The sequence below is a fragment of the Epinephelus fuscoguttatus genome, linkage group LG10 (genome assembly GCF_011397635.1).
Source record: "Epinephelus fuscoguttatus linkage group LG10, E.fuscoguttatus.final_Chr_v1".
NCBI lineage: Eukaryota > Metazoa > Chordata > Actinopteri > Perciformes > Serranidae > Epinephelus > Epinephelus fuscoguttatus.
The window spans coordinates 9,747,087-9,819,175 of NC_064761.1; the positions used below are offsets into that span (position 1 = coordinate 9,747,087).

The 72,089-nt window shown below is 39.8% G+C and overlaps 2 protein-coding genes across 2 annotated transcripts in view; both read right to left on the minus strand.

Annotated features, from left to right (window-relative positions):
- Positions 1 to 24,391: 24,391 nt before the first annotated feature.
- rgs5a (regulator of G protein signaling 5a) lies at positions 24,392 to 36,455 on the minus strand. The gene is made up of 5 exons (XM_049587452.1): positions 36,305 to 36,455; positions 35,140 to 35,253; positions 33,853 to 33,914; positions 28,867 to 29,033; positions 24,392 to 27,286 (listed from the first exon to the last, which is right to left on the minus strand). The coding sequence occupies exons 1-5, from the start codon at positions 36,346 to 36,348 to the stop codon at positions 27,122 to 27,124; spliced, it is 552 nt and encodes a 183-aa protein (XP_049443409.1). The 5' UTR covers positions 36,349 to 36,455; the 3' UTR covers positions 24,392 to 27,121.
- A 35,382-nt stretch (positions 36,456 to 71,837) lies between these two features.
- LOC125895533 (regulator of G-protein signaling 5-like) overlaps positions 71,838 to 72,089 on the minus strand; it is a 1,819-nt gene continuing 1,567 nt past the window's right edge. The window contains exon 5 of the mRNA XM_049587449.1: positions 71,838 to 72,089. This exon is cut by the window's right edge and continues 516 nt beyond it. The gene's annotated coding sequence lies outside the window, so the exon portion shown is untranslated.

A 72,089-nucleotide genomic window follows, 5' to 3' on the forward strand; every position in this document is an offset into this window, starting at 1 on the left:
ACTCATACTCGTCATCCTCCACTTATCCGGGTCCGGGTCGCGGGGGCAGCAGCCTCAGCAAAGAAGCCCAGACAGTCCTCTCCCAAGCCACTTCTGTCAGCTCTTCCAAGGGAACCCCAAGGCGTTCCCAGGCCAGCCGGGCGATGTAATCCCTCCAGCGTGTGCCGGGGTGGCCCCGAGGTCTCCTCCCGGTTGGACATGCCTGAAACACTTCCCAAGGGAGGCGTCCGGAAGGCATCCTTACTAGATGCCCGAACCACCTCAACTGGCTCCTCTCGATGTGGAAGAGAAGCGGCTCTACTCCGAGTCCCTCCCGGATGTCCAAGCTCCTCACCCTATCTCTAAGGCTGAGCCCCCCCTCCCTCCCTGAGGAGGGTTCCTTCCGCAGTGCACCCTGGGGTTCTTTTGAAAATGTAATTTCTCTTGCTGTTGGCAACAACTATACACACAAATACTTAACTTGGCTTTATAGCTTTTATTCATTTTGGCACCTATTTTATTTTCAATTTTTATTAATGATTTAGGCAATGGAATAAGTCCAGCACATTTTCACTTATATGCAGATGACACAATTATTTACGCAATGGCACCTTCTTTAAACCAAGCCTTAGAGTTCCTGCAGGATGCCTTTCAAACACTACAGCACTCCCTGCTACGTTAAAATTGGTTCTAAATTCAAAGAAGACCAAATTTATGACCTTCACTCGCTCTCATTCCAATGTAGTTGTTCCTACGATCTCGACATTGGACGGTACATGTCTTGAACGAGTTACTTCTTATAAATATATAGATATATGGCTTGATGACAAGATATCTTTTAATGTACATATTGACAAATTGCTGAAGAAGCTTAGGCCGAAACTGGGTTTTTTCTTTCGTTTAAAAAAATGTTTCCCATTTGAAGCCAGAAAGAAACTTGTGCAAAGCTTTTTGTTATCTGCTTTGGATTATGGAGATGTGATATATATGCATGTAGCATCTTCCCTGCTTAAAAAGCTGGACTCTGTTTATCATGCAGCAATCCGTTTTGTAACGAGTGCAGGCTTACGCACACACCACTGCACTTTATATGAATCATTAGGATGGCCCTCCCTAGACCAGAGGAGAAAAGCACGCATGTTGACTTTTACTTTTAAAACATTAGTAGGTAAATTACCATCTTATATCTCCAGACTTCTGTCTTTTTATACGAACACCTACAGCAATAGACGAGCAGCAAATGGGATGCTTTTAAATGTTCCCCGGATGCAGTCGGATCTTGGTAAAACCTCATTTTCTTTCTATGCCCCCTCATTATGGAATGAGTTGCAAGATAAAATTAACCTGCAGTCCCTCCCTACTGTAAATGTGTTTAAAGGTATTTTAAAATCAGCCCTTCAGGAAACATGCAGTTGTTTTAATTAATGTTCACTTAAGATTGCCCTTTACTGTTGATTTTTTTATATTTCATGTTTTCATCGTATATGTATGTTTTATTGTTTTATGTATGAAACTTATGTGTGTTGTTCTATTGTTTTATGTATAGAACTTGTGTGCTGTCTTGGCCAGGACTCCCTGGAAGAAGAGATCTTGTATCTCAGTGGGACATTTCCTGGATAAATAAAGCCTAAATAAAATAAAATGAAATAAAATAAAATAAAGTAATGCTTTACACAAATATCAAGAGTCTAATTCCCATTCCTTCTCAATCAAAACTGTCAGTGAAGATGAAGAATCAAAACAGCCTTAAAAAATCTGCACCACAGTAACAGATGCACACATCCAAAACATATGCCTTCCATTGTATAGGATAGCTGTTTAATAATCCAGTGTTGCATAAAATGGTCCATAAAAACAGGTTTTTAATAGACAAAGGGAGGCCGTGTGTATGTTACAGTTACTATAAAACTACCCAGGCATATTTTTGGGATACTTGTGCTTTACAAGCAAAATGAAATGAACCTTGTTTTAATAAAGTACCTGGTTTGGGTCCCGCTTACCATATAGGAATATAGATACTGCAGTCTTTGAGGTCGATACTTATACAAGTATCAAAGGAATACTTAACATGCAATCACACTGTTTTATCACTTACCCAGTGTTACGTTGAATTTATTAAGGAATCATTTTTCTTGCATGCCTCCACGATGAATGGAGAATCCAAAAAAGTTGAATTTGAAGTAAACAATCTGCATTTAACAACAGTGAAAAACATCTGTTTACAAACTCACAACTGGTGCAGTATAATCCAGGTCTCATTTATCCAGTCATAAACTCAGTACATTTGCTGAAATCTTACAATACTAAAACACTTACACCTATGTTTAGGGCAACCTGAGCATGCTCAGGTGCGTTTGTTTGTGTGAAAGACTGATGCCCTGTCCTGGCAGCTCCAGAAGAGGGAGGTTTCAGCAGAGGGGCCTGCTACCATACTTCCTCCTCCCTGTGTCATTGCCTTCCTGACCTGAGACATAGAGGACAGAGTGAGGGCTGCTACTGAGGGTCAGCCTGGTCCCAGTGCCTGCCCGCCAAATTGCCTACATCCCAGAAGCCCTGAAGTCGGAGGTTCTGCATTGAGCCCATGCCTTCCAACTCACCTGCAATCTGGGTGATGTCCTCTTCCAACACTTCTGGTGGCCGACCCTGAAGGAGGACACCCGTGACTTTGTCAAGGCCTGCTCTGTCTGCAACTAGCACAAGGCTTCCCATCAGGCCCCAGCGGGACTCCTTCAACCTCTTCCAGTCCCACATCGATCCTGGTCCCACATCTCCTTGGACTTAGTCATGGGCCTTTCTCCCTCTGACAGTAACACAGTCAGCCTCACAGTGGTTGACCACTTCAGCAAAATGGCCCACTTTGTGCCACTGTCCAAGCTGCCATTGGCCAAGGAGACTGCTCAGCTCGTCCTGCTTTATGTCTGCGCACAATAAATTTCAAGCCTATTTCATTAACCAGGATGACAGAGATGGGTATCGTTAAGATTTTAACGGTACTACTACTCTTATCAGTACTGCTTATCGATCCGGTATTTTAACGGTACTCTTATTGATACTTTTTGAGGAAGAAAAAAACAAATTATGAACATAAATTGCTTTATTTTCTCAATTCTCTTTATGCAACAAAATAGTTATTTAACAAAGCATTTTACTTTTTACAACTTGAAATATAAAATACATAAAATAATAGTGCTGTCACGGTACCAAAATTGGGACCCACGGTACGATACCAGTGAAAGTATCACGGTTCTGAGTAGTATCACGATACCACAGCAAAAATGAGGCAGATGTGCCTTTTGTCATTTATGAAAAGATATATCACTTTTCTATAATACATCACTGATATTTCAATGGAATAAATTACTTATTGACTTAATCATACTTCAAAAACAGCATCAATAAGTGATTAACATGGGGGGGGGGGTCAAAATAAAATAAATAAATAAAATAAAAATCAACCAGCCACCCTCCTCCCCTGACAAGTAAAGAACAGTCCCTTCATAAGTAAAGAACAGTCCCTAAAGTGCGGTGAGGTTTGTGGACCGTTACCTGCCACAAAAAGTAATGTGTACGGCTCGTTTCTCCTCTGACATGTCACATACCTGTGTGCCGCCACGGCTCGGTTGTTCAGGTACTTTTGGGCAGTCATGACACCAATAAAGAGGAAGTTATTGGACCTGGAGCCAGGCTTCTCCGTTGCCGGTAAGCCGTACTTGCGCCATGGAGCACTATGGCCGCAGTATTTGACAGGAATACGTATTCTTGTATTTCTGTCTGAATATGACGCACTTTCACAAGGTGTTTTGACAGATTACTAGTGTTGCCAGGGTGAGCGAGACAGATCTCTCATCTTCAGGGAGAATAGTGAAAATTATGATACAATGACGGATAATTGACGGTGTTGGTGAGATAAATGGACAAGATAAGGTTTATTTTGTAAAAAAAAAAAAACCCACGACTGCTCCAGTACCGATAGCAGAACCGTTAAGGTCGGAGCTTATCAATACTGCAGTCTTAAAGAATGTAGCCCCGGGGCTCGTTCAACACCGGGGTTCAGTACCCATCCCTAATGACAGATCCCATCTATTATCAGTTGGACCTTTTGATAAACAGAAAAACAGTGTGGGGTGAGGGGCACTAACAATACCAGTCAGTGAAACCTATAGTGAGTGAGTCTATAATGGTGGCTGTGTTGTGAAAGTGTGTTGTGGAAGTGTCTGTCTGTCTGTCTGTCTGTCTGTCTGTGAAGCCTAGTAGTAGCATATTAGTCAGTCCTTATTTATTTGAGCAGATCAGTTTCTTTGGTATTAGGGTGATGTTAGAATCTTTACTTAGTTTGCAAGCATTATACATAGATTCAGGTTTCAAGCAACCCCCAGGCAAAAATTTGTCACCTATGATGAAAATAAATTCTTTGAGGTTATTCTTTGGTAAAGTTAAATTATTAATATCAATCAGTACATGACAAAAGCTGGCAAAATTAACAACTTAAATAAACTCTTCAATAAAATAAAAGTAATATGATGTTTGACTCTTTAAAAAGAAGCTTTGTAATCTGTAATTTTTGTACAATTAAGGCATCTTTTACGAACGAAACCCTTCTTAACTTTTGGAAGAAAAACAAGTCTGTAAATAGACATTCAGTCTTTGTGATTAGGGATTGTATCTTTCAGGATCTTTTCATGGTAGAAAATAAAAACATGTAAGTGCAGACAAGCAGAGGTGATTTTTATGAGGACTTTATGACCACTATCATGAAAAAATAAAGTTTAACTTTTCATTGCCTGTTGTGACTTACAGCTTTTAAATCTGCCACATTACTTTGGAAATCACATCATCCATCCATGTTGAAATAGTGAGACTCTCTGGGGAACACAAAGTGCAGTCTTGGCGATGCATACTTTGTCTGATTGTTTGTCCTCCCTATTTGAGATTAACTAAGGACTTCCCAGCTTATCTAACCTGCGCTGTTGAGGCAAAACAGAAATATATGCCAAAACACATAAAACATTGTTCCAACTAATAAAAATTTGACCTCTCTTCAATTATGCTGCCATTCCCCATATAACCTAAAGCCTCAGACTCATTTGTCATTTGTCATTTGTTATTTGTTAGGTAATTTCATTGGGCCTCATTCACAAACAGTGTATATGCACAAATCTGTGCTTAAACCGTGCGTATGAACGTGCGTACAACACACAAATCTGGGATTCATTAATATATACCTGAATTTGTTGGTACACTGCGAACAAATTTAGAACTGTCTCAGACCATGTGTATGCACAAAGACTGAAGACCTGGCTGTCTTAAATGCATAGCATATTAAAACCACATTCATTTATAAAGGCTTTAATAGACTCAATATTAAAACTGTTAATTTACATATGCATTGGCCAAATGTATTAAATAACAACAAAAGAGAATGTTAAAATATTTCACCTTACTGGAAGAAATTACAGCATGTGCCTTCCAGAGAGTGCATTCTTAGAGGCTGACACAACATGTATGTATACATGTCACATCTGTTAGTGATGCAAAGGGTGCCTTGTAGTGTATCTTTAGGCCTTTACTATTTCCCAGTTTTGGGCCTCCTTGGTACTTGATCCTTGGCCTTTTGACCCGGAAATCGATCTCAGCTCTCCATTTTGAAGGATGTCAGTGGAGCTGATACGTTTCAATTCTAGTCAATGTGTGTGCTTCCACCGGCTGCGGCTGTGCTGCATTCCGGCTCCGTCACAGCTGCGGCAGTCCGGAGCCCTCCTCAACAGATACGCAGGACTTCTATTTTTGCTGGACGCTGGAGCACAACGCAGCAATTCAGCACAGAGCAGATCATGCGGGGCAGTAAGTTGTGCACAGAAACAAAATAAAACATCTGGTTAATTTTCAAAATAAAATACACAGTGTTCACGGCGGATCATATTTCCCTGCACTACACCTTGAAAACGTCATAATGGGCGGAGGCAGGCCTGAAGTCAACAGGTCAGAGGTTTTCAGACGTCATTTCATCCCGTTGACACCATGGACGAGGAGATGTTAATCATGGAGATGTCTTCCTACCTAGTTCTGTTTATAGAAACTACATCTTGTTATGTCGCGTGATTATGCATGAATTCATGAGATCTCATGGGTCCTCGTGACTCCCGCTGTCTGGCAGAGCTGCACTGCTCCGCGCAGCAAATGCAGCCGGTGGGTATTGACAGACGGCGGAGCACACAGCGGATAACCAGCGCTGACGTTCCGCAACAAACACACATCCAGTGGCAGCAAGGTGCCTCTTGCCTGGGGCCCCCAGAGTATCTTGAAACAACCTTGCGTGACACACAACGGGAATAATTTCAAATAATTCTATGAGCACTCCACAAATGAAAGTGTTGTCATTCCACATTGTATTACTTAATCAAGATGATAAATGTGGTGCCGTAGCATTGTTCCGACCTCTTATTGTTCCGACCTCTCATTAGTCCGACGTCCTGTTGTTCCGATATGTGATTATATTAGGCTATACTGTATTTGTGTACCATAGAGGATCATTCAGCAACGCAACAAAAGTAGGGTACTGGTCGAGATACAAGTGTCATAGAGAGGAGAGAATGAAACACCATAACCTCCTGTTATTAACTCTGGGGTCGCGGTTGTGTGGGGAGCTCTCCGCGACCGGCTCTGGGTCAGCTGGGAAAGGCTTGAGGCGAAGCAGGCTCACGGCTTATGTGTTTGCCACTTTCTTTTTCATTTTAACCCACACCATGATCTTTTCCTGACCCTAACCAAGTGGTTTTTGTGCCTAAACCTAACCAGACCTTAACCACAGGGCATCATGATGATTTTGGAACAACGGGACTTCGGAACAATGGGTTTAATATGGTCGGAACAATGGGATGTCGGACCAATGGGATGTCGGACCAATGGGCAGACCCCGGATAAATGCGTGATCCAACCCTGTGCCCTTTACCTTTTATACTGTGGCATTGTTTTAATTGCATTCCTTAACCCTGATAGGCTATTACTTATTGATACATGCCCTGCTTTTCTTTCTCTCTAACTCCTCTGCCTTCTCTCTAGGTGCTAAGAAACCTGATTAGTTCCCACCTTGTGCAGTTCTGTCAGTCTACCGATTGGTTCCCTCATGCTTCCAGCCTGACATTCATCATTAAGGGTCCTGCATAAAAGGAGCATGCCTAAGGAGCTCTCCCTCTCTGATTCTCTGCACTTAAGCACTATTCGGACGGGATTAGTTTTACATGGGCACATGGGATAATGTCACTTCACTACAGGACATCGGCAATATTAATGGCTGATTCGCACGGGATAAGAAATATCAGTAAAACTACCACAAGTGGGAGGGGTAAATCCATTCACGCACCGCCGTCCCCTCCTGTCATCGTGCATATGACGATGCTACCTGTGCGTACCACACTCGAACACACTTGAATCATGTTCGTCGTAGACAGTGCTTAATTTGAGCCGGAAAGTACTGGAACGCATACCAGGATCTTTTCAGAAAATGCCCTGGTGCGTTCCGGAACTAATTTGCATGGGTCTAGAACTTTTCACATCTAAAAACTACATACAGTATTGGCTGATGTCACTAGTGTTGCAGGGTGGAGTACCGTAGTACTACGGTGCCTCACGTACCACTACTGTGGGATAAGTTCAAAGTCCAATCGCAAGAGGGTGAGTGTCCATGTGCCGTCCAATAATTATTTATTTCTTTTTACTTGTTGGCAGTGATTTGTTTTCCACAGAGCTACATGCGAGCATTTTACTCACATTTGGACTAAAAATAGTTTTGTGCGAGCAAAATAAATCATTCAGCACGCTGTGCGAATCCAGATTTCAACCAGCAGCAGAAACCAAAGGCGAATCCTGCCGGTTGTGGGTTTAACGGGGGTCACAGACAGGAATGCGGCGGTCAAATAGCCTACGGCGGCTCTGCAGCGCAAGATAACAGCTTACCAGCGACACAGAAGTCCGACTCCAGGTCCAGTAGCCTAATTTCCTCTTTCGTTGGCGTCATGACTGTCCAGTAGTACCTGGACAACTGAGCCGTGGCGGCACACAGGTTTGTGGCATGTCAGAGGCAGGTAACAACCCACAAACGTCACCGCACGTTAGGGACTGTTCATTACTTGTGAGGGGACTGTTCTTTACTTGTCAGGGGAGGAGGGTGGCTGGTTGATTTTTATTTTATTTATTTATTTTATTTTGATCCCCCCTATGTTAATCACTTATTCATAGAAAAACAGCATCAATAAGTCAATAAGTAATTTATTCCATTGAAATATCATTGATGTATTATAGAAAAGTGATTTATCTTTTTATAAATGACAAAAGGCACATCTGCCTCACTTTTGCTGTGGTATCATGATACTGCTCAGAACCGTGATACTTTCACTGGTATCGTACCGTGGGTCCCAATTTTGGCACCGTGACAACACTAGATGTCACAACCATTCCATTCCGAGTTGCGCAGTGAGATGGCTCAGATGCCGCTTAAAAAGTGTTTTGGGAGTGGGGGAACACTGCTCTCTCAGAGGCCCAAAGTGTTCACATACTTCTAATTTTACAACTTAAGCACTGCCTGCATTCAGCACTAACTTGCTGTATTTCATATTGTCATATACAACAGTAGTGGTCAGTTGCCCATTATGTAGTCTGCAAGTATCTCTCTAAAATAGTCCCATGACTACTGTTGCAACTGGGGCTGAAAGCTGGGCTATATTTGAGATGAATTTCACTTGGTCATTTTTTATAGGGATCGATGATGAAACCTGAGTGAGTGTGTAAGATACTGTAATCTGTCATTGTTTTTGCTTTCAACACATGCTATGTATGTATCTGCAAACCTGATATATTTATTTCATGTCATAATGTCAGTGACAGACATTTGTTGGGCCTTGTTGTTGTGTTGTTGTGCTGATGTTGACAGTTGGTTTCGTAATGATTTCCCTTGAACTTTTAAATTCAGTAGCCATTGCCATTTAGTATTTAGGTATCTCTGATACCTGTAGCTATCTAACTACTTGCTGAGGCAACTCTTGCATCACTCAGGGTAATTCTTCAAAGATGGATCTTGCAGGGAGTGTCACCCCAACCCAAGTTTCCAAAATGTGGGACAATCTCGGGTGAAAATACAAGGTGTTGTGTATATTTTGTTGATAAATGTTCAGTGATGTCTGACATTTTCCACTGTATTCATGTTTGTTTGTGAAACCCATTTTTATGTCTGCTCAGTGTATTGTTGAATAACTTTAAATCTTTCCTTTGTTTCTGGGGGAGTTGAGATGCCCTGGGACCGAAAGGGGAGAGGCCATAGCAGCAATGTGACTGGAGTTTTTGGCCATGCAAACAGGACACAGTGGTGGATGAGGACACCACTGACTCTGGCTCGGACAGCCATATCCATCACTGCTGGTTCCCATCCTGGTCCCCCTCCCCACAAAAGAAGGCAGTCCCAAGTGCTGCAGTTTTTGCAGGAGGATGCAGCCGAGGAGGAGCACTTTAACAGGCAGCATCAGGCCATGCAGAAATTTTTTTGTTGTTGTTAAAGCAGCTGTGCAGAACTTTACATTTTCGTTGATTATAGTGCCCCCCTTTGGTCGAAGTGGTATGACACCCACAGCCTGGTGTCGTAAAATCTCGACTGCAACCGGCAATTACCGCATGCATTTGTTTTGGAGAGCGAGAGGAAAATCATAAATGTTCTGGTGTAGCTCTGAATTTCTTATAAACTAAGGACAACTGCCTGCTGTATATTTGTGTTCAGGTGATGTGATTGCCTATTTCAACATCCCATACAATTTGTAATAATGACGGGGGCCTTTTGAGTTTTTAAGAGTAAGTAAGGGCTCTTGACTGACTGACTCACTCACTCACTCACTCACTCACTTACTTACTTACGCCTTTCCTTTCAGAACACTGACCAGTGAGGAATAGTTTCCTCCCTTGTGGGGTTTCTTCCTTTTCATTAGTGTTTCTGTAATTGGTTTTATCCACTTCAGGTGATTGGCCTATTAGTTTCACCAGATTCGTGTTGGTCAGCTTTACCTGCTTCCACCTCTCGCAGCAGAGACGTAGGAGTGGGTTTTGAGAAGCTCAAAATAAATCTGAGCTTGGTGAAAGTGGAAATGAGGCTTACATGACATGAGTGAAAGAGAAAATAGTTAAGTTGTTATGAACACTGTTAAGCTCATCTGACAGAGATCATGAATTACAGCAGTATGCTTTAACAAAACAATGCACAGCTGATGCAGCTCTGCCCCACATCATATTTAATTGACGTTGCTTATGAAGGCTTCAAAGCAAGATGTTTAATTTTGTAAAATGCCTGTTGGCTCCACCTCCCTCCTTGCATCCCTTCCTTTACTCCTCCACTCACATCACTTATAAGCAGGACTAAGACACGAGGAAGGGAATCGAGGAGCCACAAATTGAAATGGAAAACCCGATATGTGACACACAGCTGGAACAGACGTAACACGCTGTTATTGTTGTGAAATAGCAACGGTGAGGTTTAGGCAACAAAACTACTTGAATAGGTTTAGAAAAAATATCATATTTCGGGTTAAAACTGTGTATGTGTTTGTTATGTAATATCACGTACGTCATGAGTCATGTCAGTGTGAAACGACTAGAAGTAAATTATATATCACACTGAAACAGCGGGGACTTTTTGTTTTACTTGTCATTTTCTCTCAGCATCAAGTATTGTCGCACATGGGTTTACATTGGAATTAGGTGAAAGCCTGGTGAAGGCGGCATTGAGCATCAATACTGCTAGGGGCATGACAGAGTTTTTATTTCTTCTCAAAGAATAAAACACAAAAACATGTCTGGAGTCAAAAAGCATGTCTTCCCACATACACAAAAATGCAATTCTCACAGCATTTCAAACAACAGCATCATAGCATCTACTTCTTGGCTGAATAGTATCTGACTCCTCAGTATGGAATGAAATACAAAAACATGTTATGTCAGAAGAGCATATGATTTCATGACTCCAGTTTTTTTTGCAAACAATCATGTAACTTCAGTATGACTTGTTTTCATAGTTTCAAAATGAATACCGGGGGGGGGGGGGGGTTGCAGCTAAAGATTCTTCTCTCTTCCTCTCAACAATTGGACCTGGTGATTTAAACCCGTAAAAACACAGAACTGACACAGCCAAACCAAACCAGACTGTATAAAGATATGGAAGTAGTCACTGTGACGTCACCCATTGGTTTCTGAGGAGTGGGTTTGAAGCTCAAAGTAGGCGGCTCTGGCCGTCACCATCTTGGCAGTGCCTGACTCCGCCCAACTTCCGGCCAATCAAAAATGGGCAAAGAGGTGGGACAAATGAAGTGTGGTTGCTTAAACATGCCCACCTCGCTTGAAGCTGTTAAGTTAACTAAGGCTAACAAGCTAGGCTAACAAGCTACACTACTTTGGCAAGCCCTGTGGTGTTGGCTGCTCCCGTTCATGCTCCTGCTTGGTGCCAGCTTCTTTATGAAACAAAATATCCAAAACAGCTGAGAGGTCAGGTTCAATGACTTGTGAATTAGCTGAGATGATGCCTAGCAAACAGCCAGCGGCTAGTTAGCCACCTGTGATGGTGCCACCTGTCACTCAGAGTATGCCCTTAATTTTGCAGAACTTTAAGCCTAAATAAAATTTAAACGGATGAGTTAAAAAAATTCACCCCCCCTTACAGTTGTCATGAAAGGGGAAATTAGCTATAGAGACCAAAACCGTTTTTTGTAGCAGACTGTAAACATGTTTATTTCTACTGTAAAGTTGAGCATTTTAACATGGGGGTCTATGGGGACTGACTCGCTTTTGGAGCCAGCCTCAAGTGGCTATTCAATAAACTGCAGTTTTTGGCACTTCCGCATTGGCTTCACTCATCATCCCTGGAGGTTGCCACTTGGTAAAAATGTGAAAACATGAATGGCCCTATCTAAAGCCAGGTGTTTGTCTGCTCTGGGCTACTGTAGAAACATGGCTGTGAACATGGCAATCTCCATAAATAAGGACCAGCTCCTCCTGTGTAGATATACACGGCTCGTTCTAAGGCAACGAAAACACAAGGATTCTTATTTTCAAGCAATTATACACTTAGGTATAAGTTCAGGAGGGAAGGATGAGAGGATATATTGGCAGAAATTGACTTAACTTTTATAAGTACTTATCATAGCACATTTTGATAAGTTTTCATTAACGTACAGTCAGCTGAAATAAGAGTTGTTGTGTCTTTGTTATCTTAGAATGAGCCTTTTATCTCCATATGGGGCGGGTCCTCGCCTGTGTAGATCCCCATGTTGCACCACCATGTTTCTGCAGAAACACAGAATGGACAAACCAAAAACTGGCTCTAGATAGGGACATTCATGTTCACACATCGGCCGCCGTAGTTAGAACCCCTTCCGTGACAAAAGTGTCAGAAAAACACTTTTTTTTTTTTTTTCCCCCAATGTGAATGTTTTATTTAGTGTTTTTACTGGTTTAAATTACTGGTCTGTTTGTTTCTGGACCTCTACTGATGATTCAGCTCCATGTAAAAACCTCCTGAACAACCAACCAAATTATGATGGCAAGTTAAATTTAGAGAAAGAACACTACAAACATTTCACACACCATTTTCAAAGGAGTGTTTATTGCTAAAAAGATTGCAGGTGAAGTCATTACTTGAAGACAAACAGGCAAGGTAACAAAACCAAAAACGAGTCTGTTGAGTGCATGTTATATACACAGGAAGCTTGATTAGAAGATGAAGTGCAGCTGAACGGGCAGGCAGCAGGTCGATTAGCTGATAAGGAGCAGGTGTGATGGCTAGAAAGGGCAGCTGGAGTTCAGGTGAGAGATGACTGGATGTGAAAAATAAAATACCTTACCTTTTCACGCCAGCGTCAGGATCATTAAGTCATTAAGTCAGGATCATGGCTGTGGGAGTGCACTTCACAGTCAAGGAAAGCGTAGTAATAAACAGGTAAAGCTTTGAGATGCACTCTCCACTGGAAACATCCATCACCATGGATACAGACGGATCCTTTACTCACCTAGACACTGAATTTTAAGAACTCTATCTCCGTAGATGCACAAAACAATGAGCATATGACACGAAATAAAGGATGCATGTGCTGTTATATAAAACCAAAACAATATTTGTGAAGTGGCAGGATGACTAAATTCATATGACCTTTTCCTTCATAGTCCAACATAAGCGTTTTGTGTTACCGAAACCACGTTATCTAGGTCAACACCAGATTGGACTCACTCAGTACGTTTACATGCACAGTTTAATTCCACTTTTAATCAGAATGAAAGGCCATTCCGATTAAAAGTGGTCATGTAAATGGTCATTCCGATTGAAAATTAAATCCGATTAAAGGGGGTGGTTTTTCGTTTGTCATTCTGAATGAAAGAATTTTGTGTGCATGTATACACTCATTCCTCTTTAAGTTCATTCCGGTCTTTCTGCGCATGCTCGTTTCCTTGCCTTCTGGCGCGATGACGTATATAGCGTGCATAGCAACGGGCTGCATAGCAACAGGCTGAGATAGAGCAGTCGGACTTGTTGCACTCACCGGTTTCCATTCGCTACAGCACGGTCTTCTGCCTCCCTTCTCCTCCTCAACAGACGAAGCATTAGCAGAACAAGGTTGTTGTCATACTGCTGCTTCAAGAATATAAGCAAAACACGCCTGAAAAAGTCACTAAGAACAGCATCGTCAAACATCTTGTTATCCGGAGCGAGAACTACAGTGTTGTCTTCCGGTAAACGTAAACATGTAACATCCGCCCCGCCCCCTATCCAATCAGAAACCTTCCCTGACCCAAACCTTGCGCAGACCTGAATAAAGGAGATTGAACTGATCTCCCATGTAAACCCTCATTCGGAATGAACATTTCCCATGTAAACTACCTGGAAAAACTGATTTCATTCAGATTTATTTCATTCCGAATGAGAAGCTATCATGTAACCGTAGCCACTGTCAGAGTGTATCGAGTTCCATTTCCCACCATCTGGCTTGAGTTAATATGGCAAACCTTTTGCACAAGCATGCAGCAACAGAGGCAGATTGAACAGGATGTCAGGTGAATGTCCTCATCCTGCACAGCAGCTAATAAGATCAATTCCATCCATCTTTTTTTTTTTTTGCTATTTCAAGTGAAAATTCTTGGTTAAAGAACATGAAAACTACCACGACTGCACCATTACAATGAGTACATTTACATGTACAATATATTCAATTTTTTGTCCTTATTCTGTCGACAGTATTCCTTCTAAACTATTTACATGGTTAATAAAAATGAATATTTCACTAATGCTCCTGTTTACATGCAGTCATGCATACTCAGATTAACGTACACTAACATGTTTATCACATCAAAATATAGGAGTGGAATGGCTGGAGCTGCTTGTCATTTTGCTTCTTTCCATCAAAAGAGGATTTTTTACTAATTCTGGAGCATACAAACACAGCCTCCCTCTTTCATTCCTCCAATGATCTTCTTGAAAAGGTTGCGATATTTGCGCATATCCAAAAATCTGTTGATATCCAAGTCTTAATAATGTTTAAAAGTAGATTTGTTTCATCTTCTGACCAGAAATGTAGACTTTTTCTTTTGGGCATGCATCTCTACATTAGCCTTGTAAACTGTTGGCAAGTTGGTTTCCTTATAACGTATCTATGACAATGCACAGAGCCGACTGCAAACAGATAAGAGGCCTTGTGCCACAAACTGCAGTAAAACCCCAGCTGGGATGCATATTCCCAGTGGACTGTATACATGCCCAAAGAACACTTTTAAAACCTGAATACTGCTGCATATTCCACATGTCTTACTTGGAAAATACCAAATTAGGAAAAAGGCCTAATTTGGAGTATCTGAACCGAATATGGTGTTTACATGACAAATTCAGACTATTGTCATAATCTGAATAATATTGGAATATTAGTGCATGTAAACGTAGTCGAAGACAGAAACCTCATAGGTCCAGCTGTACACGTTTGAGGAAAACCATGCTTACCTGAAACGATGAACCCTTAAATCATGTTTGTTCTGTCTAAAAATCCAACATGACATGTCATTGCACCAACAAACGCCTACTGAAAAATGTAGCTCAGGCTGTTCTCATAAACAGACTGTTTTCCTACTAAAAGTAATGCACCCAAATTTGTACATATCTCACGTAATCATGAGCCAGTAATTCGTGCATAACCAACATATTTTGGACTTTCCTGAGGGGGTGGGTGTTGGGAACCATGTGAGCTGTTTCTGTTTCCAAAACATAACCACAGTAACTTGCCTAAACCTAAACTCCATAATTTTTTTGTCAGTTAAACGCTAACTCGTAGGATATCATATGAAACTGTCTATGAGGATATGTTGTGCGGTTACAATGCAGGGACTGGTTATATAATATTTACCAAAAAGTGATTAAGAAAGACTTAAGCACTTAGACTTTGTTGGTACTTTCTGACTCTGATCTTGTAGTTTTGCGGCCTCCACAGACACAGCAGCAGGAAATTAGGTAGGACACTGACTTGGTGTTTGTGTAGCCTTTTATTGCAAAACACACATTTACTTGACCACTTATTGCTGATGAGTATACCAACGGTCGGGGTGTGAACTTAATACTACCAGGAGCAACTGAGGACAATGCTCTTCAGGAGCTCTAAAAGCTGACTTCTGGGATTTTTTTCTATTTAAGCTCACTAACATCCTTTCTGATTTCCAAATCTCATTTCTTTCTGCATTTTGTAAATTGCTCATTTAAACACATCCTTTACAGGTCTAGGAAATAAAAGTAGCAAAGATCAATTATACTGCATCATGTCTGACGTAATATAAAAGAGGCACAAAAATTGGGCTTGTACATTTTTTACATATTGAACAGGAAATTACACCATATTAACACATTAATAAAAGCCTATTTTTATTTTATTACATCTTTGCACACAAGGTGCCATATGGTAAATGACGGAAGCACTGGTGGATGCAGTCACATGTTTGGAGAGACCACATTGTTCTCAGACAGGGGATGTGCTGGAGTAGACTGCTGCTCCACTGTATTTAATAGTCTCTCCAATGATCCTTTCCTTAGATGTACAGTCCATGTGCTTGGGCGTCCATTCAGTGGAAGTGGGTGTGCAGAGAGTTAGACATATGACTGTGTACAGCTCTTTCTGCATTGTGGAAAACTCAGATCATGATCTCCATGTTCAGTCTCCTCACCTGTGACCTCTCTTTCCACAGAGATACAACCTGCTGACCCTAGCCTGAGTGTCAGACTGAAGCTCCCAGAGCCTTCAGTCTGACATTGCCTCCATTGAAGGCGATTTACAAGGGGGAGGGAATTTGATTTTTCCCTAACCAATCAGTAGAGATCAACGACTCACCCAGAATCTGACGTCATTAGTATCCATGCCTCGGGGGTTCCGAAAACAAGCGAGCATTGCCCGTTTAAAATATCTCCATCGTCGTGCACGCCCAGTTTAGCAGCTTCCTTGATTTGGTCCTCCATTAACGCGAGTAGTGGCGAAATACCTCGATAGCATTGTTAATGTCGTCTGCAGGATCTGTAGCGGTCGCCATTGTGGCTATCCTCACCAGTTACCCACTGGCGTACAGCTTGACATCAGCGTGGCACTGATTGGCTAATCGCTAGCCCCCCCCCCCCAGGCATTCATTGGTCCGTCCATTGTTTGGATGAGATAAATCGCAAATTCATTGCAGTATGCCAGACCAGAGATGCAGGCCTACTTAGTTGAGTGGGCGGGGTCTATGGTCTGGAACCAGGCTATGCTGACCCCACATTTCATAATACAGCTGTGAAAATTGTTGTCTATTCTCCCGAGATTGAATGTACAGCTGTATTTTGTTTTCATTTCTGTCATAATTATAAATCTTCACTGACTAATATTATCTTAATTAAAAATGCCTCTGTTTATTTGGGATGCAGGGACTTAAAAAACCTGGTCGATAACACTGCTCACTGATATAGATACCACCAAGATTGCTACACATCCAGATGGTGTTGCTGAAGCTGCTAGATCCTCTGATTGGGTCAGAGACTAGCTGCTTACAGGAAGCCACTCCTAGTTGTGCTTTTTTTTTCAAATTTGTATACAATGTGGCTGACTTTCTTACTTGTTTTTTCTGATGCTGCAGGCACGGTTTGCATGTAAATGTGAGATTTTTCCCATCGGAATCTGTAGCTTAATGATTTGTTCATGAAAGTTCTTTAAATATCCACATGGACTGGCTTCAGCAGCTACCTGTAGCTGCGTTGTCTGCTGCTATTGTGTTGGCATGCTGGATGCCGTAAAGCCTTGGGTTCCATAAAACAATGTCATTCACTCTTGTAATAGTGCACAATGCTCAGGTACAAGTTCACTGTTTATCCAAAACATCAGCATGTTTGATGAACGCACTTGTTTAGCACATTCATGCACAACACTGCTTTTTTCACCTTTACATGTTATGTTATCCCAAACTCTCCTCACTTCATCAAGTAGTCGAGGCTGTTAAGTGGTTTCAAACATTTAGTCATGTCTTGTACTCTAACTGGTCTTATAGAAATACATAAAATGACTTCAACCTTAACAACGTATTGTGCAGAAGTTACTGTACATGCATACAGTGCCAATTGACAGTAAATTAGGATCCTTTGTTGTTATGGACACATAAACTCCCTGGTTCAGCAATGTCACCCAATGGGCATTAATTATCGTTACGACTCCACAGATGGTAAAAAGAGTGAGAATGTCTGTGTGGGGAAGTGGTCGGGTAGTGAACAGGTCAAACAAACACAAGACTTTAACCCAGGATATCGCTGTTTGTGTCCTGTGTGACACTAAAGCCCCATTTCCACCAAACACTTTCCGTATGGTACCTTTGGAACCAAAAGTAATCATTCAGATATGGTACCTAGACTCTTGAGTTTCTGCCGCAAACAGTACCCTTAAATGTGGACAGGGTAGTTGTCATTCACTGCTTCATCCAGCACTCACTGTATTTCCTCTTTTATCAGTCTGCACCTCGTTTATTGTCCACAGAACGAGGTTACACACCCACATTTTCAGAACAAAATAGAACAGACTGTGGTGAGAGTCTCTCTCCATGGAATATTTAAAAACAGCGGGTTTGTGCATGTAGTCCTTCTAAGGAGCCCACGGGAACAACATTCTGTGGCCCTTTTTTTGTGAGGATTGGAATATTTGTGATTCACATAACCCAGTTGAAATTAACATATATCTAAACGTTTGAAGATCCACTCATTACTAAACAAAAATGGAGATGGTACGGAACGTTTCCATCGGTACCATCCGCAACTTTACACAGTGGAAACGTGTGTGTGTGTGTGTGTGTGTGTGTGTGTGTGTGTGTGTGTGTGTGTGTGTGTGTGTGTGTTAGAATGCGGCACGGGCCGTACATTTCTGTCCGAACCCGAACCAAGCCCGACATTATTTAATTACTAAAGCACTGTGTTTGTGTCACACAGTTGTTATGGTTACAGGCTATTTAAGAGGCCGGGCGTGCGCCGTGGGTGCTCCGTAGAGAGGGAGACCTCCGTGTTTGAGACAGGAGTGGGCGGCAGGAGGTCCGATGCTTCCAGCGAGAGGAGAGGGAGAAATAAAACAAAATAAGATAAAATAGGAAAAACCTGTCTCCCTGTTTTATTTTATTTTCAGCGTTTAATCAAGGCGGAGGCGGGCGGCTGGAGGTCCGAGACTTCCAGCGAGGGGAGCAATAGAAACAAACAGCCAGTGTGTGTGTGTGTTATGTTCAGGTGTTGTCACGTAAATAACAGTGCCCAAGCAATAAACAGGACAGACAATAGGATTTTATTTATTTTTACACTACATTTTCACTGAAAGCTGACCAAATCCGACCCGAACCCGAATACAATTTATAGCTACATTTTTGACCAAACCCGGCCGACCCGTCGGGTGCTGTCGGGCTCGGATCGGGTAGCCACACTCTAGTGTGTGTATGTGTCCCCTATTGGGGCCTATCTGAATTTCTGTCTTTGAGAGATATTATTTTGTAATATAACTGAATTTTCTATCCATACATATAACTTTAAATATATTAAAATGATAAGGCATCTTTGAGTAAACTGCGAGTATCATTTAAGTAGGCTATCTCGTGGCTGGGCCGAGTGTCCTCTTTTTTGGAAATCAAAATATGGTCACTCTAACATAAATACATCATGTTACACAATGTACTTGCATCCCGTACATAACACAGTTATTTCAACTGAAAACACAATCTTTTTCTCAACCTAACCAAGTAGTCGTGGTGCCTAAACTAAACTGTGCTGCCATCAGTTGCAACACAATATGTGCCACCACAACATGATGCAGTGTGGTGATGTCATGATTCTCTGTGAGGTACTTGTACTTGTACCAACAAGCCTACTTAAAATTTTTCAGTTTAAGATCAGTCCTATAAAATACTGTTCCCACATCACATTACGCTCTAGCCTAGACATCCATGGGCTGGCAGAGCTTCAGATGTTTTTTAAAACTGAGACGTAAGCGTACAAGTTTATTAGATATTTTCTTGTTCCTAAACATAACCTCTCTCACTCACTCATTAAAAAGAAATCATTTTAAAAAAAGGGAATTGGTCAAAGTCCATTTTTGTTGGCCGTCACTTAGCAACAGTGTTCACACAACTTAAACCTCAATGGCAATCATAAAGTGTTCTCAGAAAAACAACATTACTTGAATGAAACATAACTCTGATGTTAAAAGAACTGGCAGCTTTTAAAGCAGGTATGTTACGGTCACTCTAAACACTTCATGTGTTGGGAGTTCTGCTGACAACTCAAACCACTCAGACCTTGACCAACTTGGGAGAACGAAAGCCTGTGGGTGTAGCCATGTCAGCGATGGATCTCTCTGCCAGCCACAGATATCACCGGGGAAATGATAGAATGTTCTTTTATTTTCTGACACATTAAAACAGACCATTCCTTTTCTCTGCAATATATAAAAAGCCCTAGAGCCATGAGAACTTTTTGCCACAACACTGTCAATTTCTTGGAGCTTTGCTGTCTTTTCTGAGAAACTTAGTGAGCAATTAGCTTCCCGTGTTCTCACCAACCTGGCTGCACCCACGCCACTGCCTGGTAATGACGCTTGAGTAAACACAAACAGCACTGTATACTTTTATGGTCTTCAGCCATCAACACAGACTTTTTTTAGACTCATGGGAAGACAAATCTGTTTTTCCCAAGTGTAGATGGCAACATGTCTGTAAAGCTTTCTACACAAATGTCTCTGCTATAGGTTGAAACTGAATCCCCAAAACAGATGACCATATTAAATGTACAGTCAGATGTAACATGTGCTCTCTTACCTCAAGTCTGATCATTAATTTTGCCACAGATTTAAAAATGTTGGCAGGTCTGCTTGTGCTTAGTGGGTTAATCATTACTTCTGGCAAAGAAGTAATCAAAACATTCTTACAAAACCTTTATCAGGCAGTCCTGTCAGTGTGAACATTTTCTTCATCTTTCCACACATGTAGAAGAAAAAATCAGGTCACATATCCGGTGAAATTTAAAAAAAAAAAAAAAAAAAGGGTATCTTAGGTTGTAATTAGAGTCATAAACTCTGAGCAGTGGTATCTCTTGGGGTTTTAATTTGCTGAATCTCAATTATTGTAGTACTTGGTTTCAAAATCAGTAAGAAATACTTGTTAGCTTATAAACAGACTCTGTTTGGGGAAACAGTTACACCTTTGACCCCCATTTCTCCTCAAGTGTTGAAACAAAACCAATGTCCTAGTGTGACAGTATACTGCACATGTAAAAGTAGTGAACCAAACAGAACATCACAGACCGCCTTTTGGGACCAAAGGCACCTGACCTTTTCCATCTGTTTCTAGGCACTGTGGTAGTAACGGATGCATCCGTGCAAGCCTCAGACATTGTTTGTGTTGGCAGCCACTTCTTTGGTTGCATCTGTTTCCATTCTGTTTTCCACTCTGTTTTTCAACCATCTCTAAAATTATTTAATGGCATACTCTTAAAGGCTGCTTTGTTCTTTGAAGGCATTACTTCATCCGGAGGAGGAATTACAGTTAGTGGGAACAGATTTTCCAAATAATCTGTTTTCTTAAAACTGTTTTCCTCAGAGATTTTCAGAGATTTTCTCTTTTGTCTAGAGTTGTTTGTTTAATAGTTACCAGAGACAGAGGTATTTAAAGAGAATGAACTGAAATTTTGTGAGATGTCAACGACAGTGCAAATTGGCCGACCGTTAGCAGGTAAAATGTTCCCATGTTCACCATCTTAGTTTAGTATAGTAGCACGATAACACTTGCTAATTAGCAAGGGTGCAGTCTGGAAATCCATCGGTAAAAATTTTTTTTTCTTCCTTTACCTCTGGAGGCACAGCCCAGAGTTTTTCGACTAACGGAAGTGCAGGGGCCTCACGCCCTTCACTTCCGGTGGTCCCCCCAGGGAATCGCCGTGTTGTTTACAAATACTTCGGGTAGAAAACCAAGAGTTTAGCTATATATCACATTTTTCACGTCACTATATCACCGTGTAGACGAATCTGATGTTTGTTAAGTCTATAAACACAATGATTGAACAAACGATACTAATTCCGTGTGCACGTTTGGTAATTAACATGGTTATCGTAGATTAGCTGAGCTAACCGTTAGCTGTTAACGTTAGCCGTTAGCGGTGTCTGTAATAACACTATTATACTATTACTATTATACTATTACACTAAACTACTACTATTATAGACTGTATAAAAATAAGGTAATAACTCAATAAACTGTTCGTGAATAAAATATTTCTTCCAGCGGATATCTTAGTTACAACATGATTGAGCTAGCAAAGCAGTTTTGTGTTGCTATGTGTAGTATTTATTCAGTTATGGGAAATCACAATGTCTAGAAAGCATCAGTGGCTGCTGCTGACAGGGACAGTTAGCAAAGCTAACATCAGGATGTCATCTGTTAAAAGCCTCCCGTTGTCGGATACGACATGAAACATGAAACAAACATACCGAAAACATGAAATCATGTTGTAACTAAGACATCCGCTGGAAAAAAAATGTTTTTTTCATGTTGACGAAACACCGTTTTGGGTGGAGCGGTCGCTATGGACACAGAGCTTGCTGTTTCTGTAGGTACACATTTTCTGAGTACACCTGCACGTCTCGGCCGCGCCCCCTCCATTGTGATTGGCTAAAGCGCAGCATCATTCAGACTCAAATTGATATATTGATCAAGATCACTACATCATTACACTCCTAAAAGGGAGTTCACACGCACATCCGGACCAAAACTGGGCAGGTGCTAAGCTGAAAAGGCGGAGAAGGTGGACTGAGGGCAGCTGAACATTTTATTCTTCACCGAGAGATGAACAACAGCTCACACCTAGTGCCTCATACATATTAAAGCTGTTAGAGACTGTGCCGACCAGGAGGTGGTGATGAATCCCTCCAAAAATCCGTCCCTGCCATACATCACTACATACAAGAGGTATATTGATGAGATTTTCTTCATCTGGAATTGAAAGACTTTTACAACTTCATTAATACACAGAATACACATTTGAGGTTCACAGTGGCTCATGACCCTTTTAAAATGAACTTTTTGGACATATTGATTGTTAACAATAGTGACGGCCTCAGCACTGCTCTGCACAGAAAACCTACTGATAGAAATTCACTGTTACATGGACAGTCGTATCACCCCACCAATCTGAAAAGGAGCCTTCCTGTGGCCCAACTGAACCGCATACGCCGTATATGCAGCTCAGATACTGACTTTGACAAACAAAAGGTGGAACTTGAACACAGGTTTTTACAAAGAGGGTATCGAAGCCTCTGCAAGCCTCTGCTTGTTTTGTGTGCCTGTACAGTGCCTGTACACAACCAGAACAAAAAATACTGATAATCGGAATCACTTGTTCCATTCAATATTCCCCTCTGGCAAAAGATATGTCTTCTATCATCAACAAACACTGGCATGTGGCACTGACCCAGCTCTGAGAGGGCTCATGGACAACCCACCCCGCGTTGTCTTCAAAAGACCTCCTAATCTCAAGAACATGTTAGTAAGAGCGGATTGTTCTGTCCTTTATGATGGCTTATTGGCCTGATGCGGTGTCGGACACTCTACCCCATGTTGTTCATCCAACACTGTATGTGTTTTGTGTATATATATATATATATATATATATATCTTTAGACTGATGGTCTTTATGCATTTTTGTACATATCTCTATTTATTTATAGGATATGTTCATGGACACTGTCATGGTGTCTGTGGGTCCATTTATTTGTGTGTAGACGCTTACGAGTATTTACATTGATGGTGAGGCGTGTGTGTGCATGCGCACACCTACGAACCTTGTCCTTTCTTTATTTTCCATATTAAGTACATGTACATTGTGGTACCCTATGATATTATGAAACAAGGTACATTTTCTCTTGAAATTGTTATGTTAACCTGTTTTCTTTCTCCTTTCCTTGAACACATCATTGTATCGGGGCACCCTCTGTCTTGGTAGTCTGATGTAGAGCATCATGCTCGAAATGTCACTTCATTAAACTTCAGCATTGGACCCCTGTGGTGTGCAAGCTGTTTATCATTACACTCCTACTAATTAGCACAAAGCAAGGTGCAGTTGAGGCTGCAACAAAAACACAGGACTTTTGCCCAGGAGACGGCTGTTTCTGTCCCATGTGAAACCAAAAGTCAACATCGTTTTAACCTAAACCATGATCTTTTTCTACAACTGAATATGTTTGTGGCTGATGGGTATGCCAGTAGTTTTGTATGTATTTAACCATGAACTAGATAACTTAAAAAATAAAAATTAAAAGGTTACCTGGAGAGTTTTAGACTTCTCGCAGTTCTATGAAGCTATTTTCTATGTGTGGATCCTTGTACTATGTGTCTTGTACATGTTCAGAAGTATGTATGCAATGCAACACACAGTCCCACCAATGGTGTCACGCTGTTATACTGATTAACAGGTGGTGATATCATACAAAGATATGCTGCAATGCACCAGCAAAAGCAAGGAAGAAGGAGACTGCTAGTGAGTAAACAAGGGTGTAAATAATGCAGGATTTGAAATAAATGCAAATGTTCTATGAGGTAGGAAATGCACTGAGCTTGTTTGTTAGTCACGGATACACATCATGTGTTTTGGTGAGTACCACTGAATGTAAACAAAACATCTGTTTACAAGAAAACTCCACGGGGCCCCTTTAACATTTTTCAGTATTAACTGATTAGGTTTTGTAGCGTCTACATTGGTATGCATTTTCTAAGTATGTCTTAGTTTTTCTTTACAGTCTTAAAGAGTCAATCATGAGGTGCTTCCTATGTACCCACATGTTGAAAATAGGTCACTGATGAAAAAAAACAAAGTGACAATTGAAAGTCAGGTGTTTCTTCTTTTCTTTTATAACAGTGAAAAGATTCTGGGAAGAGTCCTCGCCAGCTCTCCGTTCAAAAAATCATGGATTCCATTGTTGTATTAAAGAATAACTTAGACACAGTTGGTTGTAAATCGTTGATATTTACACGTAAAAATAAATACATCTTCAGGAATTGTATGCATATATATTTTTATGTGATTGACTCATCGTACATGCAAGGCTACATCAAATAATGTATACTCAGCACTGTTAAAGCCCTTATTGATTTTTCTGATCATTGACTTGTTTTACATTTAAGGTTATGACACCAGACTGGCTAATCTGTGCCACAATGTACCCTTGTCAATGCTGTTTAAAATGGAAATAAATCTCTCTCTCTCTCTCTCTCTCGCTCTCTCTCTCTCTCTCTCTCTTTTTTAATATTTGTTGGTTATTTCAATGCCCCTTTTAAGAAGTACATTCAACAATTCACTTAAGTTGAAATGTGAGAAAATATCTCTTTTCTGAATATAGTTTTTCATTTTGTTTTAGTGTGTAACAGTTGGATTGTAGGGTAACAATAAGGACTTATAAAATGCTGAATATCTAGATAACAATATTCATGTGTTGATTAAGACATATGCTTTTGTTTAATATAAAAAGCATCAAAGGGTATATAGTATATAATCACACTTTATGATTACTACATTCAACTAAAGGTATACATTTAGGACACTTTAACATTACACACCAACACCAAATCCACCATCACCTCCATCTCTGTCTCAGCTTAGTGTAAGTTATGTGAATACCAGTGTTTGTTACAGCATGTGGTGAATAATAACTCATGGTTGAAACTGTTTATCTGGAAAATAACACGTGCATTTAAAGTGAAAAGTACATGTGACTACTTTGTGTGTGCTTGTCTGATTGCAATGCCTCTGCTTTCTTAAATTTCCTTTATGACTTTAAACTTTGTCTTATAATTCAAAGACCACAATAAAATGATTCTCAATAACCAGTATTGGCATTGTTTAGTGCTGCAAACCTGCAAGTCCTGTCTCCCGTGTTTTTCACTATAACCAGGTCTGGACCTTTTTAGTGACTCGGCATGCATACATACAACTTTGGTATTATCACACGGGAAAAAAGACCTTTCTCTGTTAAAACCACTGCTCTGTTCACTTCTTTTTTTAAGATTCCCTCCCACTTGATTATCCCATCTTAGCAACATGCAGTTTAGCGGTAGCCAAGGAGCTTGACCACTGAGCCAACTAGCCAGCACTGTTCTCAAGAATGGCTCTCCCAGGATGCATCGCAACCAAAAGGGAGTTTGGTGAAAATCCAAAATTACTGTCTGTGTGAGTGTGAGAAAGTGGAAGAGACAAAAAGAGAGTTGTGTGATAATCATTACTAATGCATTGATAGCAGAAGATGGTCAACTATGTTACAGGTTCTTTTAATTAATTGACAAAATATTTGGTCGTTGCTGGAAATTATTCAATTATTGATTGATTTAGAGCAGCCAACTGTGTAACTGTTATTTCTTTTAAGAGTTTCCCAATCATTTCTTTCTATAGAAAGAAAATGCTGTGAGTCATATCCTTTTCCAGGCACTCAGACTGGTGTAATAATATCTTTAAGTCTTCCTGGGAAAACCACAAAGTACTTAAAAGTCCTTCTGACCTCCTTCTAAATTAGACTAGCAAGTCTGGGGCAAGGGAAGGGGGGTCAAACTGGGAATATTTTTGTACATTGAAGGTAAATGGGTATTTTTGTTCTTACGAAAATGCAAACTGCTTTTCATTTAGGAATATTTTATTGGTTAGCTTTGGTTTAGTTTCCAATGTGACCCCTAGATAAAGTTTGCTTTCTATTGAAAAATCCAACATCTTATTAATTTCACATTAAGGCATGGTCGTTTTTTAGGCATAGGCAAACCAGGCAGCCACCCAAGGTGTTAATGACATGATATAAACCAAAAGTTGATTTAAGTTAATCATGAATATAATTGTCAGTGGATTTCTGGCCTAAGGCACCAGACCAGGAACGGCCCTGCATTAAGGCTCTTAGTCTAAAAAAGTTGTCCTTGGAGTACTGACTTGACAGGTCTGGGAAAGCAACACCTGTGCCTTGATGTACATGTGAAAGTCTGATAAAGTTTTCAAGGAATAATCTCATACTTTGTATTTGCATCCAAATTTTGAAGAACAAACTTTGTGGCCAAGCTTAAAAGATTGAGTTGTTCTTCACAGAAACACACTGGTATCTGTCCTGTTTTGTTGGATCTTGACTCTCTCTCTGTCTTTGTTCCTGTACTTCTTCCTTTGTGTGAGAACCAATCAGATTTTTTAGGCCATTTTTGATAAGTGAGGCAATTCTGGGAGACCCTCACTTCTTTAAGGGGATTGAGAATGATAGTTGTCAGTGGAAGGTCCTCACTAGTACAGAAGTACAAGAACATGTATGTGTGTGTTGGGTGGGGAGGTAGGGTTATTTCAAAAGGCAGTCTTTTCCTTTAGTTACATTAGAAGTATCAGCATTCGGAAATATAATTTCATTTTGCCCTTCATGTTGTGGATATTTTTGAAAAATAAAGGTCTTTGGTTCTCAAGCTGTCTTACACAATGGTAGTTTATTAGAAATATTTAATTAAAAAAATGATAAGCTGTTTCCTTTTGTTGTCATGATAACTTACTGCTGTTTGAAACTTCCCAACCCCCCCACCCAGCTCCTCAGACTCTTCATCTTGCTTAGTTGACCAGGAGCTCCTGGTACTGCACAGACCGGAGGAAACGCGCGAAGGAGTCTTTCTCCATCAGGGCGTAGATCCTCTTCTGGGCTAGGTCAAAGGTGGTGGGGGACAGATCCACGAGGTTCCTCAGGGTCACATCCTTGGTGAAGTGGTCAATGTTCACCTGTGGTGAAAGGACAAAAGTACATGCTGTTGAAATAAAGTGCAGATGAGGAAGATGAAGAAAAACAGAAAGTGTTGATGGTAAATATGAAAAAAAAAAAAGTCACATAAAACAGTCAGAGACTGATTGTAACATTCAGCACTAAAGCAAATGTATGCCTTTTCTGAACATGCTAAAAACTTCCTTTAAAGAAGCTCTATACAACATTCAGAGCGTATCCATGATTCAGAGGTTGTCTGCACATTGCTTTCAATGTGGAGGTTGTTGAGCTGGCTGCTAGTAGCTAATGGTGCTAACAGATAATAGTGCCAAGAACATCATGAAGAGTGCTAACAATGGCAACAGCCCTGAAAGAGATAAGAATGTTAACCTGCTGCCATCCTAATACCATCACAGGCAGCCAGACTGGCTAGCGCAGCAACCAACAGAGAAGCTTGGCTTACATCACAGAGAGAGGTAGCTGGCCCGTTTTTACCCGCGACTGATTAAATAACGTCGCTTTGTCAGTGGATCTCGGTGTCAGACATTGACATACTGAGGCACCCTTTGCAACGCTATGATACACACCAGACGATGGCTGCTGTTGACGATGCAACGGGCAAAAATTGAATCAAAGTGTATCAAAGTAAAATCAAAGTGTTTTTCCAAAGTTGTTAGTTTATTTTGTAAATAAAAAAGTAGCCATTTAACAAGCAGAAACTGTACATTTCTTGTGAAACAGAAATATATTTTGACAACACACAATGCATGTGTAAACTGACATGCTGTCCCTGAGGGTCCAAAACTGACACAGTAGGGTACCCAGTGTGGCATAGGTCCACTGACAAAGCAGCAGTATTTGACGAGTTGGGATGAGAACCTGTTGAGGTAGTATGACTTCAGTCTCTGCTCAGGACCTTATCACCCCACTATATCTCTACATAGCAAATAATGGTTTGCTGCTGTGTTAATGTTCTGAATGTTGTATAGTACTCCTTGAATTTAACAATATTTCCCTCTAAAATATAGAGGAGTCAAGTCTCTAACCCAAGATAAAATACAGTTAATGTTCCAGATGTGTGTGTTCATTACTGGAGTGTGTGCTTGTGCATGTGCTGTTCATTCTCAGTCGCAATTCAGTCTTAGCACATTGTCTGCTGTAACCTCATATGCTTATACTCGAGCAAGCCTGGATTTCTGCTTCACACATTGTCATGATCAGATAAAGACTCTCACTTTATGCAAGCTGTTTTACACACACTGTCATTTCAATTTTCTTTTATTCTAAATACATTGTTAGCTGTTCAGCAGTGATATTTTATGAGAAAAAAAGACATTTTATTCAGCAACCTGCTGACAGAATCCATGCTTCATTGCATTGTCAACATACTGGGGGCCTCCTCCAAGGAATGTAGATTTAGCTGTTAGCATGTGGACATCTACATGAGTGGTCTGAATGTGTCTTTGTACTATATCATCTTTGAAGAATAAGATTGTTAACAACTACTGTATGTGTTGGTTGTGCACATGTGTTGAGCATAATCTTCTATTTCGTGTGGTGTTGAGCTCATAAAAAGGGGGAAGTCACGGGAGTTTCTGACCTCTCTTGGTCCCTCAGACTGGATGAAGTCCTCATAGATCTTCTTGGCTTTGGTGGCCATCTTCACAGGGTTCTTGGTCTTCTTGAAGTCCTCACAGCTCATCCAGAACTCAATATTCTCATCACTGAACTCAGACTGCAGAAAGCTGCGGAAAGCAGCCAGACCATCTGATGGAGAGAGGAGGGTAGAGGTGTTACAAAATGAGAGATGTATTGACAGGTTATATAACAGAATATAGAACAAGTGATTATGTAAACCCCTTCTTCATGCATGCATTTTAAAGGGATTGTGCTGGCAATTCTGAGTAAGCCTTTGAGACACTTTACCAATAAGGTCACAATGACAGATTAATTAAAGTATAATTATTTTGGTAGCACTTCAAACATGGCTAAGTTGAATGATATAGTACAACATTACATACAAATTTTATCCCAAATCTTGGTGGATGGATCAATTCTTAAATTGTTGCAATGTCATATAAATCCACAAAAAGACTTTTCATCCATGTTTTGATGACTCGGAAAACCACAATAATCTTAACACCATCTGCCTTCCTCCTTAAATCATGAATCAGCACCAACTGCTACTATTATTTAGAAAAATGCTTTACATTCAGCTCAGAGGCAAGAAATTACAAGTAAATCACATCATGATGCTTTGTCTTTTTTCTTTTTTTAATTTCTGCTGGGACACTGTTAGCCTGTATTGTATGGGCAGCAGCAGTCTATTTTCTATCTAATAAGATATGGATTTGATGAGAAACCTTATTTTATAATCTGCTAGTCAGAAGATGTGCTAGATAGTTATTAGGGAGAAAGGAAAAAATCAAATGTTTGAATTTATGGCTGTTAAAGGCTTCTGTATATCTCATGAAAAGACTGAAAGTGTCTGTGACTGAATCTGTGAAAATTACAAAATACGTTTTCAAACCTATCAGTGATGCAGCTCTTGAACTGAGATCATTCTTCTTCAGTCACACCTGTAATAACATGAGCACCGTGGCTTCTCCATAATGATGCTTTCATGTTTAAACAAAGCCATTACAGAACATTTACATAGCGGACACCTAAACCCAAAAAGCAATTACGTTAACATATAGATTAAACCAGCAATGTCACAGATCCTATAAACGCTTTTTATTACATCATTTGCACAAGTGAAGTAGTGGAAAATGAAAGGGAAACACAACTGACGCTATAAAGTTGTGGCATATATCACAGAGGTTTGGTATTTTTATTGAGGAAAGTATGATGTAAAGGAATGTGTATTGTCCATCTGACATTTTTACCAGCTGCGGTGTTGTGACTAGTTTTCACCTCATGAGTCTGTGTGTGTGTGTGTGTGTGTGTGTGTGTGTGTGTGTGTGTGTGTGTGTATCACAGCTAAATGTGGTCCCAGAGTCACCTATTCTAGCGGGAACTACCACAGAAGTGGTTTTTAGTACTTTACCAGGTGTTCATTTGTCTGTCTTTCTGTGGACAGATTTTGTCACCACAGTAGCGTGACAACCGTGTAAGATGTAGTCGTAAAATTTTACAGGCTTGAAGTTGAAATAACAATGAAGACCGAGTTTGGAGATGGGTGTGGTCCAAACATGGGGATGGGAAGTATGGGGTCAGGAAGTAGGGAAGGGACCACTGGCCCACCCACTTTACCATCCTGGCCCACATTCACTTTAAGTCACGGATTGCTGTACTGAAGCTGATGTGACCCCTAGTTTATATTAATTTCTCTATTTTCATTTTTTTCTCTTTTTTTAAAAATGAATCTTAAATTTGTTTTTAAGTTGGAGAGTTTTCAGCATTTGAAAAACTTTCTTTCAAAGCACTGATCAGGAAAAACTGGATGTGTTATGCAACATACAGGAAGTGAAAACATGCAGAAACTTTATAAAAACTTTAAAACTTAACAAGTAATTATTATATAATATTTTGGCTTTGTAAAAATTATTTTCTTTTAACAAAAACAACCAACTATCTTTTTTAAATCTAAAAAAGTTTGCAAAATACCAAAATACAAACAAAACTTGGATGTTTTGGACAAATGTAATAGCACGGTAGTATTCCAAGATAAAGATCCAAAATAAGACTTGATAAAACAACCAGTCATTTAAGTGAAGACCATTGTAGTTCAACACAATGCCTGCGAAAGGTCCCATTGTCTGAACGAGCATGTGCTGCAGATGATAAGCTCTCTGCTTCGGCCTCAGGCTTTTATCTGCAATCTAAATGGCTAGTTTGGTTCAAAATAGAACACAGTCGCAATCAAGCTGCAGCCCTTTTTTTTCTTTGAAAGACCTCCAGTACATGGATATACAAAAGGAGAAGCAACCACGCCCAGGCACTGATGACAAGCTGCTGTGTATCAGAGTTGTAAAAACCAGCAGGAAATGAAGCCTCAGGTTTATTGTTTGTCATGCATTAATGATTTAATAATATATTACTGCCACGTCAGCAGAATTCTGCCACATTAACTTAGTTTCAGTTTTCATTAACTGCACTGACCCTTGTAGCTTGAGCAAGCTGGATGATATTTCAAACAATGAAACATTCTTGTAATTAAAAACTGCACAGACAACTTGACAATTAGATTAATTTTTCTACAAGTGCAATGTTGTTATTTTAATCAGAGCGCAGCCATACATTATGTATTTCCTATTGCATAATATACGTCGCATTATGCAATTTTTCACTTTAAGGTGAAGGAGGGGGGTTTGTTCTACATCTGAGAGGAAATAACTCAGAGAAACCCATGGGAATTAACAAGAGAGAAGCTAATGTAAAATCTCATGCAGATAAATAATCACGGCGCAGCAGTTTGCAGTAACCGTGCAATAAATCAACTCTGGTGAAATCATTTAGACTTCTCCCAGGAGATGTTACCATAACACACACAATAACCTCCATGGACGGATACACACGCAGATGCAAACACATTCAGGCAGGCATGCAAACACAGGGGGGACATGCATCTTTCTGCCCTCGACTGTGCTGAAGGAGCCACTTAGAAAGCTCTTTTACCGCCCACTGAGCTCTACAGAGGAAACATTTCTCCTTCCACATGTAGCAGCCGGTCAGTTACATCTGTAAGTGGATTCATTTTGATGCACAGGGGCAACTTGAGTCACTTATTAGCAGGAGAGTTTACATGTACCAATGAATACCATTAACCATGAGAGTTAATCATCAGTCTTTCTGTGCTCCTTGTGAAGTAAACATTGGAGCCGGTAGCTGCTCTCTGGTATTTATGCTGGTTGTTAAAGTGTTTTTCTTACATGTTGTTCAGTTTACACCGACAGTTCAAGCTTTTTAAATGTAACCGTATCTCCAGCATTTTATGATTATGTAAAATTTTAGGAGAAAGGTGGTCCTGGATTACTTTTTTATGTATGTTGCAACCGTCAACTCCAAAGTAGGTGTTGATTAAAGTTGAGCTAAGCTGCAAATGCACTCTATGAAATACCTTCTGTAGGTGTACGTTTTATATGAGTTGCTTATAAGTAATTTGTACTTCATGGATTTTGATGGCGATTTTAAGCTTTGAAAATATGATTATGTAAGTACTGTTAATCAGTATTGTTAATTTTGGACTTTTCAATTTGTACTGTTTGTGTTGTCTCGTAAACCCATGCGGAGTGCAGGCTGCAGAGTAAATTAACATCCATGAGACAATAATAAAAACCACATCATCATTATCTTCATCATTCAATTAAACAAACAAATGGTCACCTGCATATCTAACACACAATACAAAAAATATAACAAGCACACAAGCTATATTGCTGTTATGGAAACCAAGCCCTGCTGGGTGTGCTCTACCTGTTTAAACAGTCTAGACAGACACCAGACCTCAGAGGAGGCATGTTTGCTCCTTTGGGAATGGTTGAAGTTAAACCAAAGTGCCAGTTGTTACATAATGAAGACTGCAGCTTTGGACAGGATGACAAAATGATGCACTCAGTGTCTGGTTGTGAGGATGTCAACAAGACAGCAGAGACTGTGCAGAACAGCGAGTAATAGGCCACCCTAACATGAAAAATGTTCTATTTTTGGGTTTTTAACAAGGAGGGTTTTTTGTTGAGCATCAGTCAGCTGTGTGGAAAAAACTGGTGTGCATAAGCGGCATCATTATTGGAAGAAGAGAAAGATCTGCAAGATACAAGCTCGGTACCAAGCTACATGAGAACAAACAACATTAGAGCTGTGATTTCTTTGAGGAAATCACTTGGGAAATAATCACTAGGTTTAATTAAAATGTAAAGAAAGTTATTTAATATTGTTTTACAAAAACAAAGTGTTAGATTTTCATCAGTTACATCAAATGATAGACAAAATACATCCAGTGTGGAACCTTACAACTCCTGGGTGGCAGTTCATCACATCTCGTCCGTGAGATACAATTAAAATCCAGCAAATAGCCTGTACCTGTATCGATTGTGTTGTGGGGACAAAAATCACAGATCCCATATTGGAACAAAAGGTTGTTACCCCACAAGGTATATCACTAAATGTTGGGCCTAACACCTACTTTTGACAGATATTGAATTTTGGTTGGAATGAAAATTGGGTAGCTGGTATTTTAAATGTCTAAGGACATCGGAATTTCATGTTATGTGGATGTTAACATTAGAACGTTTTGCAGACGTTAGGCTTTGTTCTCCATACTTCACAACTGAATGGTGTTAATCCACATCGAGGTGACGTTGGCATGAGGTGTTTGGAAGATGTTGGATTTTGGTTCGTAACAAAACTTGAAACAAGAAAAAAATGAACATCTTCTGTCATCAGTATTCTTTGTCAAATTCGCATTGTACGTCCTGACACTGAATTTTGGTTACCTGACATCACAACCAAAACTCAACTAAATCTCAGTGTCTAACAATGTTGGTAGCCTGCTAGGGTGGGTGACACAAATGTGTGTGTGTGTGTGTGTGAGAGAGAGAAAGAGAGAGTGAGGAAAAGAGAGAATAAGAGAGGATAGACTTACAGCTGTTGTTCAGGACTCGGTCCAGACTTTCACGCCACTGAGCAGCTTCCTCAGGAGTGGGCCTGCACACAAAATACCTCAGTTCAGTCTACATCCCCAACAGATAACAAATATAACATACATATAATATACAACACTTTTTAATTGATTGCAAACATTATATTTACTATACTTAAACTCTACTGAGTGAAAACAACAAGCTATAAATACACATTAGACGTGTGTTTCCAGTCTCCCAAACCAGACACAATCCTTTGATCTCAGTTTCTGCTGCAAGATTTAAGCCTGGAAAACATCCACTGAGAATAGATGGTGTCTGGTGTATGAACCAGACCAATCAAAGTGTGCATTTAGACTCTGTGCTGAAAATCTGAACAGTTTTAAGGAGAAGTTGTGATTCTGAAACGGCACGGCTTCTCTCTCTCTCTCTCTCTCTCTCTCTCTCTCTCTCTCTCTTTGGGACAAAGTTTCCAAAGCAGCAGAGATGTTTTTCCGGGGCTGCAAATTAGCCAACCAACGACAGGCTGGTGAGTGATGTCTTCACCCAGCAGGTGTCTGATTAAAAAAGCAGAACTGTCATCCATCCCTTATTGTACGGGCTTTTTCATATGATCTCAAGCAAATGCTTAATGACCAAGACTATATTCCAGCTTAACCATGTGGGGATAAAATGTGATTTTGAATTGAGTCCAACAAAGAGATAAAAACCATGTACACAGATGACAGCAAATGCTTTTACAGTGTCATCATTAAAAGAGAAAATAAGATGTAGGGACAATTACAAAGAATCAATCTGAACTGCAGTGGTGGGAGAAAAATAAAAAGCAGTATTACAAAGACTGCAGAGGGAATTAACCCATTGCCAGAGTACAAATAAAAAAAATGAAGCTACAGATGATGCCTTACTGACTTTTGTGGATTAGTTTTAGGGTTAAAAAAATCCTGCTTTTATCAAAAATGATCAGCTTTTTTCACTGAACCAACTCAAAATTTAAATGTATGTTATGACAAGAACTCAAAGTAGTTCAGCATCTCATACATAATTCATCTCTAACTCAGTCTTTTTCAAGGTGATGCCAAATAAAATGGGGAGTATCTAAAGCTTTGTACCATCTCACACTGACATCTGAGCCCAGTCAGTGTCTGGAGAGGTTTATTGTCCTTTGATGTCCACTTCTTGTACCTGCTGTGGGCTCTGTATGACCTCTTTACCGCTAATTGTCTGGTTAACGCTCAACCTTCAAAGGCATTCAAGTCTCTGAGAGCGAGGCAATGAAAGAGACTCACTTCTGCTGCTTCTCTGGTTTCTTCTCGGTCTTCTCGGGGTAGGGGATAATGAGGTCAATGGCATTTTCTGGCTTCTGGAGCAAGACACCCAATTTTGTCTTGATCTCCTTAGCCCTGGACGACAAAAAACAGACAGCATGTATGACAAAGTCTTTGTTTTCACTTCTTCGACACAAAAAATAATAATCAAGTCAGAATGTTTATCTAAAGCCTTCATGATATCCATCATCCTCTCACCAACATGACTCTGGTGTAACTGTATTTATGCAAAACACTAAGATAAAATCTATGAGCATGTTGGTTCAATGATTCATCAAATTTAGAACTTGTTGTGAAAAGGCTGAGTTCATGTTTATACAAATTAGACTTGGCTGAGGGGAAAAATAGCAGTTACGGGTTAGAAAAAGTAGTAGTAAAAGCTTAGAAAGTATATCTTATCGTCAAACAAAAACTGCATATGTTGTTTTAAGATTTACAGATTTTTACTGTGAAATACGTTTTTGTTTTTTGTTTTTTTTAAATCTAATTAGACCTTCTTTTCTGATGCACATGTATACCTAAAATTCTCAAAACAGTTTATTCAGTTATAAAGTTAATCAACATATTATGAAAAAACAAAAAAATCTGAATCAAAATCAAACATCAAAATCTGAACAGTGTCACACTTTGAAACCAGTGTTGACCCAGTGGTGAAAGATGTTTTATTCACTGCAGTTAGAGTTAGACCACGGGAAACCTTGGTATGTTTTTTCTTCAACCCTACAGGTTTAGAGGGTGTCGCTCACACACTCTTGAACAATCTGCATAAGCCATTGTAAAAAAAACAAAATAAAAGCAAAAAACATTAAAGTTAGCATTAAAAAAACAAAAACAAAAACCCAAACCTGATGACACATGAAACTGTTCTCCAGGTCAACACATCTGTCAGAAAGTAAAAACTTGACGGAGATGAACCTTAAGCCTTAAAGTTCTTTGAGATGGAAACTGTTGACCTGAGACTGACAGCAACATTGATATACAGCTTTCATCTTTAGTATGATAAGAATCACTTTAAAGAGTTTTAAATATATATTCAAGATTATTTTTTGGTGTCCAAACCACATCAGAGGAAAACATCATTTAGACGTGACAGGAAAGGTAAAGTGATGATGATGACAGGTCTCACCTTTCGAGGCATGTTTGGGGTAATGCAGCTAATCCTTTACACATTTTCCAGCGTTTTCAGTCACAGTATGTGCAAGTAAATTGAGTCTTCCCGTCGGCCCACGATGAGTCTCAGAGACCCTCTTGCTTTCTGACTGTGGCTTTCAGCACATGGGGAGTTTTATACAGACACCCTTTGGGCTTTGGGCCAACAGCTAAGCCAATCAGACTGGAATGTGTACAGTGCAGACAGCTGAGTGGCCTGGCTGAGGAAGGGCGGGTTATCAATGGTCTGTTTGCTTTGAGGTTTCAATTAACCAACAGATCCAGGACCAGTGTGCAGGATGCAAACAGCACCATGAACCTAGAAATTATGAAACCATGAAATTAGATCTTGAAATTTGTTTATTAAAGATTTTGATGCTATTTATCACATCAGTGACTTTTTTTTGATATATTTTCATTTGTAACTAACATGCCACATCAACACACACAGACACACTCAGTAATCATACATTACTGTTCAAAATCTAACTTTTTAACTCAAACTTGGTTCATGTTTTAACTTAAGTAGAAGCCTTTTTGACCAACTTTGACCAACCAAACTGCTCAAACATAAAGAAATATGCGGTTTTAATTTGGCAACACTGTCTCATGCACATATGCTGTCATTTAACACTGCAGAAACAAACACCTGCCTATAAAATTAACCCACAGGGCTGCTCTAAAAGTTACTCATAGAAGCACTGTGTGAGAGTTGCCACCTCTAAGGTCTGGCTTAAGGCCCGAACATACTCAGGCGTACTATAAGCGGAGCGGACTCCGCAAGGAATGTCCGCAGTCATTCGGGCTTCCATAGTCAAGCGCACTTCCGCGTTGTAGTTTTCTGTAAAAATGTCAGTGAAACACACAACATTACCCACAATTCTTGCACGTCGATGTGAAAAATACATGCTGAGCAGTCACTGGTGCATGGAGCGGAGTCCGCGCGGTCGTAAAATCTGAGCTTTGCGCGCACAGGGCTTGCGGACGTCTGCTTTTGGTCCGGGCGGAACGTACGCAGAACGGACTCCATGTACGTTCCGCCCGAGTGTGTTCGGGCCTTTAGTCTGAAAGTAGACTTTTCTCATATGTTTTTCTACAAAACTATCATTCTTTTAACCAAAGAAGGTAAACGTCTAAAATGTTACATGTCCTCTACACACAAGCAGCTGTGTTTGGCTAATTTCAACTAGTAAAACTTTGATGTAAATCAGGAACTCTCTGATCAAAGAAACACAATTAGGAATCTGATGAGACATTTGATCTCGGCCTTTGGTATTTGGCAGTGCTTGATACTCACTGCTAGGTCATGGTCAATACCAAAATAGGGTTGCGGTTCAATACCAATAGTTTACATACTATTTTAGTTTGTGCAAGAAAGAAATCAGTATTGACTGTTGGTTAGAGATGCGGTTTCTAATTAGACTGGGGCAGAATGGTCACCAAAGTTTGGCTTTATTAATATCACAGCACAGTCTTACTCTTGAGATCAGCAGCTGCAACATGTAAAATACTATGTCAAGATCTTTTGACAGCAGGAATGTTTGAGGGAAAATGTGAAAGTCCTCAAACTGCAAGACAGCTCAACAAAACTTTCAGTTTTGGACATTTTATGCCTTTATTAGAGATTCTGACTGTAGGGAGAGAGAGACCAACACTTCTGACAACAACCAGACCAGATTGTTGATTGTTCGGGCAATCACAGCCCTCCTCAAACTGCACATCAAACCACAGCCGAGTGGCGTAAATTCATCCTGATTGTAAAGATAGCTGCTGGATTAAATCATCCTAACTCACACAGTGTTTCTCCATCGCTACATGCTAAACAAATGTAACCATTCAATCTGACCTTCTACCTAAGGGGTTATTTGCAAGGCTCCCTGGGGAAAACGCAAACATAGGTTGTTGTGAGAATTTGAAGATATGACCACTGCTGAGGACTCTCATGCATCACTGTGGGCGCTACAAGAAATAAAAGGTTGTTAAGATGTGAACACACTCTGGGATTTTCAATATCCCAGTGTCAGAATTGGTAGCTTCATGTGCATAAATAAATTTCCATTTAATTCTGTTTTATTTCTCTCTCAGCATCTAAATTTGTTTTTCAGTGACTGCAGGCTGGAGTGTTTTTATCCTTGACATTTTTATTATATGTCCGAAATAACAGGGTGATTGCAATCTGGCACGTAGTCTTTAAGACAGTGAATAAATACATCTATCTGTATGGGAAGTGGCTTCTCAGGAAGACAGCTGTTATTATTAAGCCTTATATTGAGTGAACTGTCCAAGGTCCAAAGAATCTCCTTCTGATGATGAAAACAAACATTAAGTTTTCCATTAACAAAATAAGAGTTTGTCACCACTGTCTTTTTATTATATAACAGTAATGAAACTCAGCCGCCAAACATGTATTTAATTCAGTACAAGACTGTGAAAGTAATTTTTTTTCGAGTAGTTCAGACTCCAGAGTGGACATGAGGTAAGATTGATCTCCTGCAGAGGATCTGAAAACCTAAAGTGTCAGAAAGTAACAGAAAGAGAAAAACTGATATCTTGCTGTTCTAACCCGAGTGCGTTCTTATTTATTTAACACCTTATACGCACATGAGGCAGATGGTTCACAGCTACACTCGCTGACTCTCTGTGAAACCATCGACCCTAACATACTTGTATAATATATACTGCATTTCATCATCCAAAAACTGCTCTTCTTAACATGAAGACAGGTTTAGTTTGACTCATGTCGAAGCAAATGGGCTTAATAATAATAATCAAGTAAAACAAGCAAACCAGAGTGCACACATTACTTTTCATTAGGACTGCTCAGTTTTTATGTTCAGCTCATTACTTGGCAGTGTTGGGTTACTCTGTATTTCACTTAGACTGTTTTATGATAATGATCAAAACTGTATCTGTAGCAAAAGTTATTAAAAAGCAATTCTGAAATATTCAATTTTAGAATCTATTGAGCTTGGTATGACAAAGCTCTCATATCAGCTTTATTAAGCCCAACCACATTAATCATTTCAGTATGTGTTTATTATTTTTTTTAATAGAAATACTCACTAAGTAGTGTATGACAAAAAGCTGGTTATTAGGCTGCAGGCTTGTAATTATGCTACTGACAATAGGTACGTGTGCAGTGACCTGCTTCAGAGTGGAGGTGGAAAATTCAAAGTTAGCTGCTATATTTAACAAATTATAGTCATAGAATGCATCTGTAACAGCCTCTGTCTCCCCACAGCAACAAAGACTTTATATTTGATATGCAGCTTTTGACCTCTTGATGTTAAATGCCATCGTTTGTTTGTTAAAGGGCCAAAGTACCTAAGGAGAGACAGAGTAAGTCAAACCTGCTTTGTGGTACCAGTCCCTGACGTTATGGAGTCCAGAGTTTAACAGATGTATACAAAACTGGTGTCTGTATTTATGGTTTCTTCCAGTCCAGCACATTCTCATTCTGACTTCATCACATATCGATGTTTGGTCATGGACTTCCCACACTGAGATTTAACATGCAAGTTACCCTGGGTGTGTTTGTTGTTGGTTTTCAGGGATGCAAATTTCAGCCTGTTACAAGCATTGTCTGTTTTCAAAATAGACTTCCGTTTTCACAGGAAATAAACCGTTTCCGTACAGTCTCTTTCAAAATCAACACATACATCAGTATAACATTACAAATGAACTTTTTTTTTTTACTTAAACAACAAATGCAAGTGGTTACGTTTCGCTAACACATGGACAATTAAACAATAACGCCTGCCAGCTGCATATCATGCTAACGTGAAAGGAGTGCTTTTTTCATCTGGGTCTGACACTGGAAGTCACTGTCCAAGCACCAAATTACAGCGATGTTGGAGTGAGACTGGGTTGATTGATCAAGAAACAAAGACTTTTCACCCGTTGATGCAGACAAAAATTGAACTTGACCAAATTTGTCTCCTTTAAATGAGATTTATACTTATTTCACTAATTTGAAAACAGCAAATTGGTTTTGAGAGAATGCCGCCCGAATTAAGTTTGTTATGAAAATAATGAGGAAATGTCTTCACTGAACATACTGGCTAAGGTGGCCAAATGTTGATATGGGCCTGTTGAACGTATCTGCAAAGCATTCACAAGAACGCATGTCACTGGCTGTTGCAATACAATTTCCTTTTGTAACAAAGACGGCTGATTGATGATTAATCTTAATTAATGGTTCTGCACATCAAACCACAGCATCAAGCACAGGGCATTCACAGCACTTGGTTACGGTTAGGGCAAAATGATCTTTGATAAAGTCAGTGGCCTGAAGCACAAGACAACATGTTTTGTGTTCTGATCAGAACCAGATTCAGGTAAAAACATCCAAACAAATTACATTAAGAGACAAACAAAAACACAAATTAAAAATATTGATCTTCCTCATTTTAACTATATCTAACTATTCCCTGAGTGAGAACTGATGCAGCCCAACCCAACCTTATAACTCAGCTGGCTAAAAAGAAGCTTTCATACCTGAGATTCAAAGTTTGAATCCCATGAGTGTGAATCTAACAGCTGATTTATCTTTAAAGATCAATTCCTATTGCTGCAACCAAGATGTTATTTTTCATTTATGGTTCTGCTCAGACTATAGTATGTTACTGTGTGCAACACTGCACTAAATCTTTCACAAATGATGTGGGATCAAACCAACCCTGGTTTTAAAGATAAAAGAGCCAACTAATGGAGTGAATAATGACAAAACAAAATTGATACAAGTGAAATATATATGCATATTGGTTTTCAGAGTACAATAACAGCATGATATTACTTATTCTAATTAATCTGTAATTATACTTCTTTTGTACAGGTACAAAATCACAACATTATGATTTGTTTTGTATATTTACATGTCAACGGAATACAGCTCATGTATGACAACAGGTCTTATACTTGAGTATTCTTTTGAGTACAGAAGTACCAGCCCACATAATGGAAAGCATTATTTCAATATATTTCAGGATATCTTGTTTAAAACCTTTAAAGTACCAGGTACAACTTTAGTTATCTCAATTTAAGACAGTGTTACTCTAATACATTTTAATACATAGCTTACTCAGTAACTTGAGAGTACTTTCTGTACTTGAGTCACTGCTTAATGCATAGTTTGCAGCACGAGAAGAGAACATTGAAAGTAAACAGTCCTCAAAATCTGCCAGTGAGGAGCCCCATGAGATGAATATACAGATACATGAGCCAGAACAGGGAAATGGAAAATTCTGATTTCACACAGTTTAACTCTACTAACAAACAGATAAACAGTCGTTGGTTCAAAGAACATCCAGACAACTGAAAACAGAGACATGAAGCATACTTTGGGCCGTGATTTGCAACGGGTAGTAATTGAAAGGGAACTGTTTATTGGTGCGGCAATGTGTTCAGAAAGCACGTTTCAGTACTCTGTTATTAACGCCCTTGTTGCAGCCAGATAACAGAGGCCTGCCGGTTACGTAGGGGCAGCACTTATCGAAATTGAATGAAACATCAGGCTGTCTTGGTATTAGTGTTTCTATTCCAGGACTTATAACAAAGCCTGGTACAGAGCTGTTTGGTTTCAAAAAATAACAACAAACAAATACAAACAAGACAGTAAAGGAGATTCCTTCATAACTATAAAATATCTCCTGCAGCTATATTCTCTCTCCATTATAGCTGAGATAATTGATAAGTCACTGACTCCATAAAGGTGAAAAAAACAAAAATGACATGAGTAAAAAACTCCATGGTAATTCTGACTGCATGCTAAGTTCACAAAAGTTTGAAAGCACGACTTGAAAGTCTACAGCCATGTTTTCATAAACATAATTTAAGCGCATTTTAAAGTATCACATTGGAAGAGCTGTATAACATGGCACAATTTGATAAAACTTTCTCAGTTGCACAAAAAAAGTTTTTACACTCACTTGAGGTGGTTTTTGCCTTTGTTGAAAAGTAGCTGTCGCAAAACATGGAGTTTGATAACACCTAAGCCAATTAAGTTCTGATGCAGCTAACTTTTAACCCACCTGACTGATCAGCTGTTTCTGAAGTCAACGTCTTCTCCCATGCATTGTTGTGCATTGCATGTCTTTGTCTCAGTACAGCATGAAGCTGCCAATACTAGCTGGCATGAAAGACCAATTAAAACGTTTCCAGCTGAAACAAATATGACATCTGTCATTTTTCTCTGGTAGATGGGTTAGTTCATTGGCTCTCAAACTTTTTTTTTTTTAATAATACACTCCCTTTGAAATATTGTTTTTTAGCTGAGTATGCCCTGACGAGCACAATACATTTCTGGTAGAAATATTCACATTGTGAACAAATGTAAAAAAGTGAAAAGATTGTGTTTGTTGCAGCAGGTCATAATTGCATTGAAAATAAGACTGAATTTAATTCAAAATTTGGTTTATCAAACTAATATTCTACAATTTTATATAACTTATTATAGAATAATTATTTAAGGAATATTGCGAGACACATTTTTTTAAAGTATAATTTATAAAAAAAACCTCACAACCCCCCGTCATGCTCAAAATTACCCCTAGGAGTACCTGTACCCTATTAGAGAAACACCAGGTTAGATGGTCAAGGTGAGTTATTTTTGTTTCCAGTTTGCAACCTCTGCTTCTTCTGTGCTGTTCACTGGCAGATCACAGCCTAAAACATAGCTTGAACTGCCAACTTCTGACTAAAGCACATTTTGCATAACTTATTTTTTTCACTTCAAACCAGTTGATGGTAATGCACCTAAACAGCATTTTCCTTTTTTGTGACATTTCAAAAGTTTGCTTAAAATTTGCTTGACAATTGAATGGTCTTATCATATAAATAACATCTCTTTGCATTGCTTTGCAGATGGTCGCACAATTGAATCACTTTGTACTGTGTGGTGAAAGAAAAAAAAGTGGAGTGAGGGCAGACTGTATCACCTGGGAGACTTTAAGCTGTGTTTTTGTTTTTACGTGACAGTACAGCTCCAGTATTGCCTGCACAGATGAGGCAAGCACACACAGCTACATAAAAGGTTTGCTTTTGTTACAGAATTTCCTGGAAGCCAAAGTTCAGGAAGGGACAGTCCTTTGAGTGGATGTGTACTTAAGCCAACGAGAATAGCTGTTCAAATAAACTGCCAGCAGTTGGCATCCAGGTGCTTTGTTTACCACGCTGACAGAAGCTCTACGCTCAATTTACAGATGTAATGGCCATGTGAAAGCTCAGACAACACCATAAAACACTGTTTTTAAAATGTAATGGTCACCAAATGGACACAATAAAGACATATATTACATGAAAAGGCAGTTGATTGCAATAACAACTTGACAAATGTATGATATGCAGTAGTATCAATTATACAGTATCTTTAGGAACTATACTGAGCTTATCTGCAGGCTTTGAGCTCTTGGTTTTCTACTTGCCTTTGAAGTTGAGCACTGTAATTATGCAGGCTGCTCTCATTCACTGTTCAAAAAAAGCAATGGACTATAATTTAATGAGCCAGGACAAAGTGGTCATGTGAGCTATACTGCAGGCTGTTGTCTGTCATATGGTGGGAGCAAATGACACATTGGGATACATTAAATTATGGGACTTAAACAAACAAACACAGGACTTTGATCCAGGAGACCAAGGTCTGTGCCCTGTGTGAAACCAAAAATCATTGTTAAGTTATTTAAATTACCTACATACGTAACTTTCTGTTGTCCCATTATCATGTTAAGTAAGTAATGTGATATTGCCCAACCATGATTCTTTTCCTCAACCTAACTCAAATGAAAGGGGTGCTAATTTGTAAGACATCATGGTAGTAATTCAGTGTTCTCAATAAACTGCTTTAATATTCAAAGCCATAACAGATGTTGCAGCCAGAGCTGACTGAATACACGTATCTGTGGTACTTGTACACTTCATCACTTTTACCTACAGTATTAATGACAATAATCAGCACTTTGAGGAGGAGGAGCTGCACTTATCACTCCCTTGTCAAAACAAGAACACATGATTTGCATCACAACTATTCTGTTATACGCCATAATTATTTTTTCATTTCAACCAAGCATGGTACAGTGTTTGCTGTAATTGCTGTCTTCCAGAGAAGCAAACAAGGCGACTGCTTTATGGTTGCCAGATGCTTTTTTGCCAAACAGGAAGGCAAGGGTAATCTCGGCCTGACATTATTCCAGAAATACCATCGAACGCAGATCTTGGGCTAATCTCTGAGCTTTGTTATGACTCCTTGGCTCAGATTACACAGATGTAAATGGTTCTCCTGACATTTCACTCACTTCCCACAAGCTGAAGGTCATCAAGGAAAGCACTGAGATAAACACTGTAATGCAAGTGTGCTCTGTTGGAGAATGTGTATGTGAACATGTGTTTAAAATGGAGGACAACAAGTCTCACAGTGATGTCAGCAGGTCAGCAGCAGGGCTTCTGTGATCAATAAAGAACAGGGACTTACTGTTGCCGTTTTCTTCGCTAAACCCAGATCAGTCCTGGATTCCTAAATCCTGAGCACAGCTGATGCTCCAGACGACGGAGGTAATGTCTTTCTTATACAGTAAGCTCCTGTTGCCAAAACACATTTAGTGTACACAGTCTTGCTGATAATGAGTTGCATACGCTGTTATGCAAAACATATGGTGTTTTTCTGTAGGCTTAAAAAAGCTGTTATGCGTAGCATTTTCATGTGATTGCAAGTCTTTTAAATCATTCTAATGGCATTGATATCTGTTTAGAAAAATAAGCAGATCAGTTGAAAATTGTTGGAGTCACTTTGTTACTTTTAGCCCATTCATTCTCAGTGCACAGGGGCCAGATTCATGGTGTTTTAAGACAAAGGTTTTTTTTGTTTTTTATACTATTACTAAGAGTTACTATTGTACGAAAATTTTAATAAGGGTTTTACTGGGTTGATATTTGAATTCTATAACTGTGAATTGATGTGAATTCTGATAAACAAGCCATTGCAAAACTGGAAGCCTCTCTCCTAAAATTGTGCTAGCATCCTATAAAGATTAGTTCAGGATAGGATCTCAAATTTTTCAAATTTTTAGACAGAACACAATGGAAGCTCTTCAGTACCAATTATTAATACAGCAAGTTTGTATTAATACTGAAAACAAGAGGACAATCAGAACATAATAATCTTAGTTTTGTGATTGGATTTCCATAAGGTTCCCTGATCACTCCATTTCAGACTAAAGGCTCATTTATACTAGCCTGGTGTTGCCAGACCCAATTTGCAAAACGCGAATGGGTCTGGACACGGAGTGTACATTTCCTCTATTCCCGAGGGGCGGTATCAACGGCTGTCACTCAAAGTGCCCCTTCACGCAATTGGAAAGATGGAAGACCAATCAGAGTAAAAGAAACATGTGACGTAGGCTAGCACAACGCCACTGTAAACAGACCAGCAAGCAAGTGCAGTGGAGAGGAGCTGTGATGATGTCTGGGAAAGAGTATTGCCGTCTTTGTGGATTTCCTCCTCACTGTGGACTCCGAGTTGCATGGCTGTGATTCCCAGCTTGGTTGCTTCTCTGACCTGCTCCTCCATGACAGCAACTAGCGGAGAAACAACAATAGCCACTGGGTTTTCACTGAGTCCCATCTTTTTCCCGATCAGCAGAGCCAGTTGGTAAATTAAACTTTCAAACACATCCTTTTTTTTCAATAAAAGCTTTCAGTGCCGCCGTTTGTTCTGCTTTTAAAGAAAATGTACACTCCAGTTCATTCAACACCTTTACCATCGCAGTTTCAAAATCAGTAGCCATGTTGGTTGTTTACAAAATGCATTCACTCTGCTCCTTGTCCCTCCTATTCTGATGATGTGAGTTCAAGTAACCCGCCCCAAAGTAATAAACAGTTGTGATTGGCCCAGTAAGCCATTCATGATTCCATGGCCAGACTGATCTGCAGAGCGAAATAGAATATGAGCTCGCGAGATCAGGATGGTTTCACCAGGCTACATTTATCCTCCCTTTATGTACAAAAATGTAAAAACGTACAAAATGGCACTACAGGGTGGAGTCAAAAGTTTCACACAATAAAAAATGAGGTGATGGTGGAAGAGGTCATAATATTGAATTTTAAACAGAGGCAGTGTCGTAGACAGCAATGGTCTGTGCAGCCATTAAAGACATCCTGACATGTGGACTGAGAGTTCTTTTAACTTTCTTATGACGTATCATTATATATTACCAGTTTATTCCTTTCCATCATTATGTAAGTTTCTTTGTCATATCCTATTGTATCTCGAATCTGTATCTTGCTTGAACTACGCTACACTACCTCCACGATCTCTAGTCGAAGTGCTTCATTTCGTCCATATCCATGAGCTTTCAGAAATTGTGCACAGATACAGATGAAATTAACATAGTATACAGACAGAAGACTCTTTCTGTCTCTGCGTCTGTATGTAAAGTTGAGCATAAATGAACTCTTAAAGGGAAAATTTGCCACTTTTTATGTGGATGTCTAATCAGTGTTGACGGTAAAGTCTGTTGTACCTCCTGCATCCAGTGTAGTATTTAACAAGACAGTTATGTAGTTGCAGGAATTAAATCGCTGCTTTATAGGAGGATATAACTGGTGGGGAGCCTCCAGAACTGTAGCGGCCGAGAGCTAACATGAATGATGGTGCCTTTGCTCAAATGCAAACAGAAACTGAATCATTCTGCTGGAATGAATTTCAGTGTGGGCAGATTTTGTTGCATGTCATCACCAACGCCAACCTGAGAGAATCTGTGTGGAATATTAGTAGTAATGTAACTACCGCGACATGACTCACTGGTTTGTGAACTCCCGTTTTGAAGCCTCGAGTTCGCCATTGCAGCTGTTGCCATCTTGGTTTTTTGGAGCCAGAAGTGACCATATTTGAGTGAGAGGCTGGTGCTGTATGAAACGAGGGGTGAATCTGACTGAGAAGCTGAGGCCACTATTTGCAGTTATTGGCAGTTTCATGTATGGGCTTCCTTTTTCAGGCCTGTGTGTGTGCATTTCTATGCATCAAACTTTTGCTCCTCACTTGGAAAGGTATATGCTGGAGACAAAGACAACCAAGACCAGCAGGGCCGAATGGCAGATGTTTATTGACTTACAAGTATTTTTAGTATTTTTTTCACCTAATGCTGCGATGTTTTGAAATTCACATGCAATGCATTCTAGTACATGCAGGCAGTGCTAGTACTGCTGTGCAAGCAGAAGCTTTCTTGGTCACTATAGCACACACTGAGAAATCTTTATCTTTGATTGACTACTACATATGAACACAGATTGAACAGCATCAAGCCTGTGACCCACTGACATCACCAAACTTTTGCATTCTTCTTTTGTGATGCTTTTCCAGGCTTTCACCGCAGCCTCTTTCAGTTGTTGTTTGTTTTGGGGGGTTACTCCCTTCAGTCTCCTCTTCAGCAGGTAAAATGCATGCTCTATTGGGTTTAAGTCTGGAGACTGACTTGGCCAGTCTAAAACCTTCCACTTCTTGCCCCTGATGAACTCCTTTGTTGTTTTGGCAGTGTGTTTTGGGTCGTTATCTTGCTGCATGATGAAGGATCTCCCAATCAGTTTGGTTGCATCTTTCTTTAAATTAGCAGACAAAATGTTTCTGTAGACTTCTGAGTTCATTTTGCTGCTGCCATCATGTGTTACATCATCAATGAAGATGAAAGAGCCCGTCCCAGAAGAAGCCATGCAAGCCCAAGCCATGACATTACCTCCACCGTGTTTCACAGATGAGCTTGTATGTTTGGGATCATGAGCAGATCCTTTCTTTCTCCAAACTTTCACCTTTCCGTCACTTTGGAAAAAGTTCATCTTTGTCTCATCAGTCCATAAAACTTTTTCCCAGAATTTTTGAGGCTCATCTCTGTACCTTTTGGCAAATTCCAGCCTGGCCTTCCTATTCTTCTTGCTAATGAGTGGTTTGCATCTTCTGGTGTAGCCTCTGTACTTTTGTTCATGAAGTCTGCGAACAGTAGATTGTGATACCTTCACTCCTGCCCTCTGGAGGTTGTTGCTGATGTCACGAACAGTTGTTTTAGGGTCTTTCTTTACAGCTCTCACAATGTTTCTGTCATCAACTGCTGATGTTTTCCTTGGTCTACCTGTTCGACGTCTGTCGCTTAGTACACCAGTGGTTTCTTTCTTCTTCAGGACATTCCAAATGGTTGTACTGGCTATGGCCAATGTTTGTGCAATGGCTCTGATTGATTGTCCATCTTCTCTCAGATTCACAATTGCTTCTTTTTCACCCATAGACAGCTCTCTGGTTTTCAAGTCGGTTCCACCTCTAAATGCAGTCTGCACAGGCAAAATCTATCGTACCAAATCTGAAACTGAGCTCAGACATTCAGTGCTATTTATTGTTTGAATAATCAATGTAACTGGGAGACACCTGGGCAACAAAACACACCTGTCAGTGACATGTTCCAATACTTTTGCTCTCATGAAAAATGGGTGGGTTCAAACAAAAGGTGCTATCTTCTAAGTTGTGTATCAGATCCAGATGTAAATACCTGGAAATAAAAGCTGAAATGTTGATCTCTTGTCCCATATTCATCTTTTGATGTCAAACCCAAATATTTTCAGTCTACAACAAAAATAAAGGAATTGGCCTCACTCTTCCAATACTTTTGGAGGGCACTGTATACTATGAAGGTCGTAGGTGCTAATATCGTAGGCAACTGGACTTGCTTGTGTCTTTTGAAGACGTTTTGCCTCTCATCCAAGAAGCTTCTTCAGTTCTAAAAGACTGGTACGAAGTTGCAGGCTATAAACCCTGTGTGGGTGGGAACCCTTGCAGAGTCGTAGGGGTCACGTGAGCTCTTAGTTTCAGAGTCGTTAAGATCACAATGTGAGTCGTTGAGCCACCATGTTAGGGTCAGGTGGGACCAGGGTGAATGGGTGTGAAGTCGTCTGGGGAGGATCCCTCCCCTATGATATTAGCACTTACAATTCCCATGACCTGGATGACTGAGAATCTTCACCAATATACTATGAAGGTTTTTCCTAAATAAAAAAATGAAAAAACAATATATAGACTTACACACAACTAATCCCTTTAAATCATCACGTATGATCAACTAGAAGTGTGTCGTGGTGTAGTCATCTGCAGAAACTCTGCCCTATGTCTGTATTTTCTTCTTATGCTGCTGTGTTCAGGACATTTTTTGGGCACTGCTTGCAGGTGAGGTCAGGACTTGGTGGTGAACAGGTGCCAGACTGTAAGCAGCACACATCCAGAAGAAAGCTTGCAAACACAGCACTGGAGAAAAATGCAAAAATAGAGAGGTAAAACATCAAGTGGAAGGTAACCAGATGGCGTCGAGACAGCAAGACAGAGTGAGAATGGAATGAAATGGAAATGACTGAAGAGATGCTGGATTATTTACATGATATTACCATATGTGTATTATTAACATGATATCAATATGTCTTTTTAAAATAATATTATTATTGTCCATACTGTCATATAGCAAGACCCCACTGCATAGTATACCTTTAAATCATTTTTGTAGTAATAAAGGTCATGTTTTTTTTTAAAGGGGGGCATGATAAGCATAAAATATTATGCATTAAGATACAGCAACAGAGCAAATATTGGCCTAAAATATACATTGTATGTTGTATATAAGAATTTGTTATTAGTTATTGTGTCCATCCCATGAATACCTCCCAGCGTTAGAATTTCTGTTGGATTTATAGACTGACCAATGAAATCACCTCCAACATGTTCATTCCTGGTAATACAGTGAAAGAGAATCCAGATGTTAGGAAACTGATTAAGGAAAGAACACAGAGTGCTTCAGTTTATTTCACAATGCACAGGATATGACATAACCATCACATGCCTTGCAATAACCATGGTACTCAAGTGCTTATATAGCAAGCGATGACACAGAGGGATGGAGGAGGTGACAGAGGCCACCCTTGACTGATTAAATTAAGGCCATGACACGTTGGGGATATTTTAAATGGATTTTTAGCAGTATCAGTCTCAGTCTCTTCACTCTGTTGGTACCAGGTTGAATCCAAATTGGGTAGAAATTTCAGATCCGCCACAAACCCCTGTTCTCGCTTTCTTGCCAAGTTGGCTGTGCTGAACCTCAGGCATGAGGCAGGATGATTAAGGAGGTGTCCAGTTTCTCAGTGCTCTGTCCACAGAGGAAATTAAATTGCTTTTCCCACAGCATCATTAATTGTTTTCCTTAAGTTGTTTATTTGCAAAGGCTTTTCCGGTGAACGTGGCGCTTTCAGGAGGGCAGAGAAGAGCCACAAGGACTGTTTTCTCTTGAATTACGACGGATTTTTCTGTCACAGAATCGTGGCCTGAACACTGTGGGGGAAAAAAAACCCCCAAGGATAAATAATGATGTATTCGTTATTATTCCTGCCTTAGAGAAATAAATTGCATTCTTCGTTTGGAGAGAAAATGGATTTTCCACTGGAGAGGTCAGCGCTAAATGCTAACAAAGGATCTATAGCAGGGGTGCCTTTTATGTAACACAGATTACACCAGCTAAATGAATAGAATATATGATTTACAGTATCATGGCAACACTCCTTTTGCAGTACAGCGTGCACTTTCACAAATTTACAGTTTGGATTTCATTCCAGCTGACTGTTTCAATGGCAGCAAAGGTTTTGCTTAAGAATTACAGCAACCTAAAACGTGAAAATGCTTCAGCTGGCAGAAATACATGAGGAACACTGTGTACAACCTCACAAGTTATTCCTGTGTATTTTGACAGCTAAGGAACTTCAACATCTATATCAGATCAGATAAACCTCCACTTTAGAACAACAGTGTTTATCACAAGCCGTTTACTTCAGGCCTGTAGTCTAGGTTTGTTTGGTTTTCAGAGATGTGGACACAAATCAGACCAAATAGCCTTAAAATTGGCTATATAACAAAAAGCCAAACCAAACAGTTAAACTAAGCCAGGATATGGAAAACAGCAACAGTTTGAGGTGATTGATAGGCTGCTGTTGATCTGTGTGCAGCCACTGAACAGCAGAGTGTCACATGGTGGAAACAGCATGTTGCCTATGGAGCTCACGTACATTATGTTTGTCATGTTCACATTAAGGGGGGGTTAATGCACTGAGGAGCACTTCAAGAGGAGGTTTAATCTGGTGGCTGTCTCAGCCCTCTGAGTTATAGGACATAGGCCTGTGCTCTGTATGTTGCTGTATGTGCCGACAATGAACTCTATGCTGGGAACTCAAACAAAGACGTGGTCTCAGACAGATTTTTTTCCCCCTCTTGGTGAGAAGCATAGGCTACTTTCCATTTGCAGGTCTCAATGTGTCCTCCCAGCCCAACCACCAAAAGAAAATGTTAGCATTGAACATTTCTGCAAACCACAGATTCGTTACATTTATACATTTAATATAACGTTCCTAAATTGACGTAGTATTTGAGCTCACTTTGTCGTCGGGATAGTGGATGGCATGACACAGAACACTATTCGAGACTACCAAACAACAAAACTAGTTTTTTAGTGAGTTGTCTAGTGAGCAGTATTTTGGCCACCACTCATGGGTGTTTTTTAGCAACTCATTGCTGTGTTTCCACCGGGGATAGTGCCACAAAAAGCTGCTGTTTTTACGGAGACACTGCTGCATTTCCTGCTGGAATGGTGCCATGGAAAGTGACTGTTTTTCTACTGAGACATAGCTGTTTTTCCACTGGGGATACTGCCACGAAAAGCGGCTGCTTTTACCGTGCCTTCTCTGCCTTTCCAGGGGGAATCGTGCCACTTAAGGTAAATATTTTTAACCAAACCATGATCTTTTCCTAAACATAACCAAGTGGTTTTTGTGTCTAAACCACATTGTTTATTGTTTATTAAATGAATCCCCATTAGCTGACACCTTGGCAACCGCTAGTCTTCCTGGGGTTGTTGTTGTTGACCTTAGCGTTGTTATAATGTTAAGTTTAGAGGAATCTGCTACATAATAATGTACAAATGTAACATATTCATGGTTTGCAGAAATGTACAATGCCAACATTTATTCTGACCATTAGGTTAGTTCTTCTCCTTCCCCCAAAAAATATGAAATAAAAATTTCTGCAACTTATAGTAAAACATTTATAAATTTGCTGCAGTACACATAGCCAAAAGTGTGCAGATAACTTAACATTACATTCAAGTATGATGATCAATGATGATGAATGAAGTTGGCTTTCCAGTTCATGCCAAAGATGTTGAATGGAGTGGAAGTCAGGGTTTTATGCATGTCAGTCAACTTCTTCCATGCTAAACTGGAAAAAACATTTTTTTATGGATCTTGCTTTGTCCATCAGGGGAACTGTCATGTTGAAACAGTGAAGGGATAACTCAACCTGTGTGCCACAAAGTTGAACAACCCTATTGCTAAACAAAAATGCAGGTATTAAACAAGCAGAGACCTTTGAGGCTAAAAAATGAAGCCAAAGCGGAAGCAACAAAAACTGCAGTTCAGTGAATGGACTTCTGGAGGCTGGCTTCAAAGCAGAGTAAATCCCCAAGACCTCCATGTTAAAATACCCCACTTTACAGTAGAAATAAACATGTTTACAGCCGGGTATGAGAAAAAAACAAAACAGTTTTGTCTCTATAGCTATTCCAACATTCATGACTACACAGAGGTGAATTTTTAACGCACCCATTTACATTTTGTTAAGGCTCAAAGTTACACATATACAAACTCCCTGCCTGAGAGGCTGTCTGTGAGGCATCACTACAGTCTATGAGACAGATCCACCTCTCACTCTGCCACAGCTCCAACCCAAATATGGTCACTTCTGACACCAAAACACCAAGATGGCAATGGCTGAAATGTCCAACTCAAGGCTTCAAAACAACAGTTCACCAACAATTGCGTGATGTTATGGCAGCTATATCCATTACTTTATACAGTTTGTGATTTTAAATTATTCTACAAAACCTTTCCCACATGAAATCAAGGAGCGCTACATATGCACATTCACCAAACTGACCTCTATGCCCTTCTGACTACATCAAGGGAACTATGCATTTGCACTACATATTGGCATTTGACATATATTGAAATAACTAAGATAAAGCACAATATTGTCTGAAATATCACTTTGTTTGCTGCAGCATTAAGATTTCCCTTAATTTGAACTAAGGCCCCAAACCATGAAAAACGAGTCACATGAAGTGACACAAGTTATAAATTTGAGGACTTGAGCCTTGCTTGACGTACACTGATAAAGGACTTGCTTGACAATGACTTAGGCCTGTCCCAATACCCACACTTCCCCTAGAAATACCCACTTGCACTTGGTTGTGCGCGTTCACGTTTAGGCTAGTGGCGTCCCAAAACAGAATTGAGGTAGTGGAAGTGGTTTCTAAGACTTAAAATCCACCCTAGATTCCAAGGGAGCCCCGACCCACACTTTCAACATAGTGGAAGATGAAATTTCCCAGGACACCTTGCGAAGTCAGCAACTTCGGCAAGTTTTGGAAAACAATTTGTTACTGTACGATCGGAATGTAGGCTATACAAACAACAGATGGTTGGACTAGCGTAAACTCATCAGCAACTCGGTTAAATACAGCGTCAAAATATTTAAACAAATTGACTTACCCGAACAAAATCGATCAGAACTAGAAGACGTCGTAAGCGCCTCCTGTTTCCAGCATTTCTTCTCCGCTGATTCATCAGACGGAGAAGAATTAACATAGCACACGTGACAACACAAGCCCTGGAGTCGGCATTTTCAAAGATTTCTACCCTAATATTCCTCACTACCCTCATCAAGGGTTATCTCGCAAACGAGGGCACTCAATACCAAGTGGAAGACATAAGGGGTAGAAATGGGACAGGCCCTTTGTATTCATGACTTGACTTAGACTTGAGACAGATGACTCAGATGGAATTTACTTTTTTATGTAAATATTTGCATTTATCTAAATATTAAGAAGTTTTGTTCAGTTTTTGAAACATGATTGGGTGATTTCTAGAGCAATGCGCGCAGACCTGGCAACCTTCTAGGACATGGAAGACAAGCAGAGGCCAACGTTCAAAGCAGCTGTCACGGAGGGGGCTAGTCAAAAAATAAAATTTGGATTTAAGCATTATGTTGTCAATTATGGCAGTAATAAAAAAAAAAACCCTACTGGTGTGCAAGGCCAGCAGCTTAAAAATCAGTGACGAGACCACCACAACATCCAACTTCATCCGCCACTACTGCACAGAACCCACAAAGAAAGGAATGTGAATGTGTCGTTTTAACTAACTTATTAGCTTACTGGCTGGTCAGATGTTAGCTAGAGAGCTAACATTTCACCCAACCAGAAAATCAGAATATCCTGACTTGACTTGTGACTTGCTTGAAGTTTAGCCTTGACTCAACTTGACTTGCTTGATTCTCAACACACTAACTTAGGACTTACTTGAGACTTGAAGGTTAAGACTTGAGACCTGCTTGCACATGCAGCTGAGCTTACTCCCACCTCTGCCGCATAGCATCTGTGTAAAATAAAAGCAGCAAAATGTGACTTTTTGTCAAGTTGTTTCACCTTGTTACTGCATTACGTTTAAAAGTGACAGATTGACCAGCAATTGTCAAAAAATTATACAGAAATGATCAAATTAGACGGTATTGCCAAGCCGTTGCAACTCAGCAGTTTTTATCTGCAGTCAATAGGCAGGTTGATATGAAAAGTAAAAACTGAAAAATAAAAGATAAAGACAAAATCCAGACAAACAACAGTGCACATAGCATGATACAGTGAAGACAAAATAATTTAAAAATGTTGTAAAGGATATACATGAACACACAAATAAGAACTGTAACTTCACAGCAATACACAAGACTAAACACGCAGTTGGTTCAAGCTTTTGTTTAGCTGTTTAAAAACTGTCCTTGTCAGTGTGCTCTCTCTTTGTTGATGCAGATTATGGGTTGGATGCTGTCATGATTTTCCAGACTGTTGACCTTTGTCACATTACATAACTTTGCATTTTTGGGACAATCAAATGATAAATTCATTGCTGTTTTGGCCTGCTTGACCTCTGTCAGGGTAAATGACGTTTAATCCAGCTTTGAAAAATCACATAAATAAGCGGAGGCTGTCCGCCCTGGTTCAAATTTTAATCACAGTAGTTGGCTTTTGATCTAGATAGAATAAAGGGTTCAGGCACAGAGCAGTGAATAATGAAAATATGAACAAACACCTCACAGTTTAGTAAGAGGTAGGAAATGAATTACCTATTTGTTCTATTTGAAACATCTCTGAATCAAGAGATGTGTTGTTGCAAAGCCCACTATGTTTCTGACATCTGGTGAGAAATATTAAAGCGTCTACGACAGAAATATGTCATAATCGGCATGCTGATAAAACACACGCGATTAGATTTGGCAGATGTGCATTCAACATCATCTAGGAGTTCAATTCTGACACAAGTGTGGAGTCTTCGCAAACCACAATGTATGCTGGGAAAGGCTAAGACAAAGAGTTAAGGTTAGTCTGGGTGAAAAATATAAAAACAACTGTTGAAAAATAGCCATCTAAACCTGTGTGTGCCTAGAGTGGGTTTATACTGCCACAGCTCCATCCAAAGTAAGCTCAATTACCTCATGTTGATACAGCAGATTGCTATAAAACAAGAGTGTGTGACAGGATGTTTTAGTAGAGCTGTAACACAGACATATTATTTTATTTCCTTCTTGAATTATTTGTCCTGCTATTATCTCTACTATTATTATCTAAATATTTGCCCTATTTATTCTTTGTCTTCTGTTCATCTGTGCCTCTGTTTGTGTATACTGTAAGTCACATTACTCTCTATGAAGTATAGTATTTTGCTATGCTGTGAGCGAAATGAACAGTACAATTTGAAAATGACAGGACTCAGTGCTGGCTGAATCCTTTACTTGAGAAGTGTTAATTTAATGATATAAGAAACACTACAAATCCCACATTCAAAAACCTGCTTAAGTAAAAGTACTTCATTTTCTAAACACCTTTCTTAACTCTGTTTTTTTGTGAGAAGTCGGATAATTTCCCCATATAGGACCTCGAGTTGTTAAAATCAAACTATCCGAGAGTTCTGGAGGGGAAATCTCTCTTTGTTGGAACAGCTACAAATAATACATGTTTGAAACTTAACTGGTTTAACACAATGTATGTGTGTGTGTGTTTAAATAAATAAGCTTTTTGCTTATTTTGTAAAATCTTAATCTAGTGAATATAGCTCTGAAATAAATGTAGTGAAATGAAAACCTTCTCATTCCGAAGTTACTGAATACTGTCACTTTGTCAGTGATTTTGGCGTCAGACGCCTGCAGCAGTATGACGTGCTGCCAGTCAGCTACATGGCACCTGTCATGGCGGTATGATATGTGGACGGGTGGCGTCAGTTCATAACGCAGTATGGTACGCTGCTGGATGGCGTCAGGTTGAAACACTGCTGGTAGGGGCATAATACAAGAGTTCAACAAACCCTGATTTTTCACTTTTGTATAGCACCCGATGTTTGCTTCCCGTATGAATGTAGAGCCAAACCTTGATGTTTTATTCTAGACATAACCCTATGTTTTTGTTGAGATCCCAGTGTTGGTAGCAGCATCCTGGAACGTCAACAGCAGATGCAGAAAGGATACCTCGTGCATAATATGTAGACATGAAAGGCCACTTACAAAGCAGCAATATGTGACGACTTGGGATGAGAACCTGTTGGAAAACTACAATATTTTCCCCTTGTAGTGGAGTAAAATTGTAAAGTAGGAGAAAATGGAAACATTTCAATGAAGCACAACTGCACTGAAATCCTACGGAGGTACAGTACTTGAATAAAAGTACTAGTAATAGTTGCATCCCTCCACTAGTAAGTGCTCAAGTCTTCAATCTGAGGGAATTGGACATTTCTGAAATAAAACATGCATCGAAGTGGGATTCTTGATCCTTCTCCCAGTGTCATGACACTATCCAGAATCTTAACTGCATGAATATATCAGTCATACAGAATCCAACTAAAACTGCTACTCCTTACTGAAATACATAGACTCTAAAGTTAAAAACTCCCTCTGGGGAAAATGTAATTGTTACCCTTGTCAGCATGTACATTTGGTGTTTTTTATCAGCTACAAGACACATCAAGAGCAAAATAAGCAGTTAACGCCATGACTGAGCATTTCCACTTTGGAACCGCAGTTTACCAATAATAGTTTAAAAAAAAACAGATTCAGACAGCCAGGTTTTGTTACATCACAAATCCTGTCAGCTTGCAGGGTGGGGCTTTTCATATTATATTTCATTTCATATAACGCCACGGCCAAACGAGGTAGCAAGCAGTTCTACCTCTACTTTCATTACTATTTGAAAGAGCTGATAATCAGGGAACAGGTTTGTCTAACATTTGCAACACATTATTAGCTGTTTAAAGAAGAAAGCCCCTCAGAGGTTTGTGTGTTGGCTGAGCAAACTTAAAGGTGAGCAGGTGCCCTCGAGCTGCAGGCAAGCGAATGAGGGGTGGGACTAATTTGCATATTCAAAGATCTGCACACACTGAATAAGCAAAGGTGTAGAGTGACATCTGAGCCATCTGAACGCATTCGAAGGGATTCTTTTTTTAAATAAAAAAAGGTACAGATATCTACATCTGAAGAACAAAGATGAGTTTTTAAGGGTTTAACCCATGCCTGCAGAGGAGCTTTACATGCATCAATACTGGAAGGGAAAACTGCGGTGAATATTCAGTATGCGAAGCCTGATTTTTCCAGGCATTAGTGTGATCCTGAGAGGACAGAGGATGTGAACCCTGAGGAACTGAAAGTCACCAGCAGTTTTCCTTTTTCGCTGGGGACCCACACCAGGAGTTTTCCCACGCTTTGAGCGTAATGTGCTGCTGCATTCTCTCCTCTCATCTGTTTCTGTTCTCGCCCACTCATTTATCATAAATCCTCTCCTCCTATCTATCTGCTCTCCTACTGCACCTCTCCTCCTTTCACATCCTGCTCCTTGATTTCTACTTTGTTACATCAACACAAATTGTTGAATGAATATGTTTTTGTGCAGCAGGCATGCATGAGGGGACGTAAGGGATGCGCTTGGGGAGGAAAAGAAAGGCCTCTGGAGGTCCAAGCCACACTGAGGTGCGTCTGTGTCGGGGAGATGCACAGCACATGTCCACTCCTGAGGGAGATGCTGAGGAATGTGCACATTGGGTCATCTCTGCTCTCGTCTTGACGGCCACTCAGGGGGTCAGAACAGTGTGTGTTCTCGGCACCTATTTTAAACTCCAGCTCAGTCTTACTTATGATGAACATACAGTGTGTGCTCTCTAGTACATTGGCTCTGTTCGGGCTGCAACAGACATTAAGGACATGGAGCACATGTCCTCTGTATTTTTTCCAAAACCTTTTTTTTTTTTACCTTTCACACATATACATCACATATTTAGAAGAGAAATTTATTAAAATGTCCCCAAAGTTAGGTCTAATTTAGCTCTAATTTTATTTGATCATTTTATTCAATCATGTCCTCACCCTCCATTCTGACCTTAGTCTTTTAGGTTTCATGTTAGTCCTCTGCAAAAGAATTCTATCTTGTTTGAGGTGTCCTCAAAGGCCCGAGGTAAGAATAACAAAGCAGAAAACAAACAAAAGACAGGCCTGCATGTTCAGGTTTTTTTTAACCACAGCATTTCACTGCCCCCTGGTGCTGTGAAAGATAGAGGCAATCTGCTTCTTCATTACCCTTGAAAAAAACACTATAGTTAAATGTATACTATGCAGAATTGCTAGGTCTTGTTTGTAGACACCCGCCGGTGAACGTGAAAGTGAAGACATATCCTATCATTTAGCATTTTAACTCACTATATTTGGACTTTTTTCCCGGCCCCGTGTCTCTTGAATGCCTGCTACTTACTGTCTGGCACCTGGTTGGTTGCTATCTTTTTAAAAAGCCCCGACCTCACCTGAGCATGCTGGAGGTACGTGTCCAAAATGTCCCTGACACAGAAAATATGCGGAAAATAAGAACATACAGACAGAGGTCAGAGTCTCTGCAGAATAATACACCGCCACCGGGGCCGAAACTTTGATTTCAGAGGTGCAGGGATGCAAACAGAAAATGGTGAAAAAAGAGAGGAGGATACGAACCCCCCTGGGGGGGTCCGGGGGCATGCTCCCCTGGGAAGAATTTTTTTTTTGAAATATCAGCTTTAAAGGGTGCATTTGTAGTCAATTTCAGCATCAGACATACAGATACTAAGGAAGCAGTGCTGACAATAAAAACTTCTATTCTAAGACATCTAAGGGGCCTAATCAATAAGAAAGAGAGGTTAAGTTGTAAATTGTGTCTTCAAATGTACAATGTCCTCTCCTCAATACTGAAAAAAACATCCCCAGTCTGCCTAATGAGGTCATAGTGGCCAATATTTCCTCTGGATTCAATTAGCAAATAGGCCTACAGGCAGTGTTGCCAACTTAGCGACTTTGTTGCTATATTTAGTGACTTTTCAGACCCCTCTAGCGACTTTTTCTGATGTTATTGGAGACTTCTGGAGACTCTGTTGTGAGAGCACATATCGTTCTTATTCTTCTTAACGAGCAGCGCATGCTGCTGTGAGCTCCTCTCTCGCCCCAAAGCACTCACAGACGGCCCAGTCCTCCCTCCCAGCAACACTCAGAGCAGGAGATGGTAACCCCTCCACATCCAGACTGCAAGTGAATCGCGCATGCGCGGAACCGCCACTGGCTGATCCCGACCTCGTTTACAGTCAGGGCGGGATGTAAATGTAAAATTTTCTTTGTCTAATATAAATCACTGAAAGAAGGTTTATTTGTAGTTCTAAACATATTCAGGGTGTTTTTTTTACTCAGTTTTTGTCTCTCCCACGACGTTATTCTTCTCTCCTACAGCAGCCATTACAATTACATGCATATGGACAATTATGCAAATTAGGCGATGACGTCATTTAGCGACGTCTAGCGACTTTTAGGACAGCCAATAGCTACTTTTCTTACTGAGGAGTTGGCAACAGTGCCTACAGGCCTGCCTCCAATATTGGCAGGGGAAAATTGGAAAATTGAAGTGCCACAGGTGGGCGACATTTACCTTGACATTTATCATGATACAGGAAACGTTGCAGGATCATTCATTGCACTTTTCAAAAGATAAAATGTACTGGTAATTGGTGGATCTTTCTTTTACTTTGAACAGCATGGTAATATATTTAACAAGAAAAACTTCTATGTGTTAAACAAGAGCCAGCCAACGAAAAAGCTAATGTTTTTACCTCAGATGATCTCGACACTCCCCGCTCAGGGTCAGTCATTTCGGTCATCAGTCATCAAATTATTTCAGCTGCATCTTCGCGCAGCTCTATTGAAGCTGTGGATGCCTCGCCAATGGCCAATCATAGCGCTTAAAGGATACACATGATCAGCACACAATGTGCCCTTGCGACAGATGCTGCTGACAGTTGTTTTTTTGTTTTTTTTTCATTTGTAGATTTGTTTTGCTCAGCGCAGTTCACTCATACGAGTGTAACAGAAATACATTTTAGGAATTGTCAAGCTTGAATCAGTGAATATGTGCCTCTAACTAACTGCCTTGCAGTTTTCTAAAATCAACTAGCTGCCTGATAGCTGTAAGCCTGGAAGATGAACCCTAACATTATCATAATAATAAACAACAACCTACAATCACAACCTACCTACCATCATGTCTACTTTCATGAAATGTATCAAAAACATTGATGGTTTGAATGGGAGTCAGCAACAGTAGGCTACATTAGCTAATAATATTACTAACTAACATTAGTGCTCTGCGTTAGCTAGCTAGCCAATGTTAGCTAAATTAGCTAGCTACGTTTCATGGCAAGTTAAATAGCTAGCTAACATTATCTGATGTGAAGTGCTCAACATTAACATTAGCGAGTAGCTGGATTGAGTTTGTTTTAACCAGATTAGTTAAGGTGACTGTGCCAATGTGGCAGGCCTTTGGTATGATAGATATGATTTTTTTAAGTTTTGGGGGGCATTTTGCCTTTAATTGACACGACAGTGAAGCGTGAAGGGGGAGAGAGACAGAGAGAGTGACATTCAGCAAGGTGCCACAGGCCGAGTCGAACCCGGGCCGCTGCGACAAAAGCCCCGTATGTGGGGCATCTGCTCTATCCACTAAAACACCAACAGCCCCTTACTTAATAAGGGCTAAAGTTGACAAGCGGTCTTGTCAGACTGTTAGGTAAAAGCTAAATCCCTGAGATAAGTTCTCATTGTTTTCCTTTTGTGCAACAAGTAATTTCATTCAGTAGGCTACAAAATCAAAAGATGAGATGACTTACTGTATTAACGTGGTAAGGCACCCCGTCTTGTGTGTGCATCCTCTTCTTGCTGCAGTCAGGTCACCTGTATCTTACCCGGATACAGCAATGCTATTGGCTGATAGGTAGCTGTATATTATTTTTTATTGGCTGGGGTGTGGCAAGCTATTGTTGAGCTCTACCGTACCCACAGCGTCTTGCAACACGTTCCACTACATACATGGGTGCCTAACTTTGTGTAAAATTGTGGGGGGTGGGCAAAATATGACCTTAGTAAAGATGTGCGAAAAACCAGAAACAAAACATATTCCAATAAATTTATTGATTATGAGTCTCAATGCTATGTCGCAGGACCAATTAATTTAAAGAATTGAGACATTCAAATACCATTTTAACAATTTACAAATTTGATTACAAAGGCAGAAGTTACACTTTTTTTTTTTCAACTGTCCAGAGCAACATAACGCTGGAGGGCTCTGCATTAACTCTGCATTGGTCACAACTGTAGGTACGGTGACTAGGTCCCAATAAACCAAATGTGGGACAAGGAGTAGGTTTGTGAGGGACAATGTGGGACACCTGCCCCCAGCATGAAGTTTAGTCATCAGAGACTAAATACATTCATCATAAACTATACGTAGTCTACTGTATATTAACACTGGACTGTTTTAATTATTAAAGTATTTAGCAACACAGAGACTTGTGGTCAGTGGGATGTATCTGACTGTATCTGACTGAGCCTTAATGAAAGCTGCTGTCTTGTATTTTTTTCCCTCTGAAAATATGAACCTTACAGTCAAACACAGTTTATATAGCCTGTGTAGTTGAGGGGACAGGTCAAACTGATATGATGCTGATTTACAGGAGAATTCATGTCAAATGGAGGTTAAACCATGAACATAAACTACAGATCACCTGTAAAGCATTTTAATAAATTAATCTAATTAAAACAACTGGAGACTGAAAACAAACTGATATATGGGTCTGATCACTTTTTTAATGAATTGATATCATTCAGCCAGGATGTTAGTGTGTCTGTGACTTCCTGTACGGACTGAAGGCTGCTGGAAACTGTCCGACTTCACCACAGCTTTTTGTCACCGCCCCCCGCTGCGGCTGCCTGCTCTCGTCTACTTTCCAGGCAAGGCGCAGTTCATCTCAAACGAGCCACCTGTTGCGATCAAGGAGGTTGAAATAGTTGGTATATGGGACAGGAGGGGCGAGCCCTATAGGGCTTAAACGCACATGCAGTGTTACAATGACAATAAACAGAGAGCCTACGTGGGCCGGTGTAAATGCTAGCGCGGTTGACAACCAATCATGCGGGACATGGTCTCAATTTGCGTGACGCGTGAAAAGAGACAGAAATGCTGTGCAGTCCCACGCAATGCGGGACGTCTGGTCACCTCACATGTTTCATGGTTGGTTTTTCATGTACCATACAGTCTGTGGCACACTGTACCGGACTGTAGCCTACAGCTTCTGATGCAGTATGCCGTGCAGAGAGCAGCGCCAGATATCCGGAGTAAAACACGCAATCAGACAAGCTGCTTCTCCACATCTTTCCCGTTTTTATCATTAATGTGTCTCACACTACAATGGCGAAAACGTGAAATGCATCCACAACTAAAACAGGCAAGCTAACTACCAGTATTTGAAAACAAATTTACAGAAACACAAACAATCCAAACTCCTTCTAATAAGCGGACATGGCAACCATGGTGCACTTGGTACTGCCTCATATTTTGCCCACCTTGAAAAGTGGAGGGGCATTTGCCTTACTTGCCTATAGGGGTAGGTGCCAGTGACTACATATATAGCATGTAACTAGCTAGCGTTATCATAATATTTTTTTTATGCGTGACAAATACCAGGTGTGGTGGGTGAGAGTGTGATATGGGTAAAATGCGTGTTTCACATTCTCAAAGCGTGAGAGCCCTGTTGGGGTTCTCATCATGCCCTCTAAAGGGAAACAGGCTTCAGGTTGAGCGGCCGTTTTCCGTGTGGTCCTATTCACCTTTTTCACAGAAACACGGAGGCAAAACAGAACGCAGCCAGCTTCCGTTTTTTTTTGTGCAACACTTCTGGTCCAGGGAAAGTGCAGGGGACCAAAACATGTCCCCAAATGTTTTATTTTCTGTTGGTTCAGATATGCCAAAAGCAAAGAGAGGATTTCTGCTCACTTACATCTGTGCAATACTTTACTTTAATGTGAGCTTTCGGTCTAGAAGACCTTCATCAGAGCATACATGATTCAGCAATGAATAGGCAGGCTAAAAGCAGGTCACGCCTACTCTAATCACTGGCAGTATGCAATACACCTGTGTACAATCATCTGGTAGAGGCAACGCATTCTGGGAATTGTAGTTTTGTAGTTCTTAAGGTTCTGGCTGTGCGGCTTACACATGGAGGCCTTCTCAAAAATACCACAGAACAATGTAACACAGTGAACAAAGAAAAAAACAAAACAATCAAAAAAGCACTTTTGAAGTACAGTAGTAAAAAGTCATGGTAAAGGGGGCTTTGGAAGGGATCAGGAAAGGCCATCCTAAATCAGAGATCCTCAGATCCACAATAAAAAGACTACAGAAATAGAACAGAGAGTGTCATGAACCATAGACCACAAGTTCTACAAAAAAACTGAAACAAGAACAAAGAGACATCCTGAATTACAACATAACACTCATGTCAGAATCCTCATTGAGGCCTGTAGGTTGAAGAGCATTTAAAGTATCAATCCAAAAAAGCTCCCTTTGGCATAACTTCATATCTATATCTCCTCTTCTTGGAAATTCAGTATGTTCAATGCCCTGAAAATGTAAAGAGGAGACAAGATGAGAGGCCTCATTGAAATGACGGGCTACAGGATAATTTATATCATTACGTCTGATAGAGCTCTTATGCTCACTAATCCTTTGTTTCAACATATGTGTTGTTTTACCGATATAAATCTTATCACATGGACATTTTACTAGATAGATGACATTTTCTGTACTACACGTGATAAACAGAAAAGCTTGTGCCTGATCTAGGATGTCTAAAGACAGGAGTTCTCCATGTGTTGTGACACTGGGCACAATGACCACATGGATAATTCCCATTCTTAAGAGGAGCTAAAAGAGTCTGCTTAGGGCTTGCCTTAATATTTGCCTGCACTACTTTATTACGCAGGTTTGGACCTCTTCTATAAACGAAGAGGGGAGGATCCTTAAAATGCTGAGCTACTGTTGGATCAGAGGTCAAAATAGGCCAGTATTTTAAGATGGTGTTCTTCGCGATGTAAGCCTGGGGAGTATATGTGCTAATAAAAAAAACAGAGTAACTTTTGTCTTTTTTGACACTTTTTGTAGAAGATCGGACCAGGTTTTAGAAGACGCAACCTGGAAAGCTTCATCTACACACTGTACAGAGTAACCTCTCTCCAAGAAACGTTTTTTCATGGCAGCAGCTTTATCAGTGAAATCCTCATCAGAGTGACAAATGCGTCTTAATCTATCGAATTGACTCTTTGGTAAACCATATTTAAGAGCTCTGGGATGAGCGCTGCTGGCTAAAAGGAAAGCATTTTTGTCAGTGTCTTTTTGATACAAGGTAGTGATGAGGCTGCCATTGCATAATTCAACCCACATGTCCAAAAAAGACACATGTTTTTGGTCAAAATTAACTGAAAATTTGAGGTCAGGATTCATACCATTAAGAAGATTAACAAACTCAGTCAGCTCATCGCTGGTACCTTGGAAGATGCAAAAGACATCATCAAGATATCTAAGCCATTTGAGGATCTTATGAAGAAAAGGGTTTCTGTTAATGTCAAAAACATAACTGTGTTCAAAGAAACCCACATATAGATTTGCATATTCTGGGGCAAAAGTAGAACCCATTGCTATCCCTTTACATTGTAGAAAGAAATCTCCATTAAAGGAAAAATAATTCAGTTTAAGAACCAAAATAGCCAGTTCGCAAATAAATGTGCTGGGAGGAAGAGCTTCCTCAGTACGATCTTTTTAATAATACTCAAGAGCCTCAAGACCTCTGTCATGGGAAATGTTAGTGCACAGGCTTTCTACATCTAAGGTAGCCAGAATGATATTATTAAGGTAAGTCTTTTAATGTAGATATCTTGTTGATAAAGTCAGTAGAGTCCTGAATGTATGAAGGAAGCCTCTGAAGATATGGTTTGAGAAAATAATCAACAAAATTAGACAATGGCTCTAAAAGAGAATCATTACTGGCTACAACAGACAGCATATAAAAAACAGGAGGGACAGGGTATTTACAATTCAGGAAATCATATTCATTCTTGGAAATTTGCTTCAGTTCAAGAGCCTGGCATGTGACATCAGAGATCCTTTTTTGTAAATCAAAGGTGGGGTCAGCTCTCAGTTTTCTATAAAAAAGTTCATCATTCAGTTGCCGGTAGGCCTCTTCTTTATAGTCTGACATGTTCTGAATGACTATAGCGCCCCCCTTGTCAGCAGGCTTAATAACAATCTCAGAGTCTTCAGAAAATCCTTGAATAGCCAAATGTTCATCATGACTGAAGTTGGAGAGTGCATGAGAGGGTTTGTCTTTCAATAAGTCAAGGGTTTCTCATTCAACCACTCTGCAAAAAGTTAGGATGGAGGGATTTGAGGTATAAGGCAAAAATGTGCTTTTAGGCTTTAATACAGGTTTATCAGACCTTTGTACATTAGAGCTGCCAAACATATGCCTTAATTTATTTTTTCTAAAGAAACGGAATAAATCCATCCTCACCTCAAAAGAGTTTGTTTTATGTGTGGGGACAAAGCTCAAGCCTTTAGAAAGTGCAGAAAGTTGAGATGGAGAAAGTACCTTGCCAGAGAGGTTAATCACAGGATTCTCCCCTGCTGGCGGGTCAAAGGCCTGTTCCAGCTGGGGTCTGGATTTCTTCTTTCCCCTCCTTGTTTTTTTCCACGCCGCTGGTTGTTTTTTTGAAAGTGATTTCTGCCTGCTGATCGCTGGTAGATGCTTCTGTTGGCCCGTGGTGGTGTCAGAGTGGCTCTGATGGCTGCTGGTGGGGAAATGTTGAAGGTCTTCTGCCTGGGGCCCACTTGTAGACTTTGCCTTGAATGTAGTCCAGGGTGTCCCGCTTGTATGTTTTGATTTTAGTTGCCATCAGGCCATCTTCATATGTCTTGAGTGTATGTTTGATAGAGTCAATTACATTATTAAAGTCATCACCCATCTTCTCTCTCATTAGTGCTTCATGACTGGAAATGTCTTTCAATGCATCCTCCTTTTGATGTGAGACCTCTTCAATGATCAGGGAGGAGGAGCAGGGGCACTGGTGGTCTGGCAGAATTAAAACTCAAATGCAGTTGTCAGGTGTTACAACATGCCTTTTAGATTTTAGATAAGATTTACAACTACAAAAATGAAATAGAAAAAAAAATCTCACAAGAAAGGACACTTATCTAGTCAGAGGGCAAAAGGGCAGGTGCATGAGCCCTTTCTGGAGTCTGTCTGTGCATGTGCCTGAACCATTATAATGAAATAATATCTAAAAAAAAATAATGACAAAATTGATCATAAACCCCTCTTATAAACAACTTTCTAATTACTGATACAGCTGCATCATTAAGTGTTATGAATAGAATGCCTATTATTTATTCTTTCATGTATATACTGAAGATATAGTATTTTGATGCCAATGTGACAGCTGTGCTCTCTGTATCTGTTGATTATTATTATGTGATGCAATATTAGTTATTTGCAGTGTGTTGTCTGTTCAAGTACCCGTTGTAAACAATCTGTTTTACTTTTTTCTGCCCTAATAAGGGCCCTCGCTGTGAGGTTAAAAGCAGTCTGTCTTAATGAAGCAGGGGACCTCAAAGTTTTGATAAATGAGTACCAATTTAGGGAGCCAGCATATGACTGAGAGCAGCACAGGAAAATACAGTTACGCATGGCCCACTGAAACTACCATGCAACCAGTAGCTCTCTGCTAGTTGTCATTTCTTACCTGATAGACTGTTTTCTGAAGTAATAGCTACTTGAGAATCCTCATAACAGGTTATGGCCTTGGTGTGGGCAACCAAAGATTTTTCTTTCTTGGAATGATTCGTTCGATACAAGGGCTGGGAGCGGTAAATGTGTCAAGTGTTTTTCGTTCAAATGGCTGATTGCATTTCCAGCAGTTGACAAATGAAGTTAGTGCAAATCCAACCACTAGATGTCAGTGTCACTTCATGATCATATCACACACTACTGTTGTAGTGTGTGATATGATCATACACTACAACAGTAGTGTGTGATATGATCACACACTACTGTTGTAGTGTGTGATCATATCACACACTATCATATCAGTAGTGTGTGATATGATCACACACTACTGCTGCACTTCCTACAACAGTAGTGTGTGATCATATCACACACTACAACAGTAGTGTGTGATATAATGTATGATCATATCACACACTACTGTTGTAGGAAGTGCAGCACATGTGCAATATGGGACCACTGACAAGACATACAAAGATATATTTTACTGGAAGCTCTTAGCAAGTAAACATCCAAAATGATAATGATTTTATAGCATGGAATAAATGTTACCCTGAAGTGAAATCCTGAATCTTAAAAATGCCATTTTTTAGTAACTGAGAAAAAATTCATCCCTGTGAAACATGTGTTTGTTTGAAGACATTATTTTCTTGTCTATTGTTGGAATTAAAAGATAAAATAAATCTGTAACTGGCTCAGTTTTTTTAAAAACTGATTTTAGTGACAATAAAATAAATAACCTTGTGTTGAGCCCTGTGGCCATATGTATGTTATGTAAAACACAAATGTATCGTCATGAATGTAACTAACAATGTGTACAATCTTGTCATTGTCCTTTGCACGCATTTTGCCTTTAGTGGCATGTCCATAAACTGCAGTGACTTTTTATAATATTCTCGCTCTTTCCTACTTAGCACCCACAATAATGGTGACTTTGTAACAAAAAATAAATGTTAGTGTTCAGTGAGATGCTGACCTTATGATAGTATGTACAACATGTTTTTGTTTAAAGACAATAATTCCTTGTGTAACATTGAACGTTAAAAGAGAAAAACAATTCTGGCTCAGTTTTGTGTCCTGGCATGATATTAGTCTTCTGGAGCGTCCTGCCCTGTGGAGCGGAGGTCTGCTGATGTTAGCTTGGAGCACAGTCAGTGCTATTTATGGGCATGAATGTTACTAAAAATGGTACAATCATGTCATTGTCCTTTGCTCTCATTTTGACCTCAATATCATGTGGATAAAACTCAAGTGACTTTTATAATAAGTACCTTGTTAGAGAACATCAGTTTACTGCTTATACAAGTGTTTGAATTACATTTTAATAGTAATTAGACTGTTCATCAGACTAAGCTAAACTGGCTAAAACTGGTAGAGCCCCAATGATCTTTCCAAATAATTCATTTCCAAACAGTCCCATCGCAACTATATCTTCAGAGGAAAGTAGTTCCGGTGAGAGTTGCTCACAGTGAGGTTTGTGGTTAGTCTTTCTGGAAAGGAATCTTGCTGTGAGCATTACAAATTCTGTTCAGTTCACTTCCACTGAACTGGGATGATAAAACATCATTTGATCCCGTAAAACCACAGCCAACAAAACCAAAACCCATGAACCATCTCTTCAGAAAACAGACACACTAAAGACAAACTAAATGCTTTCCTGGCAAGTGACCTCTTGTGGTTGATTGAGTAACAACTGTAATCTCCGAGAAGCAAAGCCAGAAGTGGAGTGACAGTGTGACAGCTTTTTAAAGCATCTTAAAGGGGATTTCAGAAGGGATTGTTGGGCTTTTAAAGTATGCGACTTTAACACTGGAGACTGTGGGTAACAGCTTGTCTTTATCTTTTATTTTAGTACACGAAGGCTGCCTTTCCCTATGTCAGGAGGGGCTGCTGGGAATTTGGCTGACGAATAATGTGGACTTTTTTTTTTTAAAAAAAACCTTAACCACACTCTATTGTTAAAATTAGCCAAGCATAGCATAGCCAAGCCAACTTTAAACATACCCTTATCTTAGTAAGTAACCCTTTAAAACGCCAAAGTCACAACAGACTACAGAGTCTGGCTTTTAAGAGAGCACTGATGAGTTTCAAACGATTATGTGTATGTATTCAACTAACCTTAACCATATGTAGTTTCTCTGGGAATGGGTTGGCAATCACATTGGTTTTTACTGTAAAAGCAGCCACACACAGTCTGAAAAGCCTTTTGTGAGGGTCCAAACTGGCCAACACTAGTTAGCAGTTGTAAAATCTTGTCTGTTGCCGTCTAACAGTTGGTCAAGCTGTCCACAATGTGAAATGCAACACTTCCCAATGCACATAGGTGCAAAATTACATAACACTTTGGTGTGGTAACACATGCAACAGACTCAAACCTTTCAAACCATAGAGGTCAGTGCAAACTGCTGTCCGCTGTGCAAGATTTAGAATTGAGTTGGCCATATTCACTAAACCTTCTCTTTGGGAATATTAACAGAAATGAAGTTAGCTGCATTAATACATCTGTAGCAACTAGGGGGCGAAGGTCTGTAGTAGAAATACTTTGATCAAGTTAACTAATACACAGCGAACACTTACCCAACAGGTAGCCACTTTAACATTCACTGGATTTAAGGCAACATTTGGATTCATGTTTCTCTCTGCTTGATGAATGGAAGTTTATTTTTCACTCTCCATTAAGGTCTGGTTTGCTCCTCTCCACTCTTTAGCAACTATATGTTCCACTATGGTGGACATAAAAATTGCAGGACTGTGACTCCAGAATCCCAAAATCCAGACTACTGTCTGTGGTTAGGTTGAGGCAACGAAAGCACTTTCATTATGGTTAGGAGAAGATTGTGATTCCAGTTAACTGCTGATAAAAATGGTGATAATAATAACAAAAATATATAAATAAAATAAAATGATGCTGTAGTTACAACAAATGGATAGTATATTGCAAGATTACCTATTTTGGCGGGAAAATAAATGAAATACATTGTCAGTAAACTTATTGCTGATATGTTCACCATCAACAGTTTTGCAACTTGCCTGATATGTTAAATAACATTTCTTCATCATGTTATGTTTCATTCAAAAATGTATTTGCTGCTTTAAGTTATGTATAGACAGGGCATGCACAATGTGCAGCCAACCATTTCAAGTGCACTTCAAGTTCTTCAGTCTTGTAAACTAAATATATACCTCTTGGATGTCCCCTGCAACATTGGTCACAATATGTAAACACTAAAACAGTAGCAGTAGTATTACAGATGACCACTGTTATGCTTAAATCCAGATAAAATGTCAAAGGGTTACTATGGAGAGGGAGACAACATCATGAGATGTTCATATGCATCAGGCCTGTGGACCAGCTGTTGTCCACCTGACACTGGCTCCACTCTACACTGATGACATCTGAATACACAAAGTACACATTCAGCCACATTTTGTTCTCTGCTAAAGCAATCAATAGTTAGAATTTTAATGAGAACAAATTAGATAACAAGCATTATCACTGCGATCAATGTCATTATTACCTAATCAGAGGGATTTGTGGGGTTTTGTATTATCCCTCTGTTGCAGACAGCAGTGGTTGTGCTCTAGCCAGGTCATTTATTACCTAAAGTCAATGGCTAGCGCAAACAGTTGCTAAGGTAATCATAAAGTTATATTACCCTTCTTATTACGTTAATGCTGTCACATAATCTCTCTGTGCTTCCTGTTTGCAAGACGGCTCTTTCTCATTGACATGATATGGGACAAAAGCTCAGTGCAGGTGGATGCGGTCATTGTCTGAGGTCTTTATAACACAGAGCAGAGCGGTTTCCTTGGTGAATAACAGTTCTGCGCAACACCGGCTGCAGAATGCTTCATGATGCAAAGCAAATATATCATTGTCAGTTTTGTATCATGTAATGATTTCAGTGGATGACCAAACATGCAGTCTCTGGGCATGTGCACAACTACTGCTGACCATATCTTTCATATATGTTTCATCTAAGTCACTGGGCTCAGTATGTGAGAAAATTAAAATACACAAGGTGGAGGCTTAAAGTATCATAATAATGGTTCTTTGTTAGTGCTATTGTATGGTACAGAGAACATGTGCAGCAACTCATCTTGTATCCCAAAGATAAAAAAAAAAAATGTAAACCATGATTTTGTTCAATAAGGAGGCATTTTAGCATTTCATTTTGTCACTTTATTTTTCATATAATTTAGTTTAATAATTGTTATGTAAAAAAGACAACAATTATATAAATAGAATATAAATTAAATTGCACATTTTTTCATCTGCATTTGGTAAAAATGCACCAAATATCTTACAGGCAAATAAATACAAATAAATACAAAATCATAAAGTACCTTTCATGCCTGTTTACAGTGTAAAACTTTGACAAAGAGATATTTCATATCACGACCAAAAAATGTTTGCCTAATGGCAAAGAAAAGTGCTTTCC

Excerpts from the sequence above, each read along its gene's own strand:
- rgs5a (XM_049587452.1), bottom strand. The coding sequence starts at position 36,348 with ATGTGTAAAGGATTAGCTGCATTACCCCAAACATGCCTCGAAAG. Across the intron at positions 33,915-35,139 it reads AAACCAGAGAAGCAGCAGAA|GCCCACTCCTGAGGAAGCTG; the intron begins GTGAGTCTCTTT and ends TTTTGTGTGCAG. Across the intron at positions 29,034-33,852 it reads CCGAGTCCTGAACAACAGCT|ATGGTCTGGCTGCTTTCCGC; the intron begins GTAAGTCTATCC and ends TCTCTCCATCAG.